The sequence below is a fragment of the Schistocerca americana genome, chromosome 8, assembly GCF_021461395.2.
Source record: "Schistocerca americana isolate TAMUIC-IGC-003095 chromosome 8, iqSchAmer2.1, whole genome shotgun sequence".
Classification (NCBI taxonomy): Eukaryota; Metazoa; Arthropoda; class Insecta; order Orthoptera; family Acrididae; genus Schistocerca; species Schistocerca americana.
This window is the reverse complement of record NC_060126.1, coordinates 439,131,221-439,203,309: the sequence shown is the minus strand read 5'-3', so window position 1 is coordinate 439,203,309 and position 72,089 is coordinate 439,131,221. Positions and strand designations below refer to the sequence as shown.

The window sequence follows — 72,089 nt, the reverse complement described above, 5'->3', positions numbered from 1 at the left end:
CTTTTAAATCTTTTATAGCAGATTAGGAAGAGCAGACGGCCTACAACACTTCGTTTAATGACGCCAGATGTCTTCCATTTTACTCGATGACTTTCTGACAATTCCTACGGCCTAGGACCTCTCTGATACGAAATCACGAATTCAGTGGCACAACTGAGATTGAACGCCATAAGCACGCAGTTTCATTAGATGCTGCTTAGGAGTAATGCTACCGAAAGTTTTTTGGAAATTTAGAAAGAGGGAATCAGTCTGAAATCTTTTATCAATAGCAGTCACTACTTTGTGCGAATAAAGTGCTTGTTGGGTTTCACAAGAACGATGCTATTCCTGGAGGCAATTCGTTATAGTCGATCACAATATATGTTTCATAATCCTACTGTATATCGATGTTAGGGATATGTATCTATAATTCACTTGATTACTTCTACTCATTTCTGGAATATCGGTGTGATATGCGCAGCTTTCTAAGCTTTAGGTACAGACTTTTCATCGACGAGCGATTGTATTTGATTGTTAAGTACAGAGCTATTCTATCAGCATACTATGAAAATAATCTAATTGGTACACAATATGAAGCGGAGGATTTGCCTGTATTAAGTGATTTAAACTGCTTTGCTACACCATACTTATTTAATCCTAAGTTACTCATGTTGACAGCAACTCTTGTTTCGAATTGTTGAATATTTACTTTGTCTTCATGGTGAAGAAATTTCGGAAACTGCATTTTGTTAGTGTGCGCTGTCATCGGCAACACTACCATCGGCATCGCGCAATGAAGGTATTGGCTGTACAAGGTTGAGTCAGTAACTCGCAAGCTGGGATAGACACATCAGAGCAGCCTAAAATTTATTTTCCCTTGTAAAAGCATTAAAAGGCTGCAGCACAGAATTCTTGTGACAGCGTTAATACATAAGAGTGAACTGTCAGGATATAACAAGTTTATTTGGTTCCTTAAACTGTTGCAACCCTCAAGATCTATGTGTCCTCTGGGTAGCGAAATAGCCCTGGACAGGATAACAAGTGCGGCCAGTTAGTTAGTTAGTTAGTTGGTTGGCTGTGTGCTCCATTGATCAATCGCATGGTACAGTAGCCGTTAAGATGTGAAATGTGACAAGTGCACAAGAAATGCACACTTGAAACAAGATTTTTTATATATATTTATTACAATATAGAGTTAAAGATTAATATTTTTATTATTTACCCCATTCCCTTAAATGGCACAAAATGCATATACTATATTTATAGATTTATTTATTCCTATTCAAGAATTCGTTTATGGTATAGAAGGAGTTATCAGGGAGATATGATTCCAATCTATTTTTTAAGCTGTTACTGCTGTCTGACAGACATTTTATTTCATCTGGTAATTTGTCGAAAATTTTTATATCAGCTTATTTTACCCCTTTCTGTGCCAAAGATAGGTAGAGTGAAGGATAGTGTAAGTCTTTCTTTTTTCTGGTATTGTAATCATGAATGTCGCTGTTATTTTTGAACTGGTCAATGTTGTTGAGAACAAATTTCATTAGTGAGTAAATGTACTGTTGTAAGAATTCCAAATCTTTTAAAAAGATGCCTACAAGACGTGCGACCATGAACCCCACACATAATTCTAACCACTTTCTTTTGAGCAGTGAATACTTTTTGTCTAAATGTTGAGATACCCCAAAATATTATTCTGTATGACATCAGAGAGTGAAAGTATGCAGAATATGTTAGCTTACTAATCTCTATATCCTCAAAATTGGTAATTATTGCTGAACCTAGTTGCTTTAGAAGATACAAAATATGATTTTTCCAATTAAGAGTCTCATCTATATGTACACCCAAAAACTGAGTGTGCTCTACCCTGTCTACTGACTTCTGGTGATGTGTTATGTCTATTGAAGGAACTGTACTTTTTGCAGCAGAAAATTGGATGTACTGTGTTTATTCAATGTTTAGAGCAAGCCCATTTGCAAGAAAACCGATTAATGACTTTTCCAAAGACCTTATTTATATAATTTTCAATTGGAGTTTCTTTTACTGGATTAATAATGATGCTTATATCGTCAGCAAACAGTGTCAGTTCAGCTTCCCGTTTCAGATAGGAAGGGAGGTCGCTCACATATATCAAGTACAGAAGGGGACCCATGATTGAACCCTGTGGAACACCTAATGTAATTTCACCCCAGTTAGATGAAGTGGCAAACATATTTTAATCGCTTTACCCATATAAGGAAACTTTTTGTTTCCTGTTCTGTAGGTATGACTTAAACCACTCATATGCTATTCCATTTATTTCATAGAATTGTCATGGTTCACACAGTCAGATGCCTTGGACAAGTCACAGGAAATTTTTATTGGTTTCGTTTCACTATTTAAGGACTATATTATGTGGACAATGAAATTGTATATTGCTGTCTTAGTGGAACAGCATTTTTGAAATCCGAACTGTCATTTACAAAGTATCCCATTACTGTTGAGCTGGCTAACCACTCTTGGGTACATTACTTTCTTGAAGATCTTTGAAAATGCTGTAAGCTAGGATACTGGCCGATAATTATTGAGATCTGTGGTGTCCCCCTTTTTGTAGAGAGGCCTGACGATGGCATATTTTAACCTGTCTAGGAAAATACCTTGAGTTAGTGATGCATTACATATGTGACTCAGAACATCAGCTGTAATTCCTCGACATTGTTTTAATACTTTATTAGAGATGTCATTTACTCCAACAGAATATTTATTTTTCAAAGATTTAATAATTTTACTTATTTCACAAGAGGTTGTTACGTGAAACTTAATCTGACTAAATTTGTTCAAAATAGGCTCTTCTATGTACTGCCTGGCTTTTTCTTTTGAACTTGTTCTCACCAATTTTTTCTCCTACACTTAAGAAATATTTTTGAAATACATTAGCTACTTGTGTGCTTTTGGTTAGGATTGTCTCGTTCTCTTTAATGGTAATACTACCTACTCAGTGCTTACTTTTCCTGTCTCCCTTTCTAACAATATTCCATATTGTTTTTATATTAATGCTGGAGTTGTTAATTTCTTCACTAACATACATATTTCTTGATTTCCTTACAACTTTTCTCAGTGTGTTACAATTACTTTTATAGTGTAAAACTACTTCTGGATCCTTACTAGTTCTTGCTGTCTCATACAGTTTTCTTTTTCTTTCTGAATACACTTTAATACCTTTAGTAATCCAAGGTTCCTTTGAGAAATGTGTGGTGTTACATTTAGTAGTTTTCTTTGGGAAACAGTGTTCAAAAAGGGATATAAATTTATCAAGAAATATGTTGCATCTGTCATTAGCATTTGGCTCATTATATACATCTCCCCAATTAACATTTCTTAAGCTTTCTCTGCAGTGATCTATAGATACCGGGTTGAGTGACCTCGCACTTTTACTTAATGGTTTCCGAACTGTACACCCTGTTAGGTTTGATAAGTTAATCGGTTGTGCATCATGGTCTGACAATCCATTTACCACAGGGAAAGCATGTATTAGTTTTACATCCTCTTTCTGTATGAATACATTAGCTATTAATGTGCTACTGCTTTGAGTTATATGTGTAGGGAAATTGACCACTGACTCTAAGTGATGTTAATAACAGTTCTGGTTCACTTTTCCTATCAGAATTACTTAGATAGTTTACACTGAAATCACCACAGATTAATAACTTCTTCTTTTTGTCTGACAGACAGCATAATAGGAAGTCAAACTTTTTTATGAACAGCTCTCAGTGTCCTAATGGGGACCTCTACACTGTTGCTAATATCAATACTACATTATCTAGCTGAAGTTCACATGCAAAAACCTCAAAGTGATGATCAACAGAGAATTTGCTTATTTCTCCAGTTTTGCATTTATACCCTTGTTTTATGAAAATAGCAACTCCTCCTTTATGTATCCTAGATCTACAAGTGTAAGATGCTAAATTATACGCACTTATACTGACACTATTCATGCCCACAGTTACAAGGTGTTCAGACAGATAACGTATATCAATCTCATTCTTATTTTTGAGATCATCTAAACCCACTTTCAGCTCATCTACTTTTTTTTATTCCCCTAATATTTTGATGAAGTAAGTTGATACTGTCCTTAGCTTTACCCCTGTTTACTGTACATAAAGTTTCTTTTGTTCTATTCATCTTGATTGCCATCTGACCAGACTTTGGCTATAACTTAAAAAACCTGTCTACCTGAACCCATTAACCACACGGATCACCCCTTGTGTGACTGTGGACCCCATTACAGTTTCTGCTAACAGAGAAGCTAACTCATTTTTCCCATCCTATTCAGGTGCAGGCCATGTGTAGTATATCCCTACCTACCAATAGCATTTATTGGATCAACAGTTATGCGAGATTTTGCCGGTTTCTGGAGCATCCTGTATCCCCACCTACCAGTAGCATTTACTGGAACAACAATTATGTGAGATTTTTCCGGTGTCTGGAGCATCCTGTTCAGCTCAGCAATGTTTACCCAGGGCTGATCATGGCGCTGAAAGACCTCCACAAACCCCACACTTGAGTGCTCAGTTTCTGCTCCTATTTTATCTAGGTCACTCCTAATACTGTATCTTGGATTCATAGCCAGGCTGTTTCCTGCTCCTCCAACTATAATTACTTGATCGTCCTTCTCAAAGTCCCTGCATAGCTGACCGAAGTTTGCTGTCACCTGGCTAAGGCTAGCACTTGTGATTTTTCTTCCTTTGCTGAATTCCTGTATCCAACTTAACAAAATTGTCCATTAAATTCAGCTCTAAGCAAATACGGGACGAATTTCGCTACAGACTTGCTCTGTGCATATTCCCTTGGCTCACAAAAGTCGCGGTTTTCTAGTAGAGTATGCACTCATAGCACACCTACCATCTTCGTCTTACTGACCTCATTATGCATTGGCTACGGAGTACTGCGGATCGGTTACCTTCCACGCGACACAGGCTTTCTTCCTTCTATCTACATACCTAAAGGAGCGAAATTTAGAGTCATACACCGAATTCTGGCTGTTAAAAACCATTCAACAGCAAAGATTGCAAGGAAATCGCTATTGTGTACCTTGTTTGTGTGATACAACAAACATATGTGAGCAATATGTATATGCACATGGTGGCCTTTTGCTGAAGGTGTTTTATGTTTTTAATTATTTTAGGATGACAGACCTTTTATAATATGCTGATTTTTATACACTTGACACCTTGTGCGTGATGTTCAGCGCAAAATAAACATTTTTTAAAAGAAAAAGATTTTTGAGACCTGAAGGCGACAGTAAAGTCCGTTGAAACCGGTTGTCTTCAATGAAGAAATATTTTAAGAGATCTTGGTTGTTGAATGGATTAAAACAGATCGCTCTTCAGTACTATCAAAATGAGAAAATTCGGCAGCAGTCTGACATCTGCGACATATTTTTTTTATTCACTCTCGTATTCAGCCTTCTCTTTCGTATTTTACAGATACGAGGCGATGAAAAATCGAACTGAGAAGGAGCTTGTTTGTGGCTTTCTGAAAGCGGCGAGCTTGCAGTGATTACCATATCAGCAGCTATGGTTTTTCTGCAGATGCTAAATAATTATTTTCTTGTACTAATATCAACAGTAAAGTCCAATAAATTTATAGAAGAGCCTCCCAATTCCTATCTAAATAGAATTTTCTGATGTTGTGAGTCGTACTCACCCCCCCCCCCCCCCCCCCCCACTCTGCTTTTTTCCTTAATGTAGGCGCGCGCGCGCGCACATACACACACACACACACACACACACACACACACACACACACATACACTCACACTCTCACATTATAAACGTTAGCTCTATCGAACAAATCAAAGATTACCGATTTTAGAGGTTATCAACAGTGAAATTAATAATCAACGGGTGACGTAGTATTAATTCTGCCCCTTTGTTTCTTGAGAAGGTTTCCACGCAGGGTATAAGCAAAACCCTCCATCTCTATTTCCTAGGCTACTTGCTAATTTAATTTCAATTGCTTGCTTAATAAACTATCCTGGAAGTGCATGCTACAATCTCAGTGTCGTTATATTACATAGGTTGACCAGTGTCGAGACAATGTTGCTCGGCTGTTGTAAGCACGGGTGACGCTTATGTTCAGTACATCATTCTCCACATTCTTCCTGATAGTCTCAAAAATGTACTAGGTGCCACCACTGCAAGGAGCACTACAGAAACCCGCCTCGCGTAAACCAAGATCATGCGTAACGGAACCTAAGAGGACAGTGATCTTAGATGTAGGTCTGAACACTCGTTCATATCGTATTTCCGCAAAACAGGACTAATCTTCTTGTAAAAGCTCCCTGCGCAAGGGCCGGCCGGAGTGGCCGAGCGGTTCCAGGCGCTTCGCGACCGCTACGGTCGCAGGTTCGAATCCTGCCTCGGGCATAGATGTGTATGATGTCCTTAGGTTAGTTAGGTTTAAGTAGTTCTAAGTTCTAGGGGACTGATGACCTCAGATGTTAAGTCCCACAATGCTCAGGGCCATTTGAACCATTTCAACCTGCGTAAGGTGCCAACTAGGTGTTATCACTCATCCGGTGCATGTTTGTTCGATATCGCAAATCGCGTCATACTTGTCTTTCACTATATGCATCCTGACAAGAGATGATCTCGAATTGAGTTAACTTAGCTGACAATCTCTCAGGGTCTGAAACATCGTGGGCCTTATGAACCAAAGTACGAAGTACACCACAACGCTGAGGCGCTTGGTCAAAAGTACCAGCCTGTAGATGGGAGTCAGTGTGAGCAGGCTTTCATTACACAGCAGGTCTCACGCCGAACGCAATTTAATTGCAAGCCTCGAATTCGTTGTGTTCGGTTTCTGGCGGACTCCAACATTCAAGGCAAGAATGGCTACTCCGCTGTGGCACCACGGTACTCTTGTCGGTGGAACATAGCTTTGACGCACCCCTCCTTGTTTTCACAGAAGAATGCTGCATCTCTTCATGCGTGGCAATGTTTGGTGAGCCACTTTCAACCAGCCTTCACCCGCACACCGTTTCCCGACGTCCTCATCACACCTCACAATGAACAGGGTTTCCCTTATTTATTTGCACCACTCTATTACAGTGGTTATTGTTCTGTAATCAAGTTCTACTCCTGTGTACGTGTAAATGTATATTTGGATCGGCATTAAGTAGAAATTTTTGCATTAAAAATTCTGCAGTGCCTCTTCACCCGTAGATTCACCTGTGGTAGTTTGACCTCATGATTTATTCCGCTGAAATTTTGTTCGGTAATCGTTAAGTGTCTCTCAGTGATTGTGTTTGTGTTACGTTTTTCCAACGTAGTTTCTATATCTAAAAAATGGCAGTCATGTACCTGTTTCCCTTCTCTCTGTACATTTATGGCCTTGCCTGCTGTTCACTGGCTTTATTTGCACGTTCGAAATATTTTCTATAAGGGGCTCAAAAATTGTTCAAATGTCTCTGAGCACTTGGGACTTAACTACTGAGGTCATCAGTGCCCTAGAACTTAGAACTACTTAAAGCTAACTAACCTAAGGACATCATACACATCCATGCCCAAGGCAGAATTCGAACCTGCGACCGTAGCGGTCGAGCGACTCCTATAAGGGGCGTTCAAAAAGAAAGGGACCGGAGGCATAATTACCGTGGCTGTTGAGACAGTTGTCAAGGCAGTGAATGGCTGTCTCATAAAATTCCCGGGGCTGCGATGTTAACCAGTTCCACACGTACAGCTGGACGTCTTCATCCGAAGTGAATCGTTTGCCATACAGTGGCTTTTTAAGGGGACCAAAAATGGCGTTATCACAGGGAGAGAGGTCCATACTCTATGCAGGGTGGCCGAGAACCTCCCATTTGAATTTCTGCAAGAGTGCGGCAACGTTTTTGGCCGTATGAGGCTTTGGATTGTCGAGGAGCAGAAGGACCCTACGGGTGAGATTGCCTGGTCTTTTTTATTTGATCGCTTGGCGAAGAGTGGTCAAGGTTTGCGAGTAACGCTGGACGTTCACCGTTGTCCCGTGTTGCACGAAGTGAATCAGAAGGGGTCCATCATGGTCAAAGAGGAACGTCTGCATAACCTTTCCAACAGTCGTGTGGATGACCTTGGCTTGGCTTTTTTGGTGGTGATGACCCTGGATGCTTCCACTAGAGACTTTGTCGTTTTGATTCTGGTTCGAAGTGATGACACCATGAGTCATCTCCAGCTACCACTCGTGCCAGCAACGCATTTCCTTCCCGAACATAGTGTTGCAGATGAGCAAGACAGTGGGCCATTCGACATGCTTCCTAGTGTGGTTGAAGACCTCTCACACTTGGAGCATGTGCAGTCGTTCCTCTATGATGGTGTGAACTCTTCTGACTCTCAGCCCGACCACGGCGGCTATGGCTTACACTGTCATTCGGCGGTCCTGGGTAATGAGTGCATCCACCAGCTGCACGGTGTCATCGGTAATGCAGTGTGGCGCTCCAGACCGTGCACCATCGGCTAACGACACCCGTCCTTCCCTGAAGCGCTTGTGGCACGTCTTGACCCTTGCAAAGGACATGAAGTGTGACGTCTACGAATCTCCGTTCCTCCTACTCCTTCCTCTGTCAGAAAACGGTCAACATCTTTTTGCTCTTCTTTTGACACCTCCATGTCACTGTTTGAAATGCGACTGGCAGCGTTGGACGAATGATGCACGCTGCTGCAGGTGACGTGCAAGCGTGCCCTCTAGCGACGGGCTGCGAACTTCCACGCTCTGGTCGTAACCACATCTCGCTATACACGCCACGATATTACCCTCCTGCCACCGGTTTAAGCGTTCCAGACTCCGGCTCGTTTCTTTTTAATGCCCCTCATGGTTTCTCTTGTTTGTTATCTTAGGTTTGCGAGCGCGTGTGACCGAGGGATTTTTGACTTAGTTTTGGTTTATTATGTGTGTGTGGTATTTTGTATTTTTTATTTTCTGTATCAGTACAATCAATTTATGAAATTTTTAGTCAAAGATTCCTGTTACATTATGTAGAAGATAATATAACATGATTTTTCGTAAACTACCCTAGTATAAGTTATGCAAGGTGCACTCCACTGACCCCTGGTCACAGGAGAGCCCTTAAAGCCTCCTATCAAGACCACAGTACACGGTCATTGGAACAGTGGTCCCAGGTTATGTTCACAGACGAGTCCAGGTATAGTCTGAACAGTGATTCTCGCTGGGGTTTCAATGGCGTGAACCAGGAACCAGATACCTATCCCTTAATGTCCTTGATTCTCGCTGGAGTTTCAATGGCGTGAACCAGGAACCAGATACCAATCCCTTAATGTCCTTGAAAGGGAGCTGTAAGGAAGTGCATCATATACTGTGTTGCGGTTTTGTGTTCTTGTTGTAAATACTTTACTGTTATATTGTATAGTAGGGACAAACAGAGTGTTATAGCACTGTTTTAAACGGGCTGGCCGGCCGGTGTGGCCGAGCGGTTCTAGGAGCTACAGTCCGGAACCGCACGACCACTACGGTCGTAGGTTCGAATCCTGACTCGGGCATGGATGTGTGTGATGCCCTTACGTTAGTTCGGTTTAAGTAGTTCTAAGTTCTAGGGGACTGATGACCTCCGATTTTAAGTCCCATAGTGCTCAGAGCCATTTGAACCATAAACGGGGTGGCCTTATACCAGGGAAAGTGCAGGTTCATAAACACATCAGGCCATTCTGTTTTGGGTAACTGTGGTTTCCCGAAATTAGCTAATGCGAATGCCAGTATGGCTCCTCCTATAAGGCCATGGCTGCCTACTTGTCCCATTTTTGTCAACCGAGATCTGTTTGTATATAGTGCTTGTCATACGAGGGCGTTCTGGAATATAATGCCTACGAATTTGTTATGTTAAGACTCTTAAGACTTTTTAAATGAAACAAGCTTAATTAACATTCTACAGCTATATTATACATGTCTACAGATTTGCAGCCCTTTGTCACTAGAGGGCACCGAAATGTGGCAAGCAACATAGCGGTGTGTAACGCAACTGTGTCGGTGCGTGTGAGACAGCGTGCCTTAATTGAGTTTCTAGTTGCAGAAAACTTCGTCACCATATGGAGCACCATCCCCTTCAGCACGGTAATTCCAAACCACACACGAGCTGCCCTGCATCTGCAACACTGTCATCAGTCATGCTTCACACGATCAAGACTTGGCCCCATCTGATTTTCATGTGTTTCCGGAACTTAAAGAATAGGTTGGAGGACTTCACTTTGATAGTGATGTGGTGGTACGAGCAGAGGTGAGGTTGTGGCTCCAAAAAAGTCAAACATTCTTCAATGACGGTATCATCAAACTGGTCTCTAGTTAGGACTAACGTGTTCGTCGTTGGGGTGAGTGTGTCGAGAAATATACACGTAGACATGAAGAACAAAGATGTAGATCGTTAATAACGGTTGTTATAGTTAAAGAAGGTTGTATACCTGGAAGAATCCTGGAGATACTAAAAGGTATCATATAGATTATATAATGGTAAGACAGAGATTTAGCAAACAGGTTTTAAACTGTAAGACATTTCCAGGGGTAGATGTGGATTCTGACCACAATCTATTGGTTATGAACTGCAGATTGAAACTGGAGAAACTGCAAAAAGGTGGGAATTTAAGGAGATGGGACCTGGATAAACTGAAAGAACCAGAGGTTGTAGAGAGTTTGAGGGAGAGCATAAGGGAACAATTGACAGGAATGGGGGAAAGAAATACAGTAGAAGAAGAATGGGTAGCTCTGAGGGATGAAGTAGTGAAGGCAGCAGACGATCAAGTAGGTAAAAAGACGAGGGCTAATAGAAATCCTTGGGTAACAGAAGAAATATTGAATTTAATTGATGAAAGGAGAAAATATAAACATGCAGTAAATAAAGCAGGCAAAAAGGAATACAAACGTCTCAAAAATGAGATCGACAGGAAGTGCAAAATGGCTAAGCAGAGATGGCTAGAGGACAAATGTAAGGATGTAGAGGCTTGTCTCACTAGGGGTAAGATAGATACTGCCTACAGGAAAGTGAAAGAGGCCTTTGGAGATAAGAGAACGACTTGTATGAATATCAAGACCTCAGAAGGCAACCCAGTTCCAAGCAAAGAAGGGAAGGCAGAAAGATGGAAGGAGTATATAGAGGGTTTATACAAGAGCGATATACTTGAGGACAATATTATGGAAATGGAAGAGGATGTAGATGAAGACGAAATGGGAGATATGATACTGCGTGAAGAGTTTGACAGAGCACTGAAAGACCTGAGTCGAAACAAGGCCCCGGGAATAGACAACATTCCATTAGAACTACTGATGGCCTTGGGAGAGCCAGTCATAACAAAACTCTACCATCTGGTGAGCACGATGTATGAGACAAGCGAAATACCCTCAGACTTCAAGAAGAATACAATAATTCCAATCCCAAAGAAAGCAGGTGTTGACAGATGTGAAAATTACCGAACTATCAGTTTAATAAGTCACAGCTGCAAAATACTAACGCGAATTCTTTACAGACGAATGGAAAAACTGGTAGAAGCGGACCTCGGGGAAGATCAGTTTGGATTCCGTAGAAATGTTGGAACACGTGAGGCAATACTAACCTTACGACTTATCTTAGAAGAAAGATTAAGAAAAGGCCAACCTACGTTTCTAGCATTTGTAGACTTAGAGAAAGCTTTTGACAATGTTAACTGGAATACTCTCTTTCAAATTCTAAAGGTGGCAGGGGTAAAATACAGGGAGCGAAAGGCTATTTACAATTTGTACAGAAACCAGATTGCAGTTATAAGAGTGGAGGGGCATGAAAGGGAAGCAGTGGTTGGGAAAGGAGTGAGACAGGGTTGTAGCCTGTTCCCGATGTTATTCAATCTGTATATTGAGCAAGCAGTAAAGGAAGCAAAAGAAAAATTCGGAGTAGGTACTAAAATTCATGGAGGAGAAGTAAAAACTTTGAGGTTCGCCGATGACATTGTAATTCTGTCAGAGACAGCAAAGGACTTGGAAGAGCAGTTGAACGGAATGGACAGTGTCTTGAAAGGAGGATATAAGATGAACATCAACAAAAGCAAAACAAGGATAATGGAATGTAGTCAAATTAAATCGGTGATGCTGAGGGAATTAGATTATGAAATGAGACACTTAAAGTAATAAAGGAATTTTGCTACTTAGGGAGTAAAATAACTGATGATGGTCGAAGTAGAGAGGATATAAAATGTAGATTGGCAATGGCAAGGAAATCGTTTCTGAAGAAGAGAAATTTGTTAACTTCGAGTATAGATTTAAGTGTCAGGAAGTCATTTCTGAAAATATTTGTATGGAGTGTAGCCATGTATGGAAGTGAAACATGGACGATAACTAGTTTGGACAAGAAGAGAATAGAAGCTTTAGAAATGTGGTGCTACAGAAGAATGCCGAGGATAAGGTGGGTAGATCACGTAACTAATGAGGAGATATTGAATAGGATTGGGGAGAAGAGAACTTTGTGGCACAACTTGACTAGAAGAAGGGATCGGTTGGTAGGACATGTTCTGAGGCATCAAGGGATCACAAATTTAGCATTGGAGGGCAGCGTGGAGGGTAAAAATCGTAGAGGGAGACCAAGAGATGAATACACTAAGCAGATTCAGAAGGATGTAGGTTGCAGTAGGTACTGGGAGATGAAGAAGCTTGCACAGGATAGAGTAGCATGGAGAGCTGCACCAAACCAGTCTCAGGACTGAAGACCACAACAACAACATAGTTAAAGAGCCTTGCGAGTTTTCGCATGAAACAGTTCGGGGGCATTACTTTTCATCACGCCCTTGTACTTCAATTACATTAGATATGTTGTTTTAAAACTGTAGTAATATAAAAGCTGAAATTTTCTCTTAAAAGTCGTCCATGAAGGAATGAAACTGCTACTACTAATAAACAATCCACACCTACAAAGCCTTGATTCCTTGTATGCCCCCTTATGCTTCTTTAGCCAGAAATTTCCTCCACTAAAATTCTACAACCTTTCCAAATTCTCGTTCGCCACGCAATTCTCCTTGTCTTCAGTATGCATCTTACCTCCCCCCCCCCCCACCCCCACCACCTCACCTGCCCCTCCTGTCGAATTATGTGTGAGCGTATTATCTTTCCCCTTTCTTTCTCAAACTCTAAACCTCTGAGCATTTCATACACTTACCGCAAACTAGGCATCAATAACAATAATCCCTGATGATCCCTCTACTCAAACTTACCAAAGATTTCCCCTACAGCTCTATGTATCTATCATAGCTGTTCGATCCTCTGAGCGTTATTGACACTATAAATTGTCAAAACTATCAAGAACTCATTTCAGGATGATACTCTATGGCCAGAGCGGTCATTATTTGTTCTTTCTAGTCCCAACCCTACGAGGGTTGTCCAGAAAGTAAGTTCCGATCGGTCGCGAAATGGAAACTACAGTGAAAACCAGAAACGTTTTATTTCCAACAGTTATGTACACCTTCCATCTACTTCTCTACATAGTCGCCACTCCAACTTCGAGTTTGGCTTAGTGTTGTATCAACTTTCCAATATCCTCCTCATAGAAAGCAGCCGTCTGTGATTTCAGCCAGTTATCTGCACTTGTCTGCAGCTCGTTGTCTGTGGAAAAATTTTGTCTTTCTAACCAGCGGTTCTTGTGAGCAGAAATGAGACCTAGGAGAAGCCAATTACGGACTGTATTGTGGGTGATCAAACACTTCTCATCGGAGACGGTGCAGGGGCGTCTGCATTGCCCCTGCAGTGTGCGGCCGAGAATTGGCATGAAGAAGGAACTGCTTGACAGTTGTGTTATGTGGGCTCCATGACACAGGTGAAATCTCTAACCAGGTCCTCATACTTGGCGGGTGACGCTATTTCCTACGCTCACTGTTCACTCAAAACTGCAAAGACCGACGCGACACGATCGATGGGCATACTAGAGACACTGCCCAACACATCTGTGCTAAGCTTTACCGGGTTTTCCCAGTGGTTTCCATTTCGCGACCGATCTGAACTTACTTTCTAGACAACCCTTGTATTTTAATGAAGTGTGACATCCAATCATGTGGAAAGGCCCTGGGAACATCGCATGATGTTACCCAGTGCTCCAATTCTCCAGGCTGGTGGATTGCATAATTTCGCCTCAACAGGATTGTGGCACCGCCAGAGGAATTCTGAAGGCAGCATGCTGGCTTGCTTGGATAAAGGTTGTGAGTCCTGCGAGGAAAAGGTGCAGGTGTTACAAATATCCCAGTTACAATATCATGTTACTTTTCCTCACCATTACAAAGCCTGCCTTGTACCACCTTTTCTCCCTTCCTGTTCAAGTGCTTCCCATTATTTACCATTTCATATCCTTTCCAACACACTCAGAAATTTCAGTCGATAAATGATCTCCTAAAAATTAATGAAACATTTCATCATTTCAGCTTCTCAATTCTTTTTAAAACGATGCGCCAAAATATTATTAACATTCTCAACTAATGAGCAGGAATGTAGTGCTGCTACAACTTTCTGTGTAACAATAACACAAAAATGTAGACAGAAAAACTTAATTTTAATTTGTCCTTTTTTACAGGAATGGAACTTCCAATGAGTAAAAGTGGTGGTGGAGGTGGAGGTGGAAATGGAGGAGGCGGTGGTGGAGGTGGAAATGGAGGAGGTGGTGGTGGAGGTGGTGGTGGAGATACTGGTGGAGGTGGAGGTGGAGGTGGAAATGGAGGTGGCGGTGGTGGTGGAGGTGGAGGCTCTGGTGGAGGTGGAGGTGGAGGGGGAGTTGGAGGCGGAGGAGGAGGTGGAGGAGGAGGTGTTGGCGGTGGTGGTGGTGGTGGCAGTTGGGGTGGAGGTGGCAGCTGGGGTGGAGGTGGAGGTTGGGGCAACTGGACTGGTTGGATTGGCTGGAGTGGTTGGAATTGGGCTAGATGTCAAGCTCGAAGCCTATGTCTTTCTAAAAATTATGCAGTCCTGTTGATGCATAACTCCACTTGCTTACCAGGACAGGCTATCTGCAGAGGCTCCGTTATCTGCTATTGCTTAGGAGAAGATAGACTTGCCTTGTGCCTTGAACTGCTGTGTGAATGTGCAGACATAGGTGAGTTGACTTTTAAATACAACATCGCACTCTTTTCTGTTAAACTTAAATGTAAGTCATTTTCTCCATTACACATGTAGTAAACCCAAACGCATACACTTGTGCAAAGAGAGCCGTGGTGCGCCTTTTCTGGCACACCAGCTCTTTGGCACGACACTATCGATTACCCAGCTCTACTAGGATCTTTGTCCCTGTTGTGATCTCGCGGGTGTTTCGAGCTCGGGGCAGTCGGCATTGGACTCGCTACGAGGCGTCAGGACGTGCTTGCGTGCACGATAGAGGAAAACACGCGTGCTCGGCCGGCAGCGGCACGGTGGTCTACCTCGTAAGACGGTCGCTATTTTGTGGCGAACCTGCCGGATGTCAACGCAGGGTGCTGTTTGTCGCATTGCTTTGGTGCCTGCTTTCCCGGAGAGACCCATCCCTGGAGACCATCTCGAACAACGCTCTCCATCGAAGGTGTAAGTGTTTTTGGTGCCCTCGTTTCGTTGAACGATTTGCGTTGCAGCGAGTGTACATGTTGCTTGATTGCCCTAATGTACATGTTGTTGAAGTAAGAGCAGCCGATAGTGTGTGTGATCGCATGGAAACCAGCAGATAATATTTCTTTTAAAAATCCGCTGATTGGATTACTATTAGGAAGCTGATTAGCACGAAGGTGTGTGTGTTATATTTTGGGCTTTTGGGACAGTATCCAGAAGTTTTGTATTGTCTGTATGAGATTTTCAGTGTATTTTGATTGCCATCAAATCGAGGTCCCTTGTATATTGCCGTAAAATTTGGGTCACTTCTATTGAAAGCACTTACTCAGTTATTACTAAAGACTCGTATTGTGTAAAGCCAGTCATTTGTACATAGTTCCTTTATATACCTGTATTTATTTGAAAGCACAAACTCTGTTATTATTAAAGGCTTGTATTCTGTAAAAGGCAATCATTTGTACACAGAATTTTATAGGCATGCCTTTATTTGAATACACTCACTCAGTATTAGTAAAAGAGCAATTGGTTCTTCATTTATATTGTTGTTTATTTATCTCTTAACTTATATTAATTGATGTTTGGTTGCTGTTTGCCGTGTCTTCTGCGGTCTGTTTGTGTTCCAGTTTTCTGCGGGGTTGGGGTATGTGAGAGTGGCACCACGTTCTGCTTCAGTGCACAGAAGCTGTGATGTGGTGCCATCTAATGGGAAGTGACTCCCGGTTGGGCCCCTGCGTCTAGGTGTTGTTTTGGACGGCTGGTTTGCTGCTTTCGGCATTTTAAGTTAAGTCACCTTTTGCCTGGGCCAGCCTGGCATCACTGCCCATTTGGTAAACATTTGACGTGTTTTATGTATATTAAAAATATAATGTTTTTTTATTGCTTGGGAATGAATTGTATTAAATTTTAGCTTGTTGTACAGATGGTGTTATTTGGGTTCTTAACGAACTGGTGTGCGTTTCATAAATCATTGTCGTCTTTCAAATTATTGCTCTTTTAAATGAATTATCTGTGCCGCATTTCTTTAAATCACTATCAGATTGTAATTTATTGTTCCTTTAAGTATTGAAATCTCTGTGGCTCGCATCTTTAAGTCACTTTCCGTAATTGTAATTTGCTGCCTTGCTTAAGAAGCAAGCTATCTGTGATATTTTGGTATTGTCTTAAAAGATGGCCACGTGTTGATTGTCTCTTAGCTATTTTATAAATATTGTCTTTGACTAAATTGTTAATTTATTGATTTGGTAGTTGTTGTGTTTAAGGAGTGAGATTATAAGGGGTGTCCTTGATCTTCCAAGCTAAGTGTACCCCTCATCCTGATTTTCTGAGTCACACAATGGCAGACATCGTTGTCAGAAAATAAAACAGGTTGTCACGTTTCGATTTTGCTGCAGTATATACTGCCACCCCCTCATGAACCACGGACCTTGCCGTTGGTGGGGAGGATTGCGTGGCTCAGAGATACAGATGGCCGTACCGTATGTGCAACCACAACGGATGGGTATCTGTCGAGAGGCCAGACAAGCGTATGGTTCCTGAAGAGAGGCAGCAGCCTTTTCAGTAGTTGCAGGGGCAACAGTATGAATTATTGACTGATCTGGCCTTGTAACACTAACCAAATCGGCCTTGCTGTGCTGGTACTGCGAATGGATGAAAGCAAGGGGAAACTACAGCCGTAATTTTTCCCAAGGGCATGCAGCTTTACTGTATGGTTAAATGATGATGGCGTCCTCTTGGGTAAAATATTCCGGAGGTAAAATAGTCCCCCATTCGGATCTCCGGGCGGGGACTACTCAGGAGGACGTCGTTATCCGGAGAAAGAAAACAGGCGTTCTACGGATCGGAGCGTGGAATGTCAGATCCCTTAATCGAGCAGGTAGGTTAGAAAATTTAAAATGGAAAATGGATGGGTTAAAGTTAGGTGTAGTGGGAATTAGTGAAGTTCGGTGGAAGGAAGAACAAGACATTTGGTCAGGTGAATACAGGGTTATAAATACAGAATCAAATAGGGGTAATGCAGGAGTAGGTTTGATAATGAATAAAAAAATAGGAGTGCGGGTAAGCTACTACAAACAGCATAGCGAACGCATTATTGTGGCCAAGACAGACATGAAGCCCACAACTACTACAGTAGAAGTTTATATGCCAGCTAGCTCTGCAGATGATGAAGAAATTGATGAAATGTATGATGAGATAAAAGAAATTACTCAGGTAGTGAAGGGAGACGAAAATTTAATAGTCACAGGTGACTGGAATTCGAGAGTAGGAAAAAGGAGAGAAGAAACATAGAGGGTGAATACGGATTGGGGGTAAGAAATGATAGAGGAAGCCGTCTGGTAGAGCATAAATTAATCATAGCTAACACTTGGTTCAAGAATCATGAAAGAAGGTTGTATACATGGAAGAACCCTGGAGATGCTAAGAGGTATCAGATAGATTATATAATGGTAAGACAGAGATTTAGGAACCAGGATTTAAATTGTAAGACATTTCCAGGGGCAGTATGGACTCTGACCACAATCTGTTGGTTAAGAACTGTAGATTAAAACTGAAGAAACTGCAAAAGGTGGGAATTTAAGGAGATGGGACCTTGATAAACTGACTAAACCAGAGGTGGTAGAGTCTGAGGGGGAGCATAAGGGAACAATTGACAGGAATGTGGGAAAGAAATACAGTAGAAGAATAATGGGTATCTCTGAGGGATGAAGTAGTGAAGGCAGCAGAGGATCAAGTAGGTAAAAAGACGAGGGCTAGTAGAAATCCTTGGGTAACAGAAGAAATGTTGAATTTAATTGATGAAAGGAGAAAACATAAAAATGCAGTAAATGAAGCAGGCAAAAAGGAATACAAACGTCTCAAAAATTAGATGGACAGGAAGTGCAAAATGGCTAAGCGGGGATGGCTGGAGGACAAATGCAAGGATGTAGAGGCTTATCTCACTAGGGGTAAGATAGATACTGCCTACAGCAAAATTAAAGAGACCTTTGGAGATAAGAGAACCACTTGTATGGATATCAAGAGCTCAGATGGAACCCAGTTCTAAGCAAAGAAGGGAAAGCAGAAAGGTGAAAGGAGTATATAGAGGGTCTATACAAGGGCAATGTACTTGAGGACAATATTATGGAAATGGAAGAGGATGTAGATGAAGACGAAATGGGAGATACAATACTGCGTGAAGAGTTTGACAGAGCACTGAAAGACCTGAGTCGAAACAAGGCCCCGGGAGTAGACAACATTCCATTAGAACTGCTGACGGCCTTGGGAGAGCCAGTCATGACAAAACTCTAACATCTGGTGAGCAAGATGTATGAGACAGGCGAAATACCCTCAGACTTCTAGAAGAATATAATAATTCCATTCCCAAAGCAGGCAGGTGTTGACAGATGTGAAAATTACCGAACTATCAGTTTAATAAGTCACAGCCGCAAAATACTAACGCGAAATCTTTACAGACGAATGGAAAAACTAGTAGAAGCCGACCTCGGGGATGATCAGTTTGGAATCCGTAGAGATGTTGGAACACGTGAGGCAATAATGACCTTACGCCTTATCTATGAAGAAAGATTAAGGAAAGGCAAACCTACGTTTATAGCATTTGTAGACTTAGAAAAAGCTTTTGACAATGTTGGCTGGAATACTCTCTTTCAAATTCTAAAGGTGGCAGGCATAAAATACAGGGAGCGAAAGGCTATTTACAATTTGTGCAGAAACCAGATGGCAGTTGTAAGAGTCGAGGGGCATGAAATGGAAGGAGTGGTGGGGAAGGGAGTGTGACAGGCCTGTATCCTCTCCCCGACGTTATTCAAACCGTATATTGAGCAAGTAGTAAACGAAACAAAAGAAAAATTCGGAGTAGGTATTAAAATCAATGGAGAAGAAATAAAAACTTAGAGGTTCGCCGATGACATTGTAATTCTGTCAGAGACAGCAAAGGACTTGGAAGAGCAGTTGAACGGAATGGAAAGTGTCTTGGAAGGAGGATATAAGATGAACATCAACAAAAGAAAAAGGAGGATAATGGAATGTAGTCGAATTAAGTCGGGTGACGCTGAAGGAATTAGATTAGGAAATGAGACACTTAAAGTAGTAAAGGAGTTTTGCTATTTGGGGAGCAATATAACTCATGATGGTCGAAGTAGTGAGGATATAAAATGTAGACTGGCAATGGCAAGGAAAGCGTTTCTGAAGAAGAGGAATTTGTTAAGGTCGAGTATAGATTTAAGTGTCAGGAAGTCGTTTCTGAAAGTATTTGTGTGGAGTGTAGCCATGTACGGAAGTGAAACAAGGACGATAACTAGTTTGGACAAGAAGAGAATAGAAGCTTTCGAAATGTGGTGCTACAGAAGAATGCTGAAGATTAGATGGGTAGATCACGTAACTAATGAGGAGGTATTGAATAGAATAGGAGAGAAGAGGAGTTTGGGGCACAACTTGACAAGAAGAAGGGATCGGTTGGTAGGGCTTGTTCTGAGGCTTCAAGGGATCACAAATTTAGCATTGGAGGGCAGCGTGGAGGGTAAAAATCGTAGAGGGAGACCAAGAGATGAATACACCAGCCAGATTCAGAAGGATGTAGGTTGCAGTAGGTACTGGGAGATGAAGAAGCTTGCACAGGATAGAGTAGCATGGAGAGTTACATCAAACCAGTCTCAGGACTGAAGATCACAACAACAACAACAAGTACTGCCAGCTGTCATGCTTTCCATTATTTATCCCTAGTTGTGGCTTCTCCAGCATCAAAGTAGTCTATATTTGTTTATTTACTCAGACATTGTTCTCTGTCTGTCCAGAGCCTTCAATGAAGTAAGATCTCTGAAGATGCAAGCTACGGACCAAAGAGACTACTAAAATACATATGTGACCACCACACAGAGGATAACATCCTGACACCTTGTTGATAATAATGGTCAATAGACACTGTTGTGTCACAGGGGAGTGTCTAGAACCGCTGCTGGTCGTTTTGTACATTATTAAATTAGCAGTTATTACTGCTGAATTCTCACCTAGGAAAACTTCTGACTAAAAACATACCTTTTTGGGTGTATCATGAGCACACGTTTTACGGAATTTTCATCAGTTAATAAGCATAACGTTAGCTAAGCTTCACTGAAGCTTACAGTTGGAGCTAATTAGTAATACAGCAAGATTAACACCAAATAACTGATCCAGTAACGTGGTAACGGGTTCAGACACGGTTTAAACATAGTTCACTGAAACAGTCAAAAGACCAATAGCTTCATAATGTGGTGGTCCACCTTCGGAATGCAGCAGGACACCGATCATGCACCGCGTGGTTTCAAGAAATCGTTGGTAGCGTGTCGATGGTATGTGACAACAGATATCTACATACAAGTCATGCCAATACGGTAAACTACGGGGCGGTGGTTTGTTAGCGAAGAGATGGCGCCTAATAGCCTCCGAAATTTGTTTCGTTGGTTTCTTATCAGGTGAATTTGGCAGTGAAGATATCAACGTGGCTTCACAACCCTGATTCTCAAACCACTGCATCAATCATGCAGCTCTGGCAGTTTGTGAAGATACGGATTCTTAGACTAAGAATTCGAATTTTTCATTGTGTAGCACAGCTGTGTTTGGTAATAATGTGAAAACGTAACTTCAGTTTATTTCCTCACAACAGTGCTACAGTGCTAGTGGTGTTGATACAAACCACAGCAATTGCAAGGATAAAAAAAAAGCAAATATTGCATTATATCTACAACAACAGTTGCTGGAGTTGGCTTTCGGGCAGACAGGAACCCAACGAATTTTGCAGAATGAGAAAGCAGTAGCAATTGAAATATTAGCGTCGAACCCAAGAAATTTCGCAGAATGAGAAAGCAGCAGCAAATGAAATATTAGCGTCAGTGAATTGTGCGGTGTCGTATACACTCACTCGACCGTGCGGAGAGTTAACGTAAGTAGTACAGTGATGATGATATTGCTTAACAAGTGGAAGTGATATTGAAACAGGCGTCGAACCACGTAGTTCATCATCTTTGTCTGACAGTGAAGCGCAGTAAAGGACAATCGTCGTCCAAGTTGCGGGTAGTAAACATAATTATATACTTGGAAGATCGTCCGCAGCGTAGTCAAAACAACAGTGATGAACAGATTTCGAGCAAGTCCACAGCAAGTGCGCAAGAAAAACTGCTGATATTCATGGGAGGACAAGGCGCCGCGTTTCAAGGATGCTCGATACAATTTACAAGATGTGTTTGATAGTGACCACCTAAGTTATGCACTTCAGATTGCGAGTGACACAGATTACTGTGGTTTCAAGGGAAGCAGTGGATACATAACTTCAAACAGTACTACAGAACTGGAAGATGTAACATAACGAAATTTCAAGCAAAGTGCCAACTTGACGATGCACAGAAAACTGCGGAATCGGCTCGAAAATTTGTTGATGAGATAAAGTTACCCCACCGTTCAGTAAGGAATTTGTTTTCAACTCTGACCAGTCGGGAACTGAAGAGTAAATACATACGAAATGAACACTGAAAATCAGAGGCAACAAGAGAGTTGTATCAAGAACAACCAACGCTAATGCCTTAACGCATTCGTATAAAACTGTGCGGACTGTTAATCTGGATTACAAATTGGCTGGAAAGTAATTTATTGGTCTGCGAGAATTCTGAAGTGCTCCGCCCCCTACGGTTCTTTCTCGTGTGCGTGATCTTGCAAAGGGAATAGGAAATATTTACGTCACAGAATGGGAAAATGGACGTGAAAGAATTGTAACTGTGTTGTTAGCACTGCTTTTGACTAACAACTGCTTTTCCTTGATACCTGGTCTACGTTTGAAAATCGTACTCCCTTGGAGCAAACTATCCCTCCTGGAAAGTGTGTGACATTGCAATTCATACCACCTGGAACCACGGTCAAATTTAGCCTCAGGATGTTTGTATGTAGGTTTGATACGAGTTAGATGAGTTTTCTGCTGCGCTATTGAAAGAACGTCTTATGGTATGTAAACGAAGCAAAGTTGCTGAAGTGAGTTTTCGAAGAACGTTTTAAATGAAGCAAAAATGATAAAACATCTTATATTTTGGATTCGTGTCTTTTTTCGTCATTCAATTATTCTCGAACGACCGCAGGGAAACTATTGGTTAAAAACACTTGATGATTTCCGGTTGTGAATCTCACATCACAGCCTGATGATGAGCTCATTTAATTATTGGTCATATTTATTACGAGACTTCAAACTTGAGTAACTCATTTCTTTTTTTACAGAAATCTGCAGTGAACTGAGAGTGCGAACCGCGACTATTAACCTGAGGGAAGCAGAAAATGGCAGTCTGAAATTGTGGTCACATTTCGAAATACTTGTAACGTGGAATCTGCATCGATCCCTATATCGTTGAGAGGTGAATGCTGGGTTAGAAGGCAGAGTGAAAAAAAATATATCTGACCAGAATTCGGTGCTGAAACCTTTCGGTTCTTAGTAAAACGCTCTACCACTAACCCAGGAACCCAGATGCCAATTAGGTCACACCTTCTGCCATCTCAAGTCACTGCTTATCTCTCGAGTTATGGACGCTGTAACTTTAATTCATAGTAATTCACACAATCTATATGAAATTTTTTATAAATTATATTCAAAAACCTTCCTCGTAGGTCAGTGTATATATCAGTGAAAACCGGATAAAAATCTGCAGAGCAGTTATTCAGATTAGCCTGCACATACAGAAAGATGCTAAGAAACGACTTCAGTTTATATACAGAGAGGTAAACTGTTCGCAAAATCATTCTTCATAATTAATTTTGAAACTTGCCCACTTCGTTTGGCATCCCTGTAGCTCTGTGGGAGAAATACGACGGTGGGAGCAGGCTTGTGCACAGTACTCGTCGCACACCTGTTATCTAAATTTACCGAATAAAATTTCCTGAGCAGCGTCACCTTTCTACCAGAGTCTATTAACGTTCCTTTGGTGTCTTCTGTTACACTTTCGTATCCACTGCATCAACGTATTACGAATTCGTTCCACGTCTGCTGTCATACCCAAGGGATCCAAACGCTGAAACAGTACTAGAGTTCGCAGCCTCGCGCGTTGTTTGTTGTGGCTCCCGTTATGGGATCACTGTACTTCCTCAGAATCCTTCCGATAACTATAAGCCTTGCATTCGTCGTCAGGACTACTAATCTTAGTGTGTCCAAGGAGAAATGGTCAGTATTCAGGGATATGACAGTAAGGATTATTCGAAGCAAAGAAGTCTAAAATATGGTATAAAATGCTTACCATAACAGCTAAGAACACATCTACATCTTCGATACAGTGAAACAAATCATTTACACTGTAAGCTACTTGCCTTTCACACTTAGACATGGTAATACGCACCAAAACAAGAAATAAAAACTATCCAGTTAACATGGGCTCTCAAACGCCTAACTTATGAGCTATGAGTACACAATCAGTATATACATCTACATCTACATGACTACTCTGCAATCCACAATTAAGTGCCTGGCAGAGAATTCATCGAACCACGTTCAAACTACATCTCTACAGTACCAGACACGAAGAACAAGCAGGAAAAGCGAACCCTTAAATATTTCTGTGAGAGCTATGATTTCTATTTGATTTGAGGACGAGGGAAGATATTAGTGCTTAACGTCCCGTCGACAACGAGGTCATTGGAGACAGAGTACAATCTCGGATTAGGGAAGGTTGGAGAAGGAAAGCGGCCGTGCCCTTTCGAAGGAACCATCCAGGCACTTGCCATAAGAGGTTTAGTGAAATCAAGGAAAGCCTAAATCAGGATCGCCGGACATAGGTTTGAAACGTCGTCCTCCCGAATAAGAGCCCGGTGTGCTAACACTGTGCTACTATCCCGCTCGATTCTTATTTTATTATGACGATCATTCCTCCCTAAGTAGATGGAATCCAACAAAATATTTTCACTGTCTGAGGAGGAAGTTGCTGATTCAGATTTCATGATACCATCTTTCCACAACGAGAAACGCCTTTGTTTTAATGATTGATAACCCAGTACACGAATCATATCCGTGGCGCTCTCACGATTGTTCAAAACGATCTGCCGTTCTTTGCAAATTTTTCGGCGTCCGCCGTCGATTCTGCCTAACGCGGATGTCACACCGCACAGCAATAATCCAGAGGAGGGCGTACAAGCGCAGTGTAGCTAGTCTCTTGGGTAGACGTGTTGGATTTTCTGTGTTCTGCCAATAATCGCTGTCTTTGATTTGCTTCACCCACAACATTATCTACGCGATCGTTTCAACATACGTTATTCGTAATTATAATCCTTGAGTATTTTGTTAAATTTGCGACTTTTAGATTTTTATGTTTTATCGTATAACAGAAATTTAGCGGATTCCTTTTGGTACTCATGAGGATTACTTCACACTTTTCATTATTTAGATTCAATTGCCACTTTTCGCCCCATACTGATACCTTGCAATTTGCTTTGATAATCTAATTACTTTATAAGACGACAGATGGCAGCACCATTTTCAAACAATCTATGAGTACTATTCAGATGATCTCCTAAATCGTTTATGTAGATCAGGAACAGCAGAGGGCCTCTAACAAACCCTTGGCGCACGCCACATATTACTTCTCTTTTACTCGATGACTTCCCTCCATTTACCCTGAACTGTGTGACCTGTATGACAGGAAACCATGTATCCATTCGCACAACTGGAGCGATAGTCCATAGGCAAGCTGTTTGATTAGACGTCGCTTGTGAGATACGGTGTTAAAAGCCTACTGGAAATCTAAAAATATAGTGTCAATTTGACATCTCCTGCCAATAGCACTCATTACTTCTTTAGAATAAAGAGCTAGTTCTGTTTCACAAGCAAACCCACTTAAACGAGCAAACCCAATTCAGTTATTCACCTCTTTTAAATGAGATCACAACCCCAGTCCATCGTAGTTAAAAGTATCTTAGATGATGCAAAACTTTAGCCCGGTTATTGTAATACAATTGGTGAATGTGCAATAATGGATATAATTAGTTAAAAAATGGTCATTGATGTAAGTGTACATTAAGCCAAGGATCGATACCTAAGAAGTTGAGATTATCTTTGCCTTGTCATCGTATTTATCGTTCTATTATCATCTTTGGGAATCAGTAATGTACTTGAAAATGGGCTTATAACCCGAAACCTAGGTTGTGCAATAACATTAATAATAAACTGTGAGACAAGGCTATAAACAGTCTTTGTTTAGTTAATTTTACGAGAACTTCATTTTCTGCATCCGTGTTGGCTGTTTGTAAATAAATCGTTTTCTTCTAAATTGTATAAACGTTCCAAAATCCTACTGCAAACCGACGTCAGCGATATGGATCTGTAATTTAGCGGATTACTCCTATTTCCTTTCTTGTGTATTGGTGTGACTTGTGCAACTTTCCAGTCTCTGGGTACGGAACTTCATAAAAGCGAGCGGTTGTATGTGAGCTGTTGTATCAGCATCCTCTGAAAGGAACCTGACTAGTATATAATGTGGATCGGAAGACTTGCCTGTCTTAAGTGATTGAAGCTGCTTTGCTGTACAGAAGATACTTACTTCTAAGTTAATCTTGTTGGCAGTTTTTCTTGATTCGAGTTATGAAACATTTACTTCGTCTTCTTTGGTGAAGGAATTTCGGAAAAAACACATTTAGTAACTCTGCTTCAGTGACATCGTCATCAGTATCAGCAGAGTTGTTATCGCGCAGTCAAGGTATTGATCGTGTCTCTCCGCTGCTGTACTTCACATACGACTAAAATCTCTTTGGATTTTCTGGCAGATTTCGAAACAGAGTTTCGTTGTGGAAAGTAATAAAGGCATCTCGCATTGAAGTTCGCGCTACATTTCGAATTTTGTAAAATTTAACTAATCACGAGGATTTTGCGTTCTTTTAAATTTGGCATCCTTTCTTCGTTGCCTCTGCAACAGTGTTCTGACTTGTTTTGTACACCGTGGAAGATCAGTACCGTTTCTTATTAATTTATTTGGTGTAAGCCTATCAATATCCATCGATACGATTTCCAGGCTGAATGCGTAAGCGTATGACGATTTGGTTTATCTGGTCTATGCTTACATATGTAGCCTGGAAGGCGTGGAGACTGTCCTTAGGAAGGCCTCAAGCGAATTTTTATCTTCTTTTTTAAATATATGTATTTTGCATTTATTATTGGTGGGCTTGGATGTTATGGTATTTACTCTCTCCACAAGAGCCCTCTGGCTACTAATCCCTGTATCCGTCATGATGCTTCCTTTTTGCGCAGCATTATTTGTTGCTAAGTATTTTATCGCAACCCATTTACACTTCGAGTAGACTCCTGAACTGATTGTTAAATATAATTTCTGAGAACATATTCAGAACGATGTCGGACGACGTTTTATACCTACCTCCGCTTTAAACATGTATTTTTGCCAATATATCGATGGAAGATTGAAGTCACCACCAACTGTACCTATATGAGAGGGTACCTATTTGAAATGAGGCTGAAGTTAGAGATTTTTCTCACATTAGCGAAGATGAACAAATGCACATAGCTCCTAAGACGAGCATTTTAGGGACCATGTTTACCAGACAACTTGTTCTTGTTTTGATCCATACTACCTCCTCCAAAAATATGGAAAGCAAAGAGATTGCACTAGAAGAGATATGCTTCAGAGTATTGAAGTTGAAGCTCATAGTTCTTAAGGTATGCATTTGACAGACCATACTTTCTACACTTCTATGCTCTGAATGATCGTTCCAATCATATCCTCGAATACTGACCATTCTTCTTGGAACACCCTGTATAAAGTATATGACGTTCTCTGAGTTTTGGCCACTTACCATGTGACCAGATATTTTCTCCTGTATACAGGGTGGGTCACCTAACATTACCGCTGGATATATTTCGTAAACCACATCAAATACTGACGAATCGATTCCACAGACCGAACGTGAGGAGTGGGGCTAGTGTAATTGGTTAATACAAACCATAAAAAAATGTACGGAAGTATGTATTTTAACACAAACCTAGGTTTTTTTAATGGAACCCCGTTAGTTTTGTTAGCACATCTGAACATATAAACAAATACCTAATCAGTGCCGTTTGTTGCATTGTAAAATGTTAATTACATCCGGAGATATTGTAACCTAAAGTTGACGCTTGAGTACCACTCATCCGCTGTTCGATCGTGTGTATCGGAGAGCACCGAATTACGTAGGGATCCAAAGGGAACGGTGATGGACCTTAGGTACAGAAGAGACTGGAACAGCACATTACGTCCACATGCTAACACCTTTTTATTGGTCTTTTTCACTGACGCACATGTACATTACCATAAGGGGTGGAGGTACACGTACACACGTGGTTTCCGTTTTCAATTACGGAGTGGAATAGAGTGTGTCCCGACATGTCAGGCCAATAGATGTTAAATGTGGTGGCCATCATTTGCTGCACACAATTGCAATCTCTGGCGTAATGAATGTCGTACACGCCGCAGTACATCTGGTGTAATGTCGCTGCAGGCTGCCACAATACGTTGTTTCATATCCTCTGGGGTTGTAGGCACATCACGGTACACATTCTCCTTTAACGTACCCCACAGAAAGAAGTCCAGAGGTGTAAGATCAGGAGAACGGGCTGGCCAATTTATGCGTCTTCCACGTCCTATTAAACGCCCGTCGAACGTGTACCTCACCCCTCATGGCAATGTACATGTGCGTCAGTGAAAAAGACCAATAAAAAGGTGTTAGCATGTGGACGTAATGTGCTGTTCCAGTCTCTTCTGTACCTAAGGTCCATCACCGTTCCCTTTGGATCCCTACGTAATTCGGTGCTCTCCGATACACACGATCGAACAGCGCAGGAGTGGTACTCAAGCGTCAACTTTAGGTTACAATATCTTTGGATGCAATTAACATTTTACATTGCAAACAACGGCACTGATTAGGTATTTGTTTATATGTTCAGATGTGCTAGCAAAACTAACGGGGTTTCATTTAAAAAAAACGTAGGTTTGTGTTAAAAAACATACTTCCGTGCATTTTTTTATGGTTTGTATTAACCAATTACACTAGCCCCTCTCCTCACGTTCGGTCTGTGGAATCGATTCGTCAGTATTTGATGTGGTTTACGAAATATATCCAGCGGTAATGTTAGGTGACCCACCCTGTATATTGCGCTTATACAGAAATTGCCGACAGCAGTTATTTAATGTACAAACAGGAAATACTCTTCAAGTCGTTCTGCACTTCCTGAGGAAGGCCCAGCGAAGGGGTTTTCGCGAGGACAACAGCTCGTCAGCGAACACTCCAGCAATTTGAATGTGCTGCTTACTAATCTGATAAATACTTTCTGTAGATTTAAAACATTACTAGAGATTCTACTATGGTAGTTTCGATGTTACTACATAGTATAGCACACTGAGTCCCATCAGTCATAAATCTATCGAGCCCGTCGCATTCCTGTGACGACAATGCTGAGGAGTATGTCTTATCCGTCAATCGACAATGTGGTACAGATTTTGGAAATCTGTGTTGACGGAACGCTTCGGTTCATTTTCACGTACCGTTTGTTAATAAACCAAGTACTGATACAAATAAATGACTTTTCTGGTAGCCATATTTACTCTTTGAGAGAAGGTAATTTTCTAACAGAAATATCACATTCTTTCAACTTCTCAGATATGCTCTAGGTTCCAGTAACAGTCGAAATTTTCCGATTTTCGTCTATATTCTGCCTGAAAAAGGCAATAGTAGCTTGTAATTCTTTTCTAGACCTGTCAACGTAATTTCGAACATGCATTTTTGTTCCAGACTGAGGACAATACGTAAAACGGAAAATGTAATGGGTTACTGAATGGAAATATGCTAACCATGTTTGTTTCCCTAGTGCCGGACGAGAAGCCAGATTACGGCCCGCTATTCCCTGATCAGATGATGAGCATTCACTTAACTCGTAAGGAAGTGGACTGCACCAAATCACCCACAGTGTTTAAGGACGACTGCAACTACTGTGTTTGCGGGGAGACTAGGAATTCAGCCCTGTGTACGGCCTGGAGCTGCCAAGCCTCCGATCCAGGTGAGTACAACCCCGTATTTTATGTTAAATGTAAACTATGCCAAATATCTAGATCACAAAACTTGCGCTTCTGGTCCTCACGGTTTTAATGTAATCACTCATCGGGAGGTGCTGCAATGTCTTCTGCGTTGTAAACGATTCTCCACAAGAAAAAATCAATTTTCGAACCCCTTAAAGGCAATGTGTGTGGAATACATAACGGCAATACATTTTTATTTAAGGTTCCTCATACCCGACGTGAAAGCTAAGGCGAGCGTCTTCTCTGCTACAACTGGGCCACCATGCGCATACGTTTTGTTCACGAAAATTGGGAAAAGGAAGGAGGATGAGAATTTAACGAGCAGTTCGACAGCACTGTCATCAAAGATGGAAAACAAGCTCACATTATGAAACGTTGAAGAACGAACTCGGTCGTGGCCTTTTCAAAGGAACTATCCCGGCAATTGACGAGCGATTTACGGAAATCATGGATATTCTAACCTGCTTGGCCGGACGGAGATCTGAACCGTCATCCTTCCGAATGCGAGTCCAGCGCTCTGACTACTACTCCACCTCACTCTACACGAAAACAAACGCGCTGAACTAACTTCATTGGCGATTCTTAAGGATGCACGCAGAAAATCCGTTAGAACTTCGTCGAAGCCTCGGTGGATTCAAAGACACTTAACACGAAAAGAGAGCGCTCAATTTTTTCCATTTCCTCCAAGAAACAATATCATCAAAACACAGTTATACTAGTAAACAAACTTTGGAACATTTGTCTTGACAACTTGAAATTATATGTCGAGTCAGGAATCGGACATAATGTCCTAAACTACGCTTCAAGTTCACGTAGTGCACGTATCACCATTATTTTAAATTTTAAATTGGTTGTCTCCTTGCCATCCGATTTTATCTAGAACAAAGTATTTTCTTCTACATTATCGACAGAATCACACTCAGAATTTAAATTGATGAATGTCACTGAAGTTTTGTAATTCCATTCTTTGCATTTGCACTTTTATTGTCACTCTTAACCACAGGAGTAATATTTCCACACTTTTTTTTACTACGAATCATACCATCAACGACACGTTTCTCATGCACACTGAGATAGCAGAAACCGCGGGATACCCGCTAATATCAAAAATGGTTCAAATGGCTCTGAGCACTATGGGACTTAATTTCTGAGGTCATCAGTCCCCTAGAACTTAGAACTACGTAAACCTAACTAACCGAAGGACATCACACATATCCATGCCCGAGGCAGGATTAGAACCTGCGACCGTAGCGGTCGCGCGGTTCCAGACTGTAGCGCTAATATCACATACGACCATCTTTTGCCAGACGTGGTGCAGCTATACGACGTGGCGTGGACTCAACAAGTGGATGGAAGTCCCTGCAGAAATACTGAACCGTGGCGCCTCTACAGCCATCCGTAAATACGAAAGTATTGTCGGTCCAGGGTTTTGTCCACCATATGATCTCTTGATCATGTGGCCCTGTGACATGGAACTCGGTCATACGTAAAAAATCCATCGTTGTTTGGGAACATGGAGGACATGAATGGCTGCAGATGGACTCCAAGTAGCCAAACATAACCTTTTCCAGCCAATAATCGGGGCAATTGGGCCAGAGTACCCAATTTATTCCATGAAAAAACACCCTACAGCATTATGAAGCCAGTAGCGGCTTGTGCTGTGTCTTGTTGACAATTTGATGACGTAGCTTCGTGGAGTTGGCACCACAATCGAACCCTAGCATCAGCTCTTACTAACGGAAACACGGGGTGATCTGACCAGGCCGCGGTTTTCCAGTCGTGGAGAATCCAACTGGTATGATCACGAGTCCAGGAAGGCGCTGCAGGCGATGTCGTGCCGTTAGGAAAGGCACTCGGGTCGGTGCGTCTGCTGCCATAGTCCACTAACGCCATACTGCGCCGCAGTGTCCTAACGGATACGTTCGTCGGACGTCCCACACTGATTTCTGCGGTATTTCACGAAGTGTTGCTTGTTTGTTAGTACTGACACGTTTATGCAAACACCCTTGTTCTCGGCGAAGGCAGTCGGCCACTGCTTTGTCCGTGTGAGACGTACTGTCTGAAATTTAATATTCTCGGCACACTCTTGGCACTATGGATCTCGGAATACTGAACTCCATAACGATTTACGAAATGGAATCACCCATGCTTCTAGCTCCAACTACGATTTCGCATTCAAAGTCAGTTGATCCCCGTCGTGGAGCCATTATCACACGGAAACCTTTCCACATGAATCGCCTAAGTAGAAATGGCATCTCCGCCAATCCACTTGCCATTTATATCTTGCGTAAGCAACGCTACCGCCATCTGTATACGTGCATATCGCTATCCCACTACTCAGATCACCTCAGTGTAGATTTAATGTCCCGGTGCCTTGAAACAGCATACTCATAAAAGAACTATAAATATGCAGAATATCTTATGCGTCGTTGTAACATCTGTACTGTTACTAGCGATTTGCCAACAACTGTTAGCTGTAAGATTCCAGTCCATTTAATTCATTTCACATTATGTAAATATATACCTTATTGCATGGAACACCATGGTTCTGAACTGACTCAGTTTCCCTAATTATACACTACTGGCCATTAAAATTGCTACACCACGAATCTGACGTCTACAGACCTTAAATTTAACAGACAGAAAGAAGATGCTGTGATATGCAAATGATTAGCTTTTCATAGCATTCACACAAGGTTGACTCCGAGGGCGACACCTACAACGTGCTGACATCAGGAAAGTTTCCAACCGACTTCTCATACACAAACAGCAGTTGACTGGCGTTGCCTGGCGAAACGTTGTTGTGATGCCTCGTGTAAGGAGGAGAAAAGCGTACCATCACGTTTCCGACTCTGATAAAGGTCGGATTGTAGCCTATCGCTATTGCGGTTTATCGTATCGCGACATTGATGCTCGAGTTGGTCGAGATCCAATTACTGTTAGCAGAATATGGAATCGGTGGGTTCAGGAGGGTAATACGGAACGCTGTGCTGGATCCCAACGGCCTCGTATCACGGGCAGTCGAGATGACAGGCATCTTATCCGCATGGCTGTAACGGTTCGTGCAACCACGTCTCGATCCCTGAGTCAACAGATGGAGATGTTTGCAAGACAACAACCATCTGCACAAACAGTTAGACGACGTTTGCAGCAGCATGGACTATCAGCTCGGAGACCATGGCGGCAGTTTCCCTTGACGCTGCGATGGTGTACACAGCGACGAACCTGGGTGCACGAATGGCAAAACGTCATTTTTCGGATGAATCCAGGTTCTGTTTACAGCATCATGATGGTCACATACGCGTTTGGCGACATCGCAGTGAATGCACATTTGAAGCGTGTATTCGTCATCGCCATACTGGCGTATCACCCGCCGTGATGGTGTGGGGTACCATTGGTTACACGTCTCGGTCACCTCTTGTTCGCATTGACGGCACTTTGAACAGTGGACGTTACATTTCAGATGTGTTACGACCCGTGGCTCTACCCTTCATTCGATCCCTGCAATACCCAACGTTTCAGCAGGATAATGCACGACCGCAAGTTGCAGGTCCTGTACGGGCCTTTTTGGATACAGAAAATGTTCGACTGCTGCCCTGGCCAGCACATTCTCCACATCTCTCACCAACTGAAAACGTCTGGTCAATGGTGGCCGAGCAACTGGCTCGTCACAATACGCCAGTCACTATTCTTGATGAACTGTGGTATCGTGTTGAAGCTGCATGGGCAGCTGTGCCTGTACACGCCATTCAAGGTCTGTTTGACTCAATGCTCAGGCGTATCAAGGCCGTTACTATGGCCAGAGGTGGTTGTTCTGGGTACAGATTCCTCAAGATCTATGCACACAAATTGCGTGAAAATGTAATCACATGTCAGTTCTAGTATGATATATTTGTCCAATGAATACCCGTTTATCATCTGCATTTCTTCTTGGTGTAGCAGTTTTAATGGGCAGTAGTGTACTATTCCCACCAACTCAGTAGAACCTCTCATCGTACTGTTAGAAAATCGTTGGTGTCGAAATCAGTGACAAAAAAAATTCAGAATTGGGCGTGGAGGCAAGCTGACACACACTAATAGTCAATGCCACCGGTCGACACCTGGTGGATGGTGGAACACATTTCCCTTTTTCACAAGTACACTTCATTGGAAATCGACGTTTTTGAGATTTATGTCAGTGATAACATTTCATTTTGTTGTATCTTCGTAGATTTTTACTCTACTTCCTCGATAAATTTCATGCCAGCGAAATTAAGTCTGTCAAAACGGGCGTAGCACCAGCCACGTTGGAGCTAAACATTGAATGCTTAGTAGTTGTCCCTAAGCAGCTGGCGGTCGCTGTGACTATTGTCAAGCAGCTGGTATCTGCTGTGAATGGATGCATTGGGAGAGCTAGTGAGAGTTTTTTATCAGAGACACTTTCACCAGTATCCTTTCCTCTGAGCCCTGTCGCCCTAGATGTAATACAGTATCTATCAACATTCGTCCGCCTGGGAGTGATGTGTCTGTGGTAGAGCTGGGAACTCCATTCAGGGGAAACAGGGAGCACGGAGAACGCGGAGTGATAACATATTCACATGACCAACAAGTTCAAAGCGCTGTCTGCCACCGAAGCTGAAACTAAGGCAGTGGGGCTCATTTCACCTACTGGGAAACTTGCTGTGTCCCTTGTCAAGTTGCAGAAAGGCAGTAAAGGACAAGGGCCAGTAAGCAATTTAAAAGTACCTCGGTTAATGGTCTCACCAAACGAAATGACACAAATGAATGGGAAGGAACACCAGCTGAACGGTATGTATGTCACGGGGGGCTCATTTATCGTGCCGAAGAGGCCGTTCCAACATGCTCTGAGTGAACAGGGTGCAACCAGCCGTAGACTGTGACACATCTAATAAGGAACGATGTCTGTCGTCTGGACTCTAAGGTCATACTTGCATCTTTCCCAGCGGCTGGCAGAGAAAGCTGGAAAGAACAGCGCAGCTAACGGAGGTTGAACGAAGTCGTAATACGACAACTGGTCTATTAGATCCTAAATACGTTTTTTCGACGATGACACGTCACAGACAGGTGAGACAAAAAATGGTTCAAATGGCTCTGAGCACTATGGGACTTAACTTCTGAGGTCATTAGTCCCCTAGAACTTGGAACTACTTAAACCTAACTAACCTAAGGACATCACACACATCCATACCCGAGGCAGGATTCGAACCTACGACCGTAGCGGTCGCGCGGTTCCAGACTATAGCGCCTAGAATCGCTCGGCCACCCCGGCCGGCCAGGTGAGACATATTTTGGCATTTCGGCATGCGCTTGAGTATAGCTACAAGTCGAAATCATGATTGTATTAAATAAATTAACAATTAACAATTAAATGGTGGGAAGTTCTTTAAAAATATTGAGTCATTTGATGTATGTCCAGTGTGCATGCTTTTGTATCAAGGCGGCCAGAGGAAAAACTAGGTGCTTAATCAATTAATGTTCTATTTCTAGGGATAATTAAGACTTTTTGTTTTTTTATTTAAGTTTGATTTCGTGAATTCGGAAAATGTTTCATAATTTACTTTCAGTAATGCTGCTAGACGAATTACGGATTAATGCGGCACTTGTGGACAGGGGCTTTTAGATCACGAGACGATAATAATTAAGCATATTTCGCACTTAGAGTAGTTCTCTGTGCTGCAGTTCTGATTCTCATGCGTCACTTGTGAGCCACCTTAATGAGCAGAACATGTGGAACTGCGGCACACAAATTTCGGCCATGATAAATAAAAAAAATCGTACGTTCTTTTACCATAACTGTGAAGCAATTTAAGTTTTAAATGATTTTTCAAAGTTTGAGGTGTTACGTGATTTAATTTCGAAGTTATTTGTGTGTGAAATGTTTGGTCGTACAACAACTCCGCGTGTCGTGTTTCATGACCATTCGTAGAATATTATGGAGAGCACTTAGTTTTGAGGAAGACCACTAAACGACTCCAAGTAGTAGCCCGTGAATAGCAGAGGGCCGGTGACTGTGTTCGGGCCGGACCTAAATAGTTTTTTCAGCTTTCCAGAGAAGACTTCTAGTAAAACACTCACAATCTTGCAACGGTGATAATTTTGACAGTAAATACAGACTTGCTAGACATTTAAAAGTTTTTCGGAGGAAATAAAGCCTAATTAAGTGAACATTAAACGATTCCGAACGCTCAATATTTTCTTAAAGTCTTACAGATACCTCCTCCAAGACTGAGTTACGTGGCCTCTGTTTTCTCAACGTTACTTTTCATCAACGGAAACAGTACCTATCAACACAGAGTGAGGGGAATGGACTTCAAAAAGCCTGATGCCGTGGGTGGACTAAAATGTCTACACCGAAAGTAACAACGCAGAATTTTAGACCAAACTGTAATGTAAAGTGTCCGTACGAGGCTAGAGGCAAAAATTGCATATAATTTATCAGATTTTAAACAGCTGTTACTTAACATGGAAGCACTTTTCTGTAGCAAAGGGAACATTTAGTCAAAAAATACTATCCGCCCACAACACTGACGTATGTCTCCTATTAAAATATTTCATGTAAATCGTCCGAAATAATTAGGCTTCATACATCTGCAAATAAGAAATTGATATTACGTAACGTGCTGTGAGCACTGTATTTAGGGATTCAATCTGAGTTGAATTCTGTCTTTGAAAGTAGATTCGGAACCACCAGTTAACATTTACTTCCATTCATTTATATCTAACAACATTGATATTTGTTAAAATTCTCGATTCAAAACTGCCGCTGAGATATTTTTGCTAAGATAGCGGCAGACAGACGATAGTCAATTTGTCTATTGTTATTCTCAGTATGTTTTATATCAAGTTAATATATTTAGATAAAAGTCTCTTGTCCTCTATTCTTTACCATTTAAAATTATGCTCAATGAAAATGTTTCATACTTTTTATACTAGTAAACTCGGCTGTAAGTTACTAGCGCTAATGGCTGCGCTCCTAATTGCGGAGCTGAAAATTAACGATTAAAAACATTAATTAGATTGGATTATAATTGATATAATACAAACCCACGTCTAGACAATAGCGACTCTACTTTTCAAACAATAATTAACAACACAGATACAGGTTTTTCTCTTTACAGACCTCCACACGTCTCACGTCCCAACAGTTCATCCGTTAGAACAGGAAGGGCAACTGAACCACAATAGCCGCAGACAACAAAAAAAGATTATAACTGTCGTTGTCCATGAGTGTTGTTCTCTGATAATAGTTTTAATTCACACAGAAATTAAAGTATTACATAAATAATGAAGTAATTATCGCCGTTTTTACGCGATGCAGTCTTTTTTATACGTAGTATCGATAATATTTGTTGAAGTTTGTACACTTAGTTCATTTTAACATATTGTGGCTAGAACATAGTGTCGTGGATATTACACTCCTCAGCTTGCAATCTACGTCGTGAATTACATTTGCATGTATTCCACTCTTTTTCTTCCTCTAGAGGTTTTCCCATCAATAGCTTCCTCGGTCCCATGGAAATCATTACCTGATATTTTCACAGATGTCCTATCATTCTATCCCTTCTCCTTGTCGGTGTTTTCCATGTATTCCTTTCCTCTACGATTCTCTGCAGAACCTCCTCACTCCTTACCTTACCAGTCCACTTAATTTTCACATTCGTCATCTCAAATGCTTCGATTCTCTTCTGTCCCGTTTTTCCCACAGTCCATGTTTCACTACCACACAATGTTATGTTCCAACGTACATTCTTACAAATTTCTTTCTCAAATTAAGGCTTATGTTTGATACTAATAGACTACTCTTGGCTAGAAATGCCTTTTTTGCCATTGCTAGTCGCTTTTGATGTCCTCCTTGCTCTGTCCACCACTGCTTATATTGCTTTCTAGTTAACAGAATTACGTAACTTCATCTACTTTGTGACCACCAATTCTGATGTTAAGTTTCCCACTGTTCTCATTTCTGCTATTTCTCATTACTTTCGTCTTTCTTCGATTTACTCTCATTCCATATTCTGTTAAACTGATTACTTCATTTGGGGAATAATCTAATTTTCCACTTTCACTCAGCATAGCAATGTCATCAGGGAATCGTGTAGTTGATATCCTTTCACCTCGAATATTAATTCGACTCCTGAAGCTTTCTTTTATTTCCACCATTGCCTCTTCGATGTACAGATTGAAGAGTACAGACGAAAGACTGCATCCCTGTCTTGCATCCTTTTCGATCCGAGCACTTCGTTCTTGTTCGATTAGTCTTATTATTCCCTCTTGGCAGGTGTACGTATTCTATTATTACCCGTATCTGCCTTTAGCTTACCCCTACATTTTTCAGAATTTCGAACATCTTCCGTCATTTGACGTTGTCGAACGCTTTTTCCAGATCGACAAATGGGGAGTCTTGATTTTTCTTTTGTCATGCTTCCATTATCAACTGAAACGTCAGAACTGCTTCTCTGGTGACTTTATCTTTCCTAAAGCCAAAATAATCGTCATCTAACACATCTCCAATTTTCTTTTCCATTCTTCTGTGGATTGTTCTTTTCAGCAGCTTGGATGCATAGGTGTTGAGCTGATTGTGCGATAATTCCCGCACTTGTCAACTCTTGCTGTCTTGGGATCTGTGTGGGTGATATTTTTCCGAAAGTCAGACGGTATGTCGTCAATCTCATACACTCTACACACCAACGTCAATAGTCCCTTTGTTGAAACTTCCCCTAATGATTTTAGAAGTTGTGATGGAATGTTATCCATACCTTCTGCCTTATTTGAGCTTCAGTTCTCTAAAGCTCTCTTGCACTCTAATTCTAATACTGTATCCGATATCTCTTCTAAATCACTCCTGTTTCTTTTTCCATCACACTAGAGAAATTTTCCCCATCATAGGGGCCTTCAGTGTACTCTTTATGTTACCTCCTTTGCTTTTAATTACACTGAAGGCTATTTTGACTTTTCTGGATACTGAGTGTGTCCTTTAAGCAATCAATATCTTTTCGACTTCTTCACACTTTTCATGCAGCCATTTCGTATTAGCTTCCCTGCACTTCCTGTTAAATTCACTCTTCAACGACTTGTACGTCTGTATTTCTGAATTTCCCTGAAAATTTTTGTATTTTCTTGTTTCATTGATCAACTGAAATATTTCTTCTCTTACCCGTGGTTTCTTCGAAGTTACCTTCTTTGCACCTATATTTTTCTTTCCAACTTCTGTGATTGCCCACTTTAGAGATGTTCATTCATCTTCAACTGTACTGCCTACTGAGCTATTCCTCATTGCTGTTTCTTAGAGAACTTCAAGCATATATTGTTACTTCTTAGCAGTTCCTAAGTGCTTCTGTATGCCACTTCTTAGCGTATTGATTCTTCCAGGGTAGTCTCTTAAACTTCACTCTGCTCTTCCTCACTACTGCATTGTGATCTGAGCTTATATCTGCTTCTGAGTTCGCCTTACAATCCAGTATCTTATGTCGGAATCTCAGCCTGGTCATGATGTAATGTAACTGAAATCTCCTTTATCACCCGGCCTTTTCCAAGTGTACCTCCTCCTCTTGTGAGTCTTGAACAGAGTATTCGCAATTGCTAGCTGAAATTTATTACGGAACTCAGTTAGTCTTTCTCCTCTCTCTTTCCTTCACCCAAGCCAATATTCTCCTGTAACCTTTCCTTCTACTCCTTCCCGTACAACTGCATTCCAGTCACCCATGACTATTAGATATTCATCTCCCATTACGTACTGTATCAACCTTTCTAAATCGTCATATATTTTCTCAATCTCTTCAGCAGCTTGCGACGTCGCCATGCATAACCGAACTATCGTGGTCAGTGTTGGTTTGCTGTCGTTTTTGATAAGAACAACCCTATCACCGAACTGCTCTCAGTAACACACTCTTTGTGCTACCTTATTATCCATAACGAATCCGACTGCTGTTATACCCTTTTCTGCTGTTGTAGATATTGCCCTATACTCATCTAACGAGAACTCCTTGTCTTCTTTCCATTTCACTTCATTGATCCCTGCTATATTTAGATTGAGCCTTTGCATTTCTCTTTTCAGATTACCTAGTTTCCCTACCATGTTGCAAGCTTCCGATATTTCATGCGCCAAGTCGTAGAACGTTATTCTGTCCTTGATTCTTCCATCTTTTTCTCATGGTCACCACCCCCTTGGCAGGCTCCTCCCAAAGATCCGAATGGGAGCTATTCTGGAATCTTTTGCCAATGGAGAGATCCTCATGACACTTCTTCAATTACAGGCTCGTGTCCTGTGGATACACGTTACGTGTCTTTAATGCAGTGGTGTCCATTACCTTCTGTACCCTCATGCTGCTGATCATTGCTGGTTCTTCCTTCTTTAGGGGCAGTTTCCCACAACAAGGGCAACAAAGTGGCCTGAACTTCTGTCCACTCTCCCCGCTCTCTTCGACAAGGCTATTATAAGAATGAGGGTGACTTCTTATGCCGGAAGTCTTCGGCTGCCAGTGCTGATTATTAATCAAAATGTAGGCAGTGATGGGGTTTGACGCTGGGACCGATGACATTTTGAATATTAATCAAAGATGCTATTCCTCCCTGTACTTATTTTTTATTTCTTTCTTTGCTTACTTTTGCATTTTGTTCGTACCCATCGTGTTATTTGGTCGTAGCGCACACCACATGACATCTGTTGAACCTCGTTGTTGATCCCTTCACTCAGTATTTTATTACAGATACAACCCAGCTGACCACGCTTTTCATCGTTTTGGTTCTTTTTTTTTGCATTTTGTTTGTAATGGGGCTTTTTAGGTTAGAGGACCACGCCCTCTGGAGCAAACACGATTTGCCTATTAAATCAGCAACAGCGAAATCAGACAATCTTGGTCCTCGCAAATCAGAGATAGAAAAGAATAATATGATTTTAGTAAACTGCAGGAGCATTCAAGGAAAGGTCCCAAAATTAATATCGCTTGTTGAAGGTTATAATGCACAGATAGTATTGGGTACAGGAAGCTGGTTGAACCCAGAAGTCAATGACAACGACATCCTAAGTTCAGACTGGAATGTTTATCGTAAGGATAGGTTAATCGCCAATGGTTTCGGCGTGTTTATTGCAGTAAAAAATTCGACAACATCTAGCGAGGTTATCACGGATTCAGAATGTGAATTAATCTGGATGAACAGAGTATCAAAAATGGTTCAAATGGCTCTCAGCACAATGGGACTTAACATCTGAGGTCATCAGTCCCCTAGAACTACTTAAACCTAACGAAGCTAAGGACATCACACACATCCATGCCAGAGGCAATTTCCAACCTGCGACCGCAGCAGTCGCACGGTTCCGGACAGAAGCGCCTAGAACCGCTCGGCCACCGCGGCCGGCAACTGAGTATCAAACGGTGATCGGATGCTCTTATAGGCCACCTGGGTCAGGATCTGTAGTTGTAGAGCGCTTCAGACAAAGCTAGCAGAATATCATTAGAAATTTTCCTGATCATGCCGTTATAATAGGTGGTGACTTCAATTTGCCAGGTATAGATTGGGAGTGTTATGCCACCAAAACTTGTGCCAGAGACAGGGAATCCTGCGGCATTGTTCTGGATGTCTTGTCCGAAATTTACCTTCAGCAGGTAGTTAGAGACCCAACTCGTGAGGGTAACGTCTTAGACCTCCTGGCCACAAACAGACCTGAACTTATCGAATCATTTACGTAGAGGAAGGTATCAGTGATCGTAAGGCTGTGACGGCACCTATGACGACGTGACATACAAGGAATGTTAAGAAAGGTAGGAAGATATATTTGCTGAGCAAGGGTGACAGGATGCAAATTTCAGAATATCTCAGCAGTCAGCAGCAAGTATTCGGAGATAAGGACGAAGATGTTGAGAACAGACAGAAAAAAATGAAAGGTATCGTTCAATATGCCCTAGACAAGTATGCTTTGAGTAAGGTTTTAAGGGATTGCGAAGATCCACCTTGGTTTAGTGTCCGTGTTGGAAGAGCGCTGCATAAACAAAGAGCACTTCATCTCAGGTTCAAGAGAAAACCCAGCTGACAAACAACAGCTGAACGAAGCGAAAATGAGTATGAGAGCAATGAGAGAAGCGTTCAATGATTTAGAAAGTAAGAAGCTGTGAACCGACCTGATTAAAAACCCTAAGAGATTTTGGTCATATGCAAAATCAGTGAGTGGGACAAAATCATCTATTCCTTCTCTCAGCGAGCACGCCGGCACCGAAACGGAGGATAACAGAGAGAAGCCCGAAATACTGACTTCAGCCTTCTGAAGTTGGTTCACCGCGGAAGAACGTATCACAGTCCCTTCCTTCGATCGTCGTGCGGATGTCGAAATGGCAGATACTGGGATAACCAATGGTGGAACTGAACTGCAGCTAGTCGCTTAGTATTGGAACGGTGCAGACTCTGGCAGTTGTCCCTGAACGTAAATAAATGTACCATACTGGGCATACATAGGGAAAGAAATCCACTACTGTACAGCTACACTATTGATGACAAACAGCTGGAGACCGCGTCTGCCGTAAAATATCTACTCGTAACTATCCAGCGCGGTCGTAAGCTGAAATGCCCATATAAAACAGATGGTGGGAAAAGCAGACACAATACTCAGACACATCAGAAGAATCTTAAGGAAATGTAACTCATCCACGAAAGAAGTTACTTATAATTAGCTTGTTCGCCCGATTCTTGAGTATTTTTCATCATCTGGGATCCCTATTAGGTTGGACTAATAGAGGAGATAGAGAACATCCAACGAAGAGCGGCGCGCTTCGTCACGGGGTCGTTTAGCTGGCGAGAGAGCGTTACGATGATACTAAACAATCTCCACTGGCAGACGTTTTCACTTATATGTGGTAATTTATTTACTGTTATTGTATGAATGTGTTATCATCAGTTCTGGCCTTGGCATATTGTTGATAAGTGTATGTTATGCTATTCAAAATAATTCTTGATGTTACATTGCATGCGTTGTTGAGTGTCCGCTGGTGATGCGGTTATCGTGCCTCCATCCTCAATAAACTTATCAGTACACCTCACATACTGTATATACAGCTATCCACAATATTATATGTAGATGACAATACTTTATCAAGTCGTCAACTGCAGAATGTGTTCATACGAACTCCAAACTGAAATTCTTGATCTGTGTGTGTATGTGTGTGTGTGTGTGTGTGTGTGTGTGTGTGTGTGTGTAAGTGAGGAGGTGTGCTGATCCCGCAAAGTGTTCTTTCCTTATTGTTGCTGATAGTGAACTCTTCGGTCATTTTAATATAGTTGGCGAAACTACACAACGAGTGAAACGTGCAGTACAGTTGGCAGGGCTGTGTCGACCGAATTCGACGTTCAAGAGGGGCTGCAACACATGTCTCTGCAATGCGGAAGGCAGTGTTGCCACCTGCACACCTAAAAACTGCGAAGCTGTCAGGACAACAAGTAAGCTTCCTGTGCTTAAATATTTCTACCCAAAAAGTGGTAGCCAGTAAGCAAATTAAATAAAATCTTCTTTTTTCAATTTCAGTTGCAGCAGTGGGATTAAACTAATACTGTGTTCCATTAACGTTAAGACTAATCATTTATTCTTATGATATAAACTGACTCGTTCCACAGGACTTCAAATGATGTACGGAGCATTTAACTAACTAACTAGCTGTATACATGCAAGCTCAGCCACAGCAGATGTTCAGCAGCATAAGACAACACACGGCGCCTCAGATGTTTTCCTGTCCTAGCCTTTTTAACTCTCTGCCCACATGGTGGATTGGAAGGACGTTAACGAGGAGGTCGGGTGTAATCCCACCCGTGTAGTGCGTACCCCGGAGCGAGCGACCCCTAGAGTACTGTGTGACGGGCTAGAACGATCCACTAGCTGTGCACTGACGCAAATAGGGGGTGTTAAATGTGAATTTGATTCGCGCCCGCCCCCAAGACGAATACAGTCAACGTGTGCATAGGAAACATAAAATTTTTCTGAACCTTTGATGCATATAACCTGAGATAAATCGGACGTGTCCTATCAGTGCAAGACGACATCTGAGAAGTAACATATTGGTATTTAAAAACGTTACGATTTTTTGATTTGAAACAATTTAGTAGACTTGGCTCAAGAAAGTTTTATTCCTGATTTACGAGCGTATTGTGTAGGAATTTATGTAGGTCCGTTGAAAAATTAAGACTCTTTTTAGTTTTAGTTTAAAGAAAATTTGGTGACATGATTCAGTCAGCCGAACGATTTAAACCGATATCAGGGAGGTAACAGTTAATGGACAGTATGCAGTCGCAGTTTGCAAATTTCCTCGGAAATGAAGTGACTCTTAGAATATATTGTTATTAACATCCAGCGCCTAGAGAAGCATGCAGAAAATGACGTTATAAAATCCAGTTGTAAGATATTAGGATGCTGTATCGATACTGACGAAGTTTCAACATTATAAAATCGACATATGTATTCCTAAATTATCTTTGTTTGGAATACACTGATGTATAGTTTCATTTCTGCTGGAAAACTTCGCTCTTAAAGGAACAAAATCGACAGACGGAAAAGTAATTTCCTGTTACCCCTAGGAAGTGTGATAGGACGGTTGCTGTTCAAGAGGAAACCCAGCTGACAAAGAAAAGCTGAACGAAGCGAAAATAAGTGTGAGAGCAATGAGAGAAACGTTCAATGATTTCGAAAGTAAGAAGTTGTCAAGCGACCAGATTAAAAACACTAAGGCATTTTGGTCACATGTAAAATCAGTAAATGGGTCAAAATCATCTATTCATTCTCTCAGCGACGACGCCTGCACCGAAACGGAAGATAACAGAGAGAAGGCCGAAATACTGAATTCAGTCTTCCGAAGTTGGTTCACCGCGGAAGATCGTAACACTGTCCCTCCCTTCAATCGTCGTGCGAACGTCGAACAGGCAGATACTGAGATAGCCGACATCGTACTCTGAAAAGCAGCTACAGTCGCTTTGTAGTAGAACCGCTTCAGGACCACATGAGGTACCTATAAAATTCTATAAGGGTTATGTGAAAGAAGTTGCTTCCCTTCCAGCAGTAATTTGTCGTAGATCGCTTGAGCAACGAATGGTACTCATGACTGAGAAAAAGCGCAAGTCATTTCCGTTTTTAAGAGTGGCCGTAGGACAGATCCACACAATTCCAGACCTATATCGTCGACGTCAACCTGTTGCAGAATTAGGGAACATGTTTTATGTTCAAGATTTATGACGTTTCTGGAAAAAGAACATCTCCTCTATGAAAATCAACTTGGATTCCGCAAACAGAGATCCTGCGAAACTCAGCTCCCTCTGTTCCTCCATGAGATCCAGAGCGCAGTGGACAACGCCCCTCAGGCTGATACCGTGTTTCTTGATTTCAGTAAGGCATTTGACACCGTTCCATATTGCTGTTTAATGAAAAAAATACGAGCTTAATGAGTATCGGAACAGACCTGCGATTGGATTAAAGACTTTTTGCAGATATAACTAAAAACGTCGCTCTTAACAGAACTAAATCGTCACACGTAAAGGTAGTATCCGAGTACCACAGGGAAGTGTGATAGGACCGTTCATGTTCGCAATATACATAAGTTATCTAGTAGAAAGCGTCGGATGCTCTTTAACGCTATTCACAGATGATGCAGTTGTTTATACCAAAATAGCAGCGCCAGAAGATAGTAAGAATTTGCAGAGCGACCTGCAGAGAATTGATGAATGGTGCAGACTCTGGCAGTTGACCCTGAACGTACACAAATGTACCATATTGGGCATACATAGGAAAGGAAATCCACTACTGTACAGCTACACTATTGATGTCAAACAGCTGGAGACCGCGTCTCTCGTAAAATATCTACGCGTAACTATCCAGCGCGGCCGTAAGTTGGCATGCCCATATAAAACAGATTGTGGGAAAAACAGACCCAAGACTCAGCCTCATCAGTAGGATCTTAAGGAAATGTAATTCATGTGCGAAATAAGTGGTTTATAATTCGCTTGTTTACCCGATTCTTGAGGATTGTTGGTCATCTGATATCCCTATTAGGTAGGACTGATAGGTGAGATAGAGAACATCCAAGGAAGAGCGGCGCGTTTCGTCACGAGACCGTTTAGCTGGCGAGAGAGCGTTACGGAGATGCTAAACTAACTCCACTGGCAGACGTTAGAAGAGAGATGTTGGGCATCACGGAGAAATTTACTATTTAAATTTTGGGACAGAAATTTTTAGGAGGAGCCAGACAGCATGTAACTTCCCCCTAAATACATCGCGCGTATTGATAACGATGAGAAAATTCGAGAAATTAGAGCCAATAAAGAGGCTTACCGACATTCATTCTTCGCACGAACTATTCGCGAGTGGAACAGTGTTGGAGGAATGAGACAGTGGTGTAGATAGTACCCTCCGCCACACACCGTTAGGTGGCTAGCGGATTATGATGTAGATGTAATTGTTCGTTGAATTTGGTCGTAGAGGACGCCAGGTGACATTCGTTGTTGATCCCTTCACTCAGTTCTCTTATTACAGAGACCAGCCAGCGCTCTGACCTAAGACGCTGAGCTTCCATCCCTGCATTCACCTAAACCACGGATGCATCGTCTCAATAAGCCTTGCTAATCGGGTATTTCAATGACAGCTACGAGCCAACCACCGTCCAGTGTGGATTCCAGTGATCCCAAACCAACGCGACCACGGTGCTGTCAAGCGAGAGCTGTTTGAAGATCGAGGTTGAGGTCTGTTGTGTTTTCTGATGAAATCCGGTTCTGACTGGGTGCCATTGATGGCCGTGAGTTGGTTAGAAGTGGACCAGTACAGTGCCTGCAGCCAACCTGTCTGCATGCTAGACGCACTGGCCTTACACCTGGGGTCATAGTGTGGAGTGTGATTCGTATGAAGGCAATGCCCTCTGGTTGTTATCCCACGCAGCCTGACTGTAAATTTAAACGTCAGTCTGGTGATTCGACCTGCTGTGTTGCCATTCATGAACAGCTTGCCAAGGGGTGCTTTCCAACAGGATAGCGCTCGCCAACTCATCGCCGTTGTAACCCTGCGTGCTCTGCAAGGCGTCGACGTGTTACGTTTAGCCTACTCAATCACCATATCTGTCGGCCGCCGTACACATTTTGGACATCATCGGACGGTAACACCAGCGTGATCTTAACAAAGCAATAGCCGTCGCTGTATTGACCGACCAAGTGCAGTGGGCATAGAACTCCATCCCTCAGTCTGATGTCCGGCATCTGTACAACACAATGCATGCACGTCTGTATTCTTGCATTCAACATTCTGGTGCCAACACCCGCTTTTAATGTAACAGTATTTCATGGTTGCAATTTTTTATGTCGAACTTACGTTATCAAGTAATCTTGCAGTATTCATTACCTGCATATGTTACCTAGACAAATGTATCCCCTAAATTTCATGAGTGTACATTAATTATTTTTTCGTCTCGTGATTGTACATCCACATTGTCACTTATATGTGAAAATTTATGTACTGTTATTGTATGAATGTCTTAGCGTCAGTTCTGTCTTTGGCATATTATTGATAAGTGAATGTTATATTATTGAAAATACTTCTTGATGTTGCATTGCATGCGTTCTTGCAGGTCCGCTGGTGATGCTGTTATCGTGCCTCCACCCTCAATAAACGTATCAGCATACCTCACATACTGTATATACATCTATCCACAATACTATATGTAGATGCCTATTCTTTATCAAATCGTCAACTGCAGAATGTGTTCATATGAACTCCAAACTGAAATTCTTGGTCTGTGTGTGTGTATGTGTGTGTGTGTGTGTATGTGTGTGTTTGTGTGCGTGTGAGTGAGGAGCTGTGCTGATCCCGCAAAGTGTTCTTTCCTTATTGTTACTGATAGTCAACTCTTCGGTCATTTTAATACAGCTGGCGAAACTGCACAACGAGTGAAACGTGCAGTACAGTTGGCAGGGCTGTGTCGACCGAATTCGACGTTCAAGAGGGGCTGCAACACGTGTCTCTGCAATGCGGAAGGCAGTGGTTCCACCTGCACACCTAAAAACTGCGAAGCTGTCAGGACAACAAGTAAGCTCCCTGTGCTTAGATATTTCTACCCAAAAAGTGGTAGCCAGTAAGCAAATTAAATAAAAGCTTCTTTTTTCAATTTCAGTTGATCAGTGGGATTAAACTAATACTGTGTTCCATTAACGTTAAGGCTAATCATTTATACTTATGATATAAACTGCCTCGTTCCACTGGACTTCAGATGATGTACGAAGCATTTAACTAACTAACTAGCTGTATACATGCAAGCTCAGCCACAGCAGATGTTCAGCAGCATAAGGCTTCACACGGCGCCTCAGATGTTTTCCTCTCCTAGCCTTTTTCAATCTTTGCCCAGATGGTGGATTGGAAGGACGTTAACGAGGGGGTCGGGTGTAATCCCACCCGTGTAGTGCGTACCACGGAGCAAGCGACCCCTAGAGTACTGTGTGACTGGCTAGAACGATCCACTAGCTGACCACTGACGCAAATACGGCGTGTTAAACGTGAATTTGATTCGCGCCCGCCCCCAAGACGAAACTAAATTCGCTTGACGAATATAGTCAACGTGTGCATAGGAAACAGAAAATTTTTTTTCAACCTTTGATGCATAGAACCTGAGATAAATCGGACGTGTCCTATCAGTGCAAGACGACATCTGAGAAGTAATATATTGGTATATAAAAACGTTACGCTTTTTTGATTTGAAACAATGTAGTAGACTTGGCTCGAGAAAGTTTTATTCCTGATTTACGAGTGTATTGTGTAGGAATTTGTGTAGGTCCGTTGAAAAATTAAGACTCTATTTACTTTTAGTATAAAGAAAATTTGGTGACATGGTTCACTGAGCCGAACGATTTAAACCGATATCATGGAGGTAACAGTTAACGGTCAGTACGCAGTTGCTTATTGCGCATTTCCACGGAAATGAAGTGACTCTTAGAATATATTGTTATTAACGTCCAGCGCCTAGAGAAGCATACAGAAAATGACGTTATAAAATCCAGTTGCAAGATATTAGGATGATGTATCGATATTGACGAAGTTTCAACATTATAATATCGACATATGTATTCCAAAATTATCTTTGTTTCAAATACACTAATATACGGTTTCATTTCTGTGAGAACACTTCGCTCTTAAAGGATCAAAATCGACAGACGTAAAGGTAATTTCCCGATACCCCAAGGAAGCGTGATAGGACGGTTGCTGTTCAAGAGAAAACCCAGCTGACAAACAAATGCTGAGCGAAGCGAAAATGAGTATCAGACCAATGAGAGAAGCGTGCAATGATTTCGAAAGTAAGAAGTTGTCAACCGACCAGTTTAAAAACCATATGAGATTTTGGTCATACGTAAAATCAGTAAATGGTCCAGTCTCTCAGCGACAACGCCGGCACCGAAACGGAAGATAACAGAGAGAAAGCCGAGATACTGAATTCAGCCTTCCGAAGTTGTTTCACCGCGGAAGATCGTAACTCTGTCCCTCCCTTCAATCGTCGTGCGAACGTCGAATAGGCAGATACTGAAATAACGGATATCGTACTCTGAAAAGCAGCTACAGTCGCTTTGTAGTAGAACGGCTTCAGGACCAGATGAGGTACCTATAAGATTCTATAAGGGTTATGTGAAAGAAGTTGCTTCCCTTCTAGCAGTAATTTATCGTAGATCGCTTGAGCAACGAAAGGTACTCATGACTCGGAAAAAGCGCAGGTCATTTCCGTTTCTAAGAGTGGCCGTAAGACAGATCCACTTCATTATAGACCTATATCGTCGACGTCAATCTGTTGCAGAATTACGGAGCAAGTTCTATGCTCAAGATTTATGACGTTCCTGGAAAACGAACATCTCCTCTATGAAAGACAACATGGATACCGCAAACAGAGATCCAGCGAAACTCAGCTCGCTCTGTCCCTCCATGAGATCCACAGCGCAGTGGAAAACGGCGCTCAGGTTGATGCCGTGTTCCTTGATTTCAGTGAGGCATTTGACACCGTCCCACACTGCCGTTTAATGAAAAAAATACGAGCTTACGGAGTATCGGAACAGACCTGCGATTGGATTCGAGACTTTCTTGCAGATATAACTCAACACGTCTCTGTTAACGGAACTAAATTGACAGATGTAAAGGTAATATCCGGAATACCACAGGGAAGTGTGATAGGACCGTTACTGTTCACAAAATATATAAATTATCTAGTAGAAAGCGTCGGATGCTCTTTAAGGCTATTCACAGATGATGCAGTTGTTTATACCAAAATAGCAGCGCCTGAATATAGTAAGAATTTGCAGAGCGACCTGCAGAGAATTGATGAATGGTGCAGACTCTGGCAGTTGACCCTGAACGTACACAAATGTACCATATAGGGCATAGATAGGAAATGAAATCTACTACTGTACAGCTACACTATTGATGACAAACAGCTGGAGACCGCGTCTGCCGTAAAATATCTACGCGTAACTATCCAACGCGACCGTAAGTTGGAATGACCATATAAAACGGATAGTGGGAAAAGCAGAAAAAAGACTCAGACTCCTCAGTAGAATCTTAAGGAAATGTAATTCATGTGCGAAAGAAGTGGCTTATAATTCGCTTGTTTGCCTGACTCTTGAGTATTGTTCATCATCTTATATCCCTATTAGGTAGGACTGATAGATGAGATAGAGAACATCCAACGAAGAGCGACGCGTTTCGTCACGGGATCGGTTAGCTGGTGAGTGAGCGTTATGGAGATGCTAAACTAACTCCACTGGCAGACGTTAGAAGAGAGATGTTGTGCATCACGGAGAGGTTTATTATTGAAATTTATGGACAGCAATGTTCAGGAGGAGCCAGCCAACATGTTACTTCCCCCACATTCATCACGCGTATTGACCACGGGGAGAAAATTCGATAGATTAGAGCCAATACAGATGCTTACCGACATTCCTCGCACGAACTTTTCGCGAGTGGAGCAGGGTTGGCGGAATCAGACAGTGGTGTAGATAGTAACCTCCGCTACACACCATTAGGTTTCTTGCGGATTACGATACAGATGTAATTGTTCGTTGAATTTGGTCGTAGCGGTACCATATGACATTCGTTGTTGATTCCTTCACTCAGTTTGTCCGCAGCTCGTGGTCGTGCTGTAGCGTTCTCGCTTCCCACGCCCGGGTTCCCGGGTTCGATTCCCGGCGGGGTCGGGGATTTTCTCTGCCTCGTGATGACTGGGTGTTGTGTGATGTCATTAGGTTAGTTAGCTCTAAGTAGTTCTAAGTTCTAGGGGACTGATGACCGTAGATGTTAAGTCCCATAGTACTTAGAGCCATTTGAACCTTCACTCAGTTTTTTTATTACAAAGGCCAGTCAGCGCTCTGAAAGAAGACGCTGAGCTACCGTGCCTGCATTCCCCTAAACCACAGGTGCATCGTCTCAACAAGTCTTACAAATGGGGTACTTCAACCGCAGCTCCGAGTCAGACGCCCTTCATCGTGGATTCCAGTGATCCCAAACCAACGCGACCACAGTGCTGTCAAGCGAGAGCTGTTTGAAGAGCGAGGTGGAGGTCTGTTGTGTTTTCTGATGAAATCCGGTTCTGACTTGGTGCCATTGATGGCTGTGAGTTGGCTGGAAGTGGACCAGTACAGTACCTGCAGCCAACCGGTCTGCAAGCTAGACGCACTGGCCTTACACCTGGGGTCATAGTGTGGAGTGTGATTCGTATGAAGGCAGGAGCCCTCTGGTTGTTATCCCACGCAGCCTGACTGTAAATTTAAACGTCAGTCTGGTGATTCGACCTGCTGTGGTGCCATTCATGAACAGCTTGCGAAGGGGTGCTTTCCAACAGGGTAGCGCTCGCCAACTCATCGCCGTTCTTACCCTGCGTGCTCTGCAAGGCGACGACGTGTTGCCTTTAGCCTACTCAATCACCATATCTGTCGCCCGCCGAACACAAATAGGACATGATCGGACGGTAACACCACCGTCATCTTAAAAAAGCAATAGCCGTCGCGGTATTGACCGACCAAGTGCAGTGGGCGTAGAACTCCATCCCTCAGTCTGATGCCCGGCATCTGTACAACACAATGCATGCACGTCTGTATGCTTGCATTCAATATTATGGCGCTTACACCCGTAATTAATGTACCAGCATTTCATATTTGCAATTTTTTATCTGGCACCTACATTATCTTGTGATCTTGCAGTATTCATTACCTGTATATGTTACCTAGACAAATGTATTGCCGAAATTACATTACTGTACGTTAATTACTTTTTGGTGTTGTAATGGTACATCGACATTTTCACTTATATGTGGTAATTTATTTACTGTTATTGTATGAATGTGTTATCATCAGTTCTGGCCTTGGCACATTGTTGATAAGTGTGTGTTATGTTATTTAAAATAATTCTTGATGTTGCATTGCATGCGTTCTTTCAGGTCCGCTGGTGACGCATTTATCGTGCCTCCACCCTCATTAAACTTATCGTTATACCTCACATAATGTATATACATCTTTCCACAATACTTTATGTATAAGTCTATAATTTATCAAGTTGTCAATTGCAGAATTTATTCATATGAACTCCAAACTGAAATGCATGGTGTGTGTGTGTGTGTGTGTGTGTGTGTGTGTGTGTGTGTTTGTGTGTGGGTGTGCGTGTATGTGTGTGTGTGCGTGTGTGTGAGTGTGCGTGGATGTGTGTGAGTGAGGAGGTGTGCTGAAACCGCAAAGTGTTCTTTCCTTTCTGTTGATAATAGTGAATTTTTCGATCATTTCAATTTAGCTGGCGAAACTGCACAACGAGTGAAACGTACAGTACAGTTGGCAGGGCTGTGTCGACCGAATTCGACGTTCAAGAGGAGCTGCAACACATGTCTCTGCAATGCTTTTGGCAGTGCTGCCACCTGCACACGCATAAACTGTGAAGTTGTCGGGAAAACAGGTAAGCTCCACGTGCTTACATATTTCTACCCAAAAACTGGTAGCCAGCAAACAAATAAAATAAAATCTTCTTTTTTTTTAAATTCAGTTGCGTGAGTGGAATTAGAATAATGCTGTCTTCCATTTACTTTAAGATTAATCGTTTATACTTATAATACAAACTGACTCGTTCCATTTCATTTAAAATGATGTACGGTGCACGTAACTAACTAGCTAGTTGCATACATGTAAGATCAGCCACAGCCGACGTTCAGTGGCATAAGACCGTACGCGGCGCCTCAGAAGTTTTCCTCTCCTAGCCTTTTTAACTCTCTGCCCACATGGTGAACTGCAAGGACGTTAACAACGAGGTCGGGTGTAATCCCGCCCGTGTACTACGTACCACGGAGCGAGCGACCCCTAGAGTACTGTGTGACGGGCTAGAACGGTCCACTAGCTGTGCACTGACGCAAATAGGGCGTGTTAACTGTGTATCTAATTCGCGCCAGCCCCCCAAGACGAAACTAAATTCCCTTGACGAATATAGTTAACGAGTGCATAGGAAACAACAATTTTTCTGAACCTTTGATGCATAGAACCTGAGATAAATCGTACGTGTCATATCAGTGCTAGACGACATTTGAGAAGTAACATATTGGTATTTAAATACGTTACATTTTTTTGAGTTTAAAAATAAATTGGAAGATTTTGCTCAAGAAACTTTTATTCCTGAATATAGTGATGATTTACAAGCTTATTGTATAGGAATTTATGTATGTCCGTTGTAAACTTAAGACTCAATTTTAGGTTAAAGAAAATTTGGCGACATGATTCACTGAGCCGAACGAATTAAACCGATATCAGGGAGGTAACAGTTAACCGACAGTACGCAGTTGCAGTTTGCACATTTTCACAGAGATGAACTGACTCTTAGACTCGTGGAGATAACATATTAGACCTTCTGGTGACAAACAGGCCCGAACTATTTGAAACAGTTAACGCAGAACATGGAATCAGTGATCATAAAGCGGTTACTGCATCGATGATTTCAGCCGTAATTAGAAATATTAAAAAAGGTAGGAAGATTTTTGTGCTTAGCAAAAGTGACAAAAAGCAGATTTCAGAGTACTTGATTGCTCAACACAATAGTTTTGTCTCAAGTAGAGATAGTGTTGAGGATCAGTGGACACAGTACAAAACCATCGTACAATATGAGATGAGTATGTGCCAAGTAAGATCGTAAGAGATGGAAAAGAGCCACCGTGGTACAACAACCGAATTAGAAAACTGCTGCAGAAGCAAAGGGAACTTCACAGCAAATATAAGGATAGCCAAGGCCTAGCAGACAAGCAAAAATTACGCGAAGCGAAATGTAGTGTGAGGAGGGCTATGCAAGAGGCATTCAATGAATTCGAAAGTAAAGTTCTATGTACTGACTTGGCAGAAAATCCTAAGAAATTTGAGTCTTATGTCAAAGCGGTAGGTGGATCAAAACAATATGTCCAGACACTCTGTGACCGAAATGGTACTGAAACAGAGGATCACAGACTTTTCTAGATAGTCGCACAGATGAAAAAGTGGTAGATATCGAAATAGACGACAGAGGGATAGAGAAACAACTAAAATCGCTCAAAAGAGGAAAGGCCGCTCGACCTGATGGGATACCAGTTCGATTTTACGCAGAGTATGCGATGAAACTTGCCCCCCTTGCAGCGGTGTACCATAGGTCTTTAGAAGAGCGTAGCGTTCCAAAGGATTGGAAAAGGGCACTGGTTATCACCGTTTTCGAGAAGGGACGTCGAACAGATGTGCGGAACCATAGACCTATATCTCTAACGTCTATTAGTTGTAGAATTTTGGAACACATATTATGTTCGAGTGTAATGACTTTTCTGGAGACTAGAAATCTACTCTCTAGGGTTTCGAAAAAGACGATCGTGTAAAACCAAGCTCGCGCTATTAGTCTACGAGACTCAGAGGGCCATAGACGCGGGTTACCAGGTAGATGCTGTGTTTATTGACTTCCGCAAGGCGTTTGATACAGTTCCCCACAGTCGTTTGATTAACAAAGTAAGAGCATATTGACTATCAGACCAATTGTGTGATTGGATTGAAGAGTTCCTTGATAACAGAACGCAGCATGTCATTCTCAATGGAGAGAAGTCTTCCGAAGTAAAAGTGATTTCAGGTGTGCCGCAGGGGAGTGTCGTAGGACCGTTGCTATTCACAATATACATAAATGACGTTGTGGATGACATCGGGAGTTCACTGAGGCATATTGCGGATGATGCTGTGGTATATCGAGAGGTTGTAACAATGGAAAATTGTACTGAAATGCTGGAGGATCTGCAGCGAATTGATGCATGGTGCAGGGAATGGCAATTGAATCTCAATAGAGACGAGTGTAATGTGTGCGAATACATAGAAAGAAAGATCCCTTACCATTTAGCTACAATATAGCAGGTCAGCAACTGGAAGCAGTTAATTCCATAAATTATCTTTGAGTACGCATTAGGAGTGATTTAAAATGGAATGGTCATATAAAGTTGAAAACCGGTAAAGCAGATGCCAGACTTAGATTCTTTGGAAGAATCCTAAGGAGCTGCAGTCCGAAAACAAAGGAAGTGGGTTACAGTACACTTGTTCGCCCACTGCTTGAATATTGCTCAGCAGTGTGGGATCCGTACCAGATAGGGTTGACAGAAGAGATAGAGAAGATCCAACGGAGAGCAGCGCGCACAGGGTCATGTAGTAATCGCGAAAGCGTTACGGAGATGATAGATAAAGTCCAGTGGAAGACTCTGCAGGAGAGAGGCTCAGTAGCTCGGTACGGGCTTTTGTTGAAGTTTTGAGAACATACCTTCACCGAGGAGTCAAGCAGTATATTGCCCCCTCCTACGTATATCTCGCGAAGAGACCATGAGGATAAAATCAGAGAGGTCAGAGCCCACACAGAGGTATACCGAGAATCCTTCCTTCCACGAACAATACGAGACTGGAATGGAAGGAAGAACTGTTGGAGGTACTCAAGGTACCCTTCGCCACACACCGTCAGTAGGCTTGCGGAGTATGGATGTAGATGTAGATGTATATATATTCTTATTAACATCCAGTACCTAGAAGAAGCATACAGAAAATGACGTTATAAAATCGAGTTGCAAGATATTAGGAAGCTGTATCGATATTGACGAAGTTTTAACTTTATATAATCGTCACATGAATTCCAAAATTATCTTTGCTTGGAATACACTAATATACAGTTTCATTTCTGTGAGAAAACTACGCTCTTTAAGGAACCAAATCGACAAACGTGAAGGTAATTTCCCGGTACCCCAAGGAAGTGTGATAGGACAGTTGCTGTTTACAACATGTATAAGCGATGTAGTAGAAAGCGTCGGATGCTCTCTAAGGCTGTTCGCAGATGATGCAGTTGGCTATATCAAAGGAGCAGCGCCTGAAGATAGTAACGATTTACAGAATGACCTCCAGATAATTGATGAATATGACAGTCTCTTGCAGTTGACCCTTAATGTAAATAAATGTAACATATTGCGATTACGTAGATAATTAAATAATGTAATTTTGTTTAGTCGTTAAGTTAAAGTTATAGACAAAGGAACTGTGATGCTCACGTTGTCCCTCATTTTTGTGCAGCTGGAGACACGACATCAATTCGCTGCGCGCCGAATTCAACGTTCATGTACGGATGCAACATATGTTACTGCGGTGGAAATGGAACTGTGGTTGGCTGCACCCAAGCTGACTGTTACAGACGTGGCCGACCCAGTGAGTTTCGTATCTCTACGTTTATCTTTTATGTATACTCACAGCTCATGGCGTCCCCGTTTCTCCCTTCTAGAATGAAACATTGCGGAGATACAGTGGTCGTAGCTAAGGATCTCCGGGAACAAAGCGCCTTCAGTAACAACATAATATTGTTAATTGAAATGAGCTGGCCGCTGTGGAAGAGCGGTTCTAGGCGCTTCAGTCTGGAACCGCGCGACTGCTACGGTCGCAGGTTCGAATCCTGCCTCGGGCATGGATGTGTGTGATGTCCTTAGGTTACGTAGGTTTCAGTAGTTCTAGGGGACTGATGACCTCAGATATTATGTCCCATAGTGCTCAGAGCCATTAGAACCATTTCTTGTACGTGCACCCTACACCATCGAACCACGATCTCCATACAGGTCCCTTTCAAGGACATAAGGTGTTGGTATCTGGTTCCTGGTTCACACCAGATGAAAATCCGGCGAGAATCGCTGTTCAACCTACACACGGACTCGTCCGTGGACGTAACCTGGGACCACTGTTCCAATGACCATTTACAGTGCTGTGTTCTTGACACGAGGCTTTACGGGCTCTAATGTGACCAGGGGTCAGTGGAATGCACCTTGCAGGTTTCCGGGCGGATAAACCATGTCTGTTCAGTCGTCTGTAGACTGTGTGTCTTGAGACAACTGTTCCGTTGGCTGCGGTAAGATCCTGAGCAAGACTACCTGCAGCACTCCGTGGCCGTCTGCAGCCACTGATGGTGAGATATTGGTCTTCTTGTGATGGTGTACACTGTGGACGTCCCGTACTGTGGCGCCTGGACACGTTTCCTGTCTGCTGGAATCGTTGCCATTATCTTGAGATCACACTTTGTGGCACACAGAGGGCCCGTGCTACGACTGCTGTATTTGACCAGCCTCCAGTCGCCCTAGTATTCTACCCCTCATAACGTCGTCAATATGGGTTCTTTAAGCCATTTAAACGCACAGTCACCATTAGTACGTCTGAAAACGTCTGCACACTCACTCGCTGCACCGTACTCTGACATGCACCAACACACCTCTGCGTACGTGGACTGCTGCCAGCGCTAACGTGCGACTATCGCAGATCAAATGCACCGCATGGTCATACCCTGAGGTGATTTAAACCCGCAAACCGCCCACCAGAACGTTGTTTAACCGTGTATCAGCATTATCATTATCCTTAATTTATGAGCATGAGTGTGAGTAAGCGACACAACCAACTATCGAGTCATTTTATCGCACTTATAGTCCACTTAGTCCCATTAAAAAAAAAAAAAAACGATCAGTCTGCATCCCCATCACTGCGTGGTTCTTGGCTATAAGCAGGATCAACTGTAATGCTTCCGAAGCTACTCGACGCGGATCTGTTCTTTTTCATTCGGGTTTCGTTAGAGTAGCCAGTGGCCAGGCACTAAACTGCTTTGGCTCCAAAACTTGTTCAATGCCGCGTATACTAATTTTGTGCCAGGTTGCTGTGCGCAAGTTATCAGAAAATCAATTTCAGCCTTCCTGCAGTATTACTGGGTGGCTGCACTACAACCTGTCCTTTACATGCGGTTCAAATGGCTCTGAGCACTATGGGACTTAACGTCTGAGGTCATCAGTCCCCTAGAACTTAGAACTACTTAAACATAACTAACCTAAGGACACCACATACATCCATGCCCGAGGCAGGATTCGAACCTGCGACCGTTGCGGTCGCGCGGTTCCCGACTGAAGCGCCTAGAACCGCTCGGCCACTCCGGCCGGCTGTCCTTTGCATAAAGGTCTCATGAACGGAATATAAGCTATGTTACGCTGTGTTACATGACAGGTCTCTGAAGGTATCCGGTCATCCTGAGTGTTACCAAAAGTATTCTGACAGTATTTTTTTTTAAAAAAGAGACCTACGAGATATATTAGAAAAATGTCTCTGTATTCCCATCCTGACTGCAGGTCTGGAGGACCACGGCCGTTCACCATTGTAAGAAACTGAAACACCTACAGCCGTCCTCATTATGTCATTTATTGTGTAGCTACCAGTTTCGATGCATCAAGGCGCCATCTTGAGGCCTTAGTTGATGCCGACCACTTCGGGATCAACTGAGGCCTGAAGGTGATTCATTGAAGCGCCGAAACTGATAGCTACACAATAAATGACATCATGAGGACGGTTGTGGTGTTTCAGTTTCTTAGGATGTTAGAACCAAAGTCTGTAATTAACGAAAATATGAGGAAGTTTCTGTGTGCATGTGATGGATGTATCTTTGACCTCAAGGCATCTCCCTCGCCACAGATAAACCCGTCCAGTCCTCAAATCTTACTCGACACGTATTTGTTGCTGTAGATGTACGTATAAGTGTCTCATGCTGTTTGTTTTTACTTCCAGAGTAAGACCTGTTGGATGCCCAGCGTCGTCTGCTCACCATACTGGCAATATCTAACAGAGCTATGGCGACGGGAACGTGGCAGATGGAGATTAGTACGCAATTTACGCTGTATACTTCTGTAACAAAAATAAATTACTACTGACACAAAAGACTTCCAAATTCTCATTTCAGGCCTCGGTCCCAACCCGTATGTCTCTGCGTTTGCCATCTCCCTCTCTTTTCCTCTCTCGTCTTTGTTGTTGTTTTGTGTGTGCGTGTTTGTGTGTGTGTGTGTGTGTTTGTGTGCGTGCGTGTGTGTGCATATATGAGAGATAAGGGAGGGAAGGTGGGAGGGAGGGAAATAGAAAGAGCTTATATGGGGGTACAGCTGACAGTAGCATTAGCAGTAGCATTAGGAATAGGCAGAATATTTAAAACTGGTGTGGGTAACTCAGGTCTGTTAATACACTACTGGCCATTAAAATTGCTACACCAAGAAAAAATGCAGATGATAATCGGCTTTCATTGGGCAAATATATTATACTAGAACTGACATGTGATTACATTTTCTCAGAATTTGGGTGCATAGATTCTGAGAAATCAGTACCCGGAACAACCACCTCTGGCCGTAATAACGGCCTTGATACGCATGGGCATTTAGTCAAACAGAGCTTGGATGGCGTGTACAGGTACAGCTTCCCATGCAGCTTCAACACGATACCACAGTTCATCCAGAGTAGTGACTGGCGAATTGTGACGAGGCAGTTGCTCGGCCACCATTGACCAGACATTTTCAGTTGGTGAGAGATTTGGAGAATGTGCTGGCCAGGGCCGCAGTCGAACATTTTCTGTATCCAGAAATGCTCGTACAGGACGTGCAGTATGCGGTCGTGCATTATCCTGCTGAAATGTAGGGTTTCGCAGGGATCGAATGAAGGGCAGAGCCACGGGTCGTAACACATCTGAAATGCAACGTCCACAGTTCAAAGTGCCGTCAATGCGAACAAGATGTGACCGAGACATGTAACCAATGGCACCCCATACCATCACGTCGGGTGATACGCCAGTATGGCGATGACGAATACACGCTTACAATGTGCGTTCACCGCGATGTCGCCAAACGTGGATGCAACCACCATGATGCTATAAACGGAACCTGGATTCATCCGAAAAAATGACGTTTTGCCATTCGTGCGCCCAGGTTCGTCGTTGAGGACACCATCGCAGGCACTCCTGTCTGTGATGCAGCGTCAAGGGTAACCGCAACCATGGTCTCCGAGCTGAAAGTCCATGCTGCTGCAAACGTTGGCGAACTGTTGGTGCAGATGGTTGTTGTCTTGCAAATGTCCCTATCTGTTGACTCAGGGATCGAGAAGTGGCTGCAAGATTCGTTACAGCCATGCGGATAAGATGCCTGTCATCTCGTCTGCCAGTGATAACAGGCCGTTGAGATCCAGCACTGCGTTCCGTATTACTCTCCTAAACCCACCGATTCCACATTTTTCTAACAGTCATTCGATCTCCATCAACGCGAGCACCAATGTCGCGATACGATAACCCGCAATCGCGATAGGCTACAATCCGACCTTTATCAAAGTCGGAAACGTGATGGTAGGCATTTCTCCTCCTTACACGAGGCATCACAACAACGTTTCACCAGGCAATACGATCAACTGCTGTTTGTGTATGAGAAATCGGCTGGAAACTTTCCTCGTGTCAGCACGATGTAGGTGTCGCCAACCTTGTGTGAATAATCTGAAAAGCTAATCATTTGCATATCACAGCATCTTCTTCCTGTCGGTTAGATTTCGAGTCTGTAGCACGTCATCTTGGTGGTGTAGCAATTTTAATGGCCCGTAGTGTACTATGGAGGCTTAACTTGAAGGGTTATTAGATGTCTTGGTTTTATGGCGTGGATCCGTTATCCACTAATTTTTAATCAGACTGCATGTTATAATAATGTAAAAAATAAGATCAATTATAAAAGAAATGTGTTATCCTAGTGATATCGTCATTCGTACTGAGCTCTAGCTGTAAACAAAATGGAACAGCAAGGAGAGAGAACATGACCGCCATGACGCATTCCTTGCTGGAAATGCGTACGGCGAGAGGTCACCGACTCCCGTCTCTGTGGAAGAACCGGACTGAGTTCTCCTTTCTTTCGTAAGCGTGGACCGTATACAGATCACGTTTCTTGACTTGAGTGTTCCACAATGTCAATACTATGGTACTGCCTGTAAACTCCTGTATTCTGTGGACAAACGGTGTACGAAAACCTTTCCATTCTAAACAGCTTCCAGTCGTCTCGGAACGTAAAAATACATGTCCTGTGTAGTTTTCAAATGAATCTTATACAGTTCTTCCTGCAAAACATCTAGGTAACGGCGATGCAGGTGGATAGCGAACGAGCAACCGTCTTTCCAAAGTAAATCCGAAAAGTCTCAATAATTTTGAGATCCGGTGAATGTGGTGGTCAGAGGAGATGCAAAAATTCATCGTCGTGCTCACAAAACCAGTACTGGTCCATGTGAGCTCTTTGAACAGGGGCCGCGTCATTTTCCGACACAGTATCACCACTGAGGAAAACACTGATCAGCCAGGACGGACACCTTATCCTTGGCAGTAATGTGCCCTTGCAGAGTACCCATTCGACCCGTGAAATACCACTATATAACCGCCTAAATTATCTCCGAACCCCCACCATGTTTCACTCTCGGGCCGCAAACTCGGACAAAAATTGAAAACAGTGTGAAGCAAGACTCATCCTACCTAATGACATTCTTCCAAAGCTCAATAGCGCGGTTTGTATGTCTTCGGCACCACGTCTACTTTTTACGGACATTTGCATCACTGATGTGTGGTGCTGGAATTCCAGCTCGCCCTCCAGTGCCTTCCTTATCGAGCTCCCTTCGCCTGTTTTTGGCGCTGACAGTAAACGCGACTGCGACATTCAGTTCTGTAGTGAGTTTTACAGCTCTCGTACTTTTATTTTTCGTCACACTCTTCTTCAGTGGCTATAAGTCACGATTACTCAACACATACTTTAGCCCGTGTTGTGACTTAGCGGACGATGTTCCTCCGCCATTCCTGTGTGCGGTGGAAATCCGATACGATTCCTTTCGAAACACCAGACACTACGGATACCTGAGTTAGGAAAGCACTCACTGAAAGATCACTAACAATTTGCCAACGTTAGAATTCACTTTGCTCACACGAAATGCATTCACAAGTACATACAACACCTTTCTGGCCACGAAAGACACTTGCAACGTGAGGACGGCATTTTGCTGTTAATTGTCATTTGGTTTTTCAACGAACCACATTCACCGTCATCATTGTCTTCTACATGACAACCCAGCCTCTGATGTGAGGTTATTCACGGTCACTGAAGGTGGCTGTGCAGCCAGAAACCTGTCCCACCTTTGCAGCATGAAGCTTCCGAGGATACAACACACTGCGTGTGTGTGTCGTCAGGACGACAGTTTCGGGTCGAAGATGGCCACGTGGTTTCAATGATCATCTCCCGCGCCGGCCGCGGTGGCCGTGCGGTTGTGGCGCTGCAGTCCGGAACCGCGGGACTGCTACGGTCGCAGGTTAGAGTCCTGCCTTGGGCATGGGTGTGTGTGATGTCCTTAGGTTAGTTAGGTTTAAGTAGTTCTAAGTTCTAGGGGACTTATGACCTAAGATGTTGAGTCCCATAGTGCTCAGAGCCATTTGCACCATAATCTCCCGCAAATTAGTGGTCGAATTCGTAGTTTTGTCCAGCGAGTCGTAATTTTCATTGTTTTTAACCAGGTCTGGGAGAACTGTTGAGAAATTCTTCTGTAGAGCTGTTCTGTAAGTGCCGAGTTACATGTAACCGGTGTACCGTGAAGAATATGTTGTTTATGAACTAAAGACTGAAACTGAAGCCGTTTTAGAAACTTAGGATATAAGGATGTGGGACCTACTAAAAACGAAGAAGTAGAAGTTGTTGCAAGTTTCAACGGGAGAAATACGCAATGAGTAAATTAAAGAGGGGATACGAAATAGTGAATCCAGCATAGGATCGAATAGGCATAAAAGTGGTCAGGTTCACATCCGTGGACAACATACGAAAAAAATGTTCAGATGTGTGTGAAATCTTATTGGACTTAACTGCTAAGGTCATCAGTCCCTAAGCTTACACACTACTTAACCCAAATTATCCTAACGACAAATACACACCCATGCCCGAGGGAGGACTCGAACCTCCGCCGGGACCAGCCGCACGACAACATAACGACAAATTCAATTTGTTTTACGAAAGGAGAAAATAGAAAAACCCACAACAAGAAGCAGACAAACTGCAAGAGGCACTTGTGAAAGATGCACAGAAGATGAATAAGATAAATACGTAACCATACAAAATCGTTGACATATGTCGAGTCAAATCTATAGGAAACGAAAATGTACGTTGATGGAAAACACCAAGATGGAGTTGTATGACATCAACGAATGTTGGTAGGAGTATTTTTACATCTGAAAGACGATGTCTATTCAAATTTCGCGCTTGTCGAATAAGAGCGGATAGGCACTTGGTGCAGGAGGTGGCAACTGACCCTTAACATAGACAAATGTAATGTATTGCGAATACATAGAAAGAAGGATCCTTTATTGTATGATTACATGATAGCGGAACAAACGCTGGTAGCAGTTACTTCTGTAAAATATCTGGGAGTATGCGTGCGGAACGATTTGAAGTGGAATGATCATATAAAATTAATTGTTGATAAGGCGGGTACCAGGTTAAGATTCATTGGGAGAGTCCTTAGGAAATGTAGTCCATCAACAAAGGAGGTGGCTTACAAAACACTCGTTCGACCTATACTTGAGTATTGCTCATCAGTGTGTGATCCGTACCAGATCGGGTTCACGGAGGAGATAGAGAAGATCCAAAGAAGAGCGGCGCGTTTCGTCACAAGGTTATTTGATAAGCGTGATAGCGTTACGGGGATGTTTAGCAAATTCAAGTGGCAGAATCTGCAAGAGAGGCGCTCTGCATCGCGGTGTAGCTTGCTCGCCAGGTTTCGAGAGGGTGCGTTTCTGGATGAGATATCGAATGTATTGCTTCCCCCTACTTATACCTCCCGAGGAGATCACGAATGTAAAATTAGAGAGATTAGAGCGCGCACGGAGGCTTTCAGACAGTCGTTCTTCCCGCGAACCATACGCGAGTGGAACAGGAAAGGGAGGTAATGACAGTGGCACGTAAAGTGCCCTCCGCCACACACCGTTGAGTGGCTTGCGGAGTATAAATGTAGATGTAGATGTAGAGTGGCGCTAGTGGCGTTACTGTGAGGACACAGTACACGCTGTAACTGTCGTAAGCGTTAGTTACATTTGAAATGTTGATGATACCCAAGAACACCTTTAAAGCGACGAAGACGGCGTTATCAACACCTGGATGAGTTTGAACAAGGTCGTGCGAAAAGACTTGATAGGAATGTAACCACAGCACAGGATTGCTGGCAGTGGTTGGCAAGAGAAAGTACGGTCGCAAGGAGACCGGGCTCTGGACGGCCACGTGGTACTACCGAGAGGGATGATCATCGTGATCCGCTTATAGCTCTGGCGCATCATATTGCATCTGTAGCAGAAATCTGAGCAGCATTTGGCACCATAGTGACACAACGAACCCTTCCAAATCAGTTACATCACAGACTTCTGATAAACATTTGATACACAGTGAAAAGGCATTACAGCAAAGAAATATGCCCATTCACCCCATATCCTGAGGTCAGAGATGTCTAATATCCTAATCATTTACAATGTACTGGTGTATGAACTGTTCTCTACTCAGTGATTTACCCCTGCTCTATCACCCATTTGGTCTCAATCATCAAACACATATAATCCCAGATTTTCAGTGAACAAGGAAATCACATGTGTAATCTGTCTTATTATCTAAGTTGCGTAAATTTATGTATTATTTTCTATGACATGAAAACAAATACAGGCACATAATCAGAGCATTAATAAAAGTGCAGACAAATATATATCTCACAATCAGGGCAGTTCTATTGAAGTATACAAAAAGGCAAAAGATATTAACGTAATGATATTACAGAAAGGTATCCTATCGCTCCCTGCACAAGGGTCCCAGGGGAGACAGATGTACAATCAAAAATGTCACACGAATTGAGAACATGGCACTAATGCACACGCCCAATCTGTGACTGGTAGGACTGAAGAACAGCAATTTGCGCTGGAGTGGAATCACCTCTCACTCGGCACGTGACGTGGCAGAAGTGGCAGCAGACATCTCTGGCGTTCCCTCTCGTCTGAAGGTAGCATCTAGCGACTGGGCAGCAACTGGCATCTTGGGTAGCTTCTGGACCACAGCTGGACCATTGGCCTCATTCTGGTCAGGCAGCAGTTAGCCATCAGCGACTAGCGTGGCGGAATTGCATTTGGCATCAACATAACTCCCTGGCGTAGAAATCCGTTCATCATTAGCGGGACGCGGGGCACCCCATTCTTCCAGTTCACCTCTTCATTGGAACACACCTGCCGGTGCTTCACATTGGATTAGCTCGCCTTTTGTCGACGGGACACATCTCTCTCGGCAGCCGACTGAGTCGGCTAGGCTCGGTGAGTGCGTCGACTGTGGCGCAACGTGACTCACTTGTCCCTATATTGGCGGCGTGGCGGGTCGTTGACCTCTAGCGGGTTGCTGCCGGCACCTGCTGGCGTCCCACTGTCTGAGCTGGCTTGTGACGTTCTGCCTCCACTGAGGCTGCATGATGTAGGCGCATTAGCTGGCAGGCTGGTTCAGTGGGGGGTCCTGTCCCCCGCACCTGCCACAGCTGACTCATTATGGCTCTCCGCTGCACTCGCCCCTTGCTGGCTCGCGTGCGCTGTGACGTCAAGTCTGCCATGTTGGTTCCGGAGTCTGCGCAGTCCACAAGTGCGGTCAAGTGCCGTATTCTTTCACAAATGACATTACATCGATATAATCCATTTACACGAAAGAAAATAATTATGGATACAAATTTTTCTTTACTTAATATATTTATTTATTTTATTAGTAAGGACACAAATCCAAAAATAAATTTAATGACTGCAGGGCCCTGTTAACGTTGTATAGACGTAAATTATGTGGTGTGAGATGTCTTTGTTTGTGTGAGCACGAGTTTTTGTTAGTTTTTGGTTAGTTCTACTCCTATCATGCACTCTAATTTTACGCTGGTGCTATCTGTATACCTCCACCAAACGTGCAGACTTCTCTTAATACTAAATATTAACTTATTGTACTACCCTACGACTTTGCTAACACTACTGAAGCGAATTTTCGTGCATGTTATTCCTTGTATACAACTCTTTTATTTTTGTCTGTCCGCCGGAGTTGTCTGCTGACGCTTAAGTGGCTAGGAAGTGAGTCTACTCACTCAAGTGCTGGCGATTTATCTGAAACCTTTGTAGTGGTGTTTATGATTATGCACACGTCATTTTACATAGTACAAGGATGCCTCCTGCCTTCCCTGTCAGGATCGCTGCTGCTGAAATGAAAGAAAATCATACTGAAATGTAAATATATACATACATAAATTTTTTTTTCTAATTCAAGTTTCTTCCGTGGTGCATAATTTCGTTTCTCCTTCCTCTTTCCGGGTCTGGGGTTCGTCACTTTACCATGACTTGCACTTGTTCGTGCTAATTCCCAATATACAGTATTTCACCGACGGCGCCACATGGCGCTAGCAAAATTCCACTACGAGACAGGCTACATCGCACAACAGGCGATGGCTCATATCACACCGAGTCTTAGCGGCGACACGCGCCCAAAGCGTTCACCGCTAACACCATACGAAACATACCCGAAAATCGAGACGCACGTGCTCTATGGCACGATTCACCATCTAGACACCACGAAAAACATAAAGTGACGTACATCCGTTCCTTGGGCAGTGTACAAGAAAACACGGAAAGTAAACAGAAACAACTTCATCGACCGTGGTGACAATTATGAGGACTCTTCTACGAGAATGCTATGACAGAATACAATGCTCAATTGCGGAAATCGGACAACAATGTGAGGTCCAAAGAAATAACAGCAGTACTTCGTTGTTTGGATTACTCGGTATTGAAAAATGCCTGGTATTGGTGATGACTGATAACACATAACTGGCAACGGAAATTCAATACAATCTGTCTCCTGCCAGCGAATGTTGGCTTGAAGATGTCACAAATACGCAACTCATTTGAACACGTTCAACAAGGACTCATGCTGAAAACTAATGGAAATTACAAACAAACAAAATAACACCGAAATAGAAAAAATGGAAATTTACGCTAAGCAACACAATATCAATATTAAATCACGTGAAACAGTTCATCCATTGAGACTATTTACATACTGCACCCTCTCTTCCCGTTGCAGTTCTCTTGTATCTTAGTACCCTGACAGGTTAATATCGCTCTTTTTGATAGTTTCTGCGCCATTGTTTCTAGCTGAGTCCGCAGCGGCTGTTTATTAATTCCTGTTAGAGATCTTCTCTGCGTGACCCCTGCGATGGCATAGGTGGCCTCAATTCAGTTCCACATATTCGATACTTTCGTCATTCCACTGTCCTTTACCGTTCTATGTCCAGCTATTGCTTTGCTGTTGCTCTTTAGAATCCTGCTGATCTTGGTTCAAGTTCTGTTGCTCCCTCCAGTTTCTGTTTCGTTGGTAGTTGTTGTTGTTGTTATGATTATAATTTACTCGTCTTCTTCTATTTTCCGATGGTGGTTGGTTATTCGCATCGTATTATGAATTTTGGTGTCGATTCGATCGATGTTTTTCTCCATTTCGTCCATCGTCATTCCTCTCTGACAAATCTGGCCAGTTACGGTCATCATTTCTACTTCTTTCTCGCGAGTTGTGAATTTCTTTCACTTACTCGAGTTCGCACAGCGCACCCTTGAAAGCTTCGATTGAATCGCTGCATCTACCGATGAGCAGTTGTTGGTAACATTAAGGTAATTTAATGTAGCAGTACCTTATAATTTCCTTCGGTCAGTACGGTTCCTCCAACAATCGGTTCTGCTTGACCAGGGTTTCGAAACATTTGACTGGACTGCGGAATCCTGACGCTTCTAAGTCGTTTCCTAACATGATCTCCTGTTTCATACTCTCCTGTGTGTCTTGCGACCAATATGTGCGAAGGTGTGCGTCCTTGAATTCTTGGTAGGAGCGGCAACTCTCCGCATCTCCACGCATATGTTCTGCAATCGACCTTTCTAAGAACTCACAGATAAACTGGAGCTTGTACTTCAGTGGCCAAGATTCTGGTAGCACGTGATCGTATTGTGCTATCCAGGTCTGTAGATGTATTGCGTTGTTTGCCTCCTTGCAGACGTGAAAATTTTGGATGGTGTAGAAAAATTTGTGGTGGAAAGATTCGACGTATCCACCGTACGAATTTTCCCTCTCGTCTACAACGCGTGATTCCATGTATCCGTGCCCCAACGATCCTCATGCACCATTATATCCCCTCGTGTTGTCAGATTCACGCAATAACGTTTCTAACCTCCGTAGACGTGTACAATTGCTTTCCGGCTGTGTCTCTAACATGCTGTGTGTTACCGACGGAGCATTTTCTATTATGTGTTCCGCCGCAGCAGGTGCATATTCCTGATGCATTCGCCAGTGTGCAGAGGGTGTGTCCTCATCAGCGGTTCAGAGAGTCGCAAAACATTTTCTTCACTTCTGCGATGCTCTCGATGGCGCTCTAGCGGATGAGTTTGTGTTTGCAATTGCGCGACCCGCTCATGTGCTTGCCGAACCTCCTTAGCCAACACGTTATGTTGTGCGGCGACTCGGGTCTGCGGATCTCTAACTTAAGATATTTCGGCCTGTTTGATTTCTATCTGTTCAATTCGCTTTACGGCCTCACTCATTTTTTCCTGAGTTTCTTGAACTATTTTTTTGCCTTGCTTTTGGAGAGTTGCAAGTACCTTTTGTGTCTTACACACATTAGTTCTTGCCAGTTCTTTGTTCTTTGGCCGCTGATGCGCCCTTTCGTGCTACTTGCGCTACCAATCGTGATCGCGCTGTTTCGGCATCGCGCTTCGCCTGGTCCGCGACCTCACGCGTTTCTACGGTTGTTTCCTTAACATTCCATAGCTCTTCTTGGATTCCTGCAAACTCTTTCTTGACTCCATCTATATCGTGTGCGACCGTTCTTATTACTAATTTGTGTCCTTTCCTCCTCTTGCCCCCGTATCCTTTTCTCCACCTCTTGTCTGTTCCTTTCTGCCTCTTGCCTCTTCCTTTCTGTCTCTTGCATGAATTGCATGCGAGCCTCCAACTGAGATTCACCGCTAAAACCTCCAGGGCTGGATGAGCGAGTTTCTTTTGTTCTGTGACGTTTCGTTCGTGATTCTCGTCTGCCAGTCTCACTGATGGTGCTTCTCGTACCAGCAGCGCCTAAATTTCGTTCCGCTGCGATCTCCAGTTCACTTTCGTCACCTGACTCAGACATGTCGTCATTCTCTGCAGGTTCTACGTTCGACCTTTGTGCCCGGTCTGCAGCCGCTTTTACCTGGTCATCGCTAATAATCTGACGTAGATCCATGGTCAACAAAACACAGTTACTTCCGCTACTATGTAGCAGATGTGCCTTGCTTCTTGTAAGCATTCACTCTAATTCTGACCCATATGAATTTAAACACTACACATTCCTATGCCATACAGATACTACTCTAAATTGCGCTCCAGTGAGCTACTGATTCCTAATTCCTGACATCGAATTCAAATAACAGCACTCTTATCTATGCTTACAAACGGAAATCTCAATCTATCCTAACAAATCACCACAACGCCGATTGCCGTCAGAAACAAACAATCAAATGACACAGAATTCACAACCAAAACATGAAAATTCACAAATACAATAATTAAACATTAGTACTATGTCGAGGTGCCAGCAACGCGAATCTGTCCTACCCAGTGCACCACATTAAACATGGGGAATAGAAACTTCACTATGCAACACACTCTAAGATCTGACGGTCACAGAGAGAGGCATTAATTCAAAATTCTGCGCAAGGGGCGAAAAAATGAATGACTACGCTGGGCAACACGATTTGACGATCACAGAGGGTGCCACGAATCCGAGATCCTTGCAGGGGACGCCAGAATGAAAGTTAACGCTGAGGGGGCTACATAGATGACTGAGAATGAAACAAAATTTGCTACAGTTTTAACAACATTTATTTGTCAAAAGATAGAAAAACAGACATAAATTATGCTAAACAAATTATTGATTGAATACCGTAAACAACTAAGAGTTGGTTTAAGAGTACCATGGATAGGGATCCAGGGTGGCAGAAGTGAGTCAAGTACTTTGGCAATAAAAATGTGGATAACCCAGTCTGAACTGATCTGACGCTGAGAAGACTTTGATTGGTTAAATCTACTGTGCTTTCACTGCATAGGTGCTGCTGTGAGCAAGTGGCGATTGAGATCTGTACGCCCTAACAATGCCGGAGCTGCAGTAAGTTACCCTGTTTGCTCCGTGCGGCGATGTAACTTGCAACTGGCGAGATGTGTGCGGTGGAGGTGAGACGTGAGGCGGCCGGCACCTGTGAATCGATCGCGGCAACGAAAGAAATACAAAAATCTCACGGTCTAGCGATCAGGCAGATGGATCGCAATTTACTCTCTACCAGAGCCTTGAAATCACGGTGGATTTCAGTGTGTGACACACCCATTCACTGGTCGTACCAAGGAACAATTTGGCTCACTTATGCGACAGAGCGCACAAGGACACCAAAAGTGAAGACTGGTGACGCAAAACCGAATAAGTTTGCCCTCGGTAAACGAGTAGTCTGAGACGTTTGAAGTCATACTATCGGTGCAGTAAGAGCTTCACCACAGGCTCCCCAGTGTAAACTACTCGCAAGTGAACTCAGGATAGGTCCCAAGCACCAGCCACACACGCCAGAGCATCGACCGGAAGTCTCCTTACCACACCAAAGCCGAGCTCTTGAGTGCCTCGAATCTATACCTAAAAAAAATCCTTTTTTTCCACAAGTGCACGATTGACACCGCCTTCAGGTCATCTTGAGCCAATCACTGGGCTCTAGAGGCGATAAATCTCCCCTCCCGCACGACAGCACAAACTCATGTCGAATCAGGGTAAGAATTAAGAAATCTGCGTCTCTGCAAAGAAAAAAGAAAAAAAAAGAAAAGAAAGAAATAAATAAAATAAACTGCCAGTTACTGGCTGTTTTAAGTTTTCGCGTAGGGGGGAGATGATTTTCTCTGAAGTCATGTCGCTTCCCCATGCAACAAGCGAACAGATACAGTCTTAAAGTTCTGATCTAAATTTCCTGTGCCTTAGAACTTGTTAGTCCTAGCTATGAGGTGTAATAAAGATTCTACATTAAAACGTTTCTCAGACACAGGAATTTCTTATACTACCGAGGTGGCCGATGAAAGCTGTTTCACAATCCTATTTGCAGTATCGGCAAACACAAAAACTTGTGAATTTTTATTACGCTTTGCTCTGCACAACTCCACTGTGTAGACACGTTCCTTCAGTCCGTGGCCCCCACCCCAAGCTTCGACTGGCGCCAATGCATGCATCGCAGCATTGTTCTGCTGGAGACCTATCCCGATGAGGGGCTGCTCTGTCTGCCCTGGACGGCTGTGGGCCTGTCCAGCAAGATTTACTGATGGATGGGCTCGCCACCAATTGCTTCTAACTTCTAACATGCCGTTTCTACGAGCTAAGAACCATTAAATAGCTCATGCTTTTAGCGTCCTACCAGGCTCCATCAATGTTTGGTCAGATCGTTAACGTTCTAGAGTCTCGCTCAAGCTGCGTCTGGTTGTAACAAAACTTTTAATACATTGCCGTATACGAAAAATAGGTCAGAGAGTAGCTTGTCCTCTCTCAATTTTAAGAAGAGTCTTTACATTGGCTATAGTGTAGCCTTCTACGGGGGTGAAACGTGGATAATAAACGGGTCTGACAAGAGGAGAATAGAAACTCTTGAAATACGGTACTACAGAAGAATGTCGCAGACTGTGTTGGTGAATAGAATAAGAAATGTGGATGTGGTGAAAGGAATTGATTAGAAAAGAAATTGATGGCGCAATGTGACTAAAATTAGGGGTTGGTTCATTTTACACATCTAGAACCATCAACGAATTGTTAGTTTGGTGTTAGAAGGAAGTGTTGGGGTAAGTACTGTAGAGACGTAACATGACTTGAATACAGTAAGCAGCTTCAAATCGATGTAGGTAGCATTATTTATGCAGCAATGATAGCCTACCATGGAGAGCTCTATGAAACGAGTCTTCAGACAAAGATTACAGAGCAGAAAGGTCAATATGAGGTTATTTGACGTAGTTCACCATCTAGCAACGTACGTAATTTTTTTTTCCATTTACAGTAAAAAGTATTGGTGTTCAAATATAGTGGAGCTGTACCAAAGAATAGTAAATAAATGTATAAGAATCTAGTTATGTTCTA

The 72,089-nt window shown here is 42.7% G+C and overlaps 1 protein-coding gene across 1 annotated transcript; it reads left to right on the top strand.

Moving 5' to 3' along the window:
• Nucleotides 1-35,867: 35,867 nt before the first annotated feature.
• On the top strand, nucleotides 35,868-58,726 carry LOC124545904 (pacifastin-like protease inhibitor cvp4). Its single transcript, XM_047124864.1, has 6 exons — nucleotides 35,868-35,891; nucleotides 42,776-42,986; nucleotides 47,440-47,598; nucleotides 52,324-52,482; nucleotides 56,115-56,246; nucleotides 58,623-58,726. Exons 1-6 carry the CDS (start codon nucleotides 35,868-35,870, stop codon nucleotides 58,625-58,627), a joined length of 690 nt encoding a protein of 229 aa, XP_046980820.1. The 3' UTR covers nucleotides 58,628-58,726.
• The last annotated feature ends 13,363 nt before the right edge of the window (nucleotides 58,727-72,089 follow it).

Coding starts and splice junctions, on each gene's coding strand:
- LOC124545904 (XM_047124864.1), top strand. CDS start 35,868: ATGGACTTCAAAAAGCCTGATGCC. Junction 42,987..47,439: donor CGAAGCTGTCAGGACAACAA/GTAAGCTTCCTG, acceptor ATTTTAATACAG/CTGGCGAAACTGCACAACGA. Junction 52,483..56,114: donor TGAAGTTGTCGGGAAAACAG/GTAAGCTCCACG, acceptor ATTTTTGTGCAG/CTGGAGACACGACATCAATT.